Source organism: Amblyomma maculatum, chromosome 3 (assembly GCF_055883805.1).
Source record: "Amblyomma maculatum isolate TAMU_Amacu chromosome 3, ASM5588380v1, whole genome shotgun sequence".
Classification (NCBI taxonomy): domain Eukaryota; kingdom Metazoa; phylum Arthropoda; class Arachnida; order Ixodida; family Ixodidae; genus Amblyomma; species Amblyomma maculatum.
In genome coordinates this window covers 40,303,505-40,375,593 of record NC_139346.1, presented here as the reverse complement: position 1 = coordinate 40,375,593, position 72,089 = coordinate 40,303,505, and the positions used below count along the sequence as shown (strand labels likewise).

General features: G+C 46.2%; 1 protein-coding gene across 1 annotated transcript; it reads left to right on the top strand.

Annotated features, from left to right (window-relative positions):
- The first annotated feature begins 38,397 nt into the window (after positions 1-38,397).
- LOC146194627 (monocarboxylate transporter 12-B-like) lies at positions 38,398-58,935 on the top strand. Its single transcript, XM_084596091.1, has 5 exons — positions 38,398-38,633; positions 50,115-50,354; positions 56,870-57,013; positions 57,596-58,471; positions 58,567-58,935. Exons 2-5 carry the CDS (start codon positions 50,156-50,158, stop codon positions 58,695-58,697), a joined length of 1,350 nt encoding a protein of 449 aa, XP_084452217.1. The 5' UTR covers positions 38,398-38,633; positions 50,115-50,155; the 3' UTR covers positions 58,698-58,935.
- Positions 58,936-72,089: the final 13,154 nt, after the last annotated feature.

Sequence of the window (72,089 nt, the reverse complement as noted above, 5' to 3'; positions counted from 1 at the left end):
TTCATTCATCGCCCCGCCAGGGTGGCGCAGTGGTTACGGCGCTCGACTACTGTTCCCAAGGACGTGGGATTGAATCACGGTCTCGGCGGCCGCTTTTCGATGAATGCAAAAAGCAAGGGGACAGTGTGCTGTGCGATGTCAGGGCACATTAAAGAATCTCAGGTGGTCGAAATTGCCGGACGGCGTCTTTCATAGACTGAGTCGCTTTGGGACGTTAAACTCCGCAAACCAAACCAATCTTTTTTTATCAGGAAAATGAACACGTTGGTCAACATTGTTTCGGAAAAGCATAAAATTGTATCAAATAAAGCGTAGACTTCGCGATAATCAAGCTTTCTTTCCCTTGCTGCGTGCCATATATATATATCAAAAAACAAACCGCAATTTTTAATCAATAAACTGGTCAAACCCTTTTAATGCGAAAGCATTTCTTCACTATGTCCACAGATTTCTGTAAGCAGACCATGTACGCAGATCGCGTCCACAATTGTGTCCGCAGAACGTGTCCGCAAAATCGTGTCCGCAGCAGTTGTGAGTAATTGAGATGCGGTAGATTCTAATGGGTGGTGTCAATCGATAGAGGGTGACGTAATGTCTTTATTTATTTATTTATTTATTTATTTATTTATTTATTTATTTATTTATTTATTTATTTATTTATTTACAAATACTGCAGGCAGCAGCGCTTCCCAAGCAGGAGAGGGGTTGCATGCTCTGCAATAGCAGTTCAGCAAACATATTTTCAGAGGTGCTTTCAACAATAAATTGAGGCAAACGGTTCCACTAACGTGTTGTGAGGAGAAAGTATGAATTCTGGTAAAGTTTGGTCCTGGCGAAATATGGGCTTACTACTTTGGAGTGGTTCCGTCCTCTAGAGTGCAGCAAAAATATAAGTATCACGTGACAAACCAGACTTCTTGTTATACAGCATGTGAAAGAATTTCAGCCTAGAGACCTGACGGCGTATTTTAAGGGGTTTTAGCGTAAGCAGAGTCAGCATGTTATAAAGAGAAGACGTTGAACGGTAATCAGAAAAAATGAATCCAGCGGAAAGACGCTGGACACGCTCTAGTTTGATAATATCCTTACTATAGCACGGGTCCCAAACTACCGAGGCACACTCGAGAACTGGTCTGACTAGATACCGGTATTCTTCAAGTTTGACGCCAAGAGTAGAGAAACACATTATAAGGAATGGCTTAGAGCTCTCCAGGACTCTTACAAGACCGTGCACCTAAGAGAGCAGACGCCCGACAAGTCCGCTCGCAACAGCTTCATAGCTGACTAGAGACGCTCACCCTGGCACTAGGAACGCGTCGACAAATTCATCCACGCCGACTGACGGCGCGGCTCCGACTCCTTCACCGCCCGCAACAAAAGCGGTGCGCGTCGCAGCCCTACGCAGTAAACTTCCATCGCTTCCTTCAGAAGCACTTCGTGTGATTTTCCGCCCACGCGCTGAGCATCAATTAGATCAGATTCCAGGCATCAAACTACGAAACGCTATCCAGGAGTAGCTGAACACACTACTTCCCTCAAACGCCTTCCTCCGGGTCCACCCTACCAACCACACATTCACGGTTGCCACCTCGCAGACCGAAATTTCTCTGGGTCTCTCTGATCACCTCCATCATTATTGATGGCAAACAACATCCCTGTGCGGCGTACTCAGCCCCCCCCCCTCCTAGAGCCACCCGTGGTGTCATCTCACAAGGGGACTGCCAAGAAACGCCTGCAGAAGTCTACCACCACATCGTGCAAGGCAACCCCAACTGCAAGATCGTGGCCGCTAGGCAGATGGGGAAGACTAGCTCCATACTCATTACATTTGACGAAGATTACGTCCCTTTTCCGTCAACTACATGAGCACAATATACCGCTGCACACCCTACAAAGGCAGCCCGGATGCCTGTACCAACTGCAGGAACCTGGACACAAATATGACGTCTGCCATCTGCCGAAGGCAAACCTCTCCCCGCGATGGGGAAAAAATCACCCCGTCCAAGACCCCCCCTGCATTCTCAAATGCATCTAATGTGAAGGCCCACATCTCACTGGCACCGGCTCATACAAGGCACGTAAACTTTCTACATCCCGCAAAGCGGCTCAAGGAAACAACGTGTGCAATCCATCGACTTTCAGTTCACAGGACTGGCCCGCACTACCTCCCCCGCAAGACCCTTACTTCCAGTCACAAACCTGGGCCCATACAACTGCTCAGTCCAACGCGCGCCATTCGCCACCATCCGCCCACTTTGTTCCAGTTCCGCCTCGCCAAGACCTCAGCGTAGAAAAGGCCCTACTACGCCAACGGATTGCGCAGTTGGAAGCCCAGATAAGTGCCACCTCTGGTGTAACCTCTCCTTCCCAACCCCCCATCTCCCCACTGCGCACCACAGCTTATGCACTAAATTACCCCCTTCACTCATTAGTGCTCTTAGCCCATCTGTTTCTTCTGATTCTGCTTGCATGGAAACCGAAATAGATTCACCACAATATCACTGTTCGGTTAAAACAGCTCACCCAAACTCACCTTAAACTGAAGCTGATCTGCAAGTCCTTGTTGAAAAGTTAGAAGCTACCATAACAGAGAGGCTAGAAAGAAAGACAGTTGAGTGGTTTGAGATTAAGCCGGTAGAATGCTTAGAAGCTGTCTTATTCCAACGCATGGAAGGCATACTAAAACATGTCGTCAATGAATTCAGCAGGCGCTTCGACGCCACAGAAGAACAAACAACGCGACGCTTTGAGAATCTAGAGGAATGTATTACTACCCTCGACAGTCACCAGTACAGACGTCGAAAGACAAAAGCTCCGGAGCATCACAACAGACCTTCCAATCCTGTTGCACAAGGACGCCCCATTTCCACACAAGACATACTCCATATTCCCACTGTATAGGATCATCCTCCTCCTGTTGCAGGTTCCATTATGCCTATAATCCATGGTGGTGAAACCGAGTTCAATGCTAACTGTCTGGCAGTAGAACTGCCGAGGTTTTGGCCAAAAACGCAAAGTACTTGAACAATTTCTTCATTGCGCAGCCGGCCCTGACGTCCTGGCTCTGCAGGAACCCACCAATCCTATAACCCTCCCAGGTTATGTCACTATTATTACTTCCTCAATCAGCCACGCTATCCAAAGTTGCCTTTCTAATTAGACCGTCACTACCTACTATAACTCATACGTTAGCCATACCAGACTTCGACCATCTCCTCCTGGAATTGGTCCCTCAGCATACACAGGCCAAGAGCCTTTTCATTCTCAATGTATATAGTCACCCAAAACAACCACATACCAACTTCGATCGTCTGTTGACGCTGGCCAAAAGAACTGCCAACAAGTGTCCTCTCCTGATTGTGGGTGATTTTAACGCACCGCATACAGCATGGGGATACTCAAGTGATTCTCCGAAAGGCCGCAGAGCATGGCTCGCTGCGCAACAGGCAGGGCTCTCTCTCATCACTGATCTGACTTACCCCACACGTATCGGCAATAATGTGTGTAAAGACACCATACCAGATCTTACCTTCACTTACCGGCTCCCAGCAGCTACTTGGTGCAACACCAAAGAGTGCTTAAACAGTGATCACTGCATCCTTGAAATTCTTCGTAACACTCACCTTCCTCACCATCCATCTAGGGGATCCACTCTCACCAAGTGGGATTCACTTCGGAAATGCAGATCTACCAGGACAGCTGCTCCAATCACCGACATCACTGCTTGGACTACACAACTACAGAAGGATTTCCAGGCTGTCACGTGAAAACTTCCTACTGACTGCCCCAGTGACACTGTTGATGCTCGCCTCCTGCATCTCTGGGAAGCTACAGCCAGTCTTGAAAGACGCTAGCAATGTCAAAGATAGAACAGGACCCTCCGCCGCAGGCTGGGCCGACTAAACAAAGACAGAAACACACGCAATTACGCTTTCGAGGCAAAACTGGGAATCCCTATGCAATCGCCTTAATGGTAACATGAGCTTGCCTCAAACATGGAACCTCTTCCGACATCTCATAGACCTATGTCAATCTATGACACCACAAAGACATAACCTCACAAAACTGAATCGCACTTCCCCCACGCCACCATCACAGCTACTTGAGGACCTAAAGGATACATACTTTAAACCTTACCAACCATCCATTTATATTCCATCCGGAATATAAAGGGCTCCCTAATGACTTTTTAAGTCTGCCTATCACTGAAGCAGAAGTACTGGCAGAACTGCAGAACCTAAATACCTCCTCAGCTCCCGGGTTAGACGGTATAACCAAAAACCCTCTGCGCAACTTGGACACACCCTCCATAACCTTAACCAATTACTTTAATGAATGCTGTCAACAAGGCACGTTTCCGGCTGAGTGGAAGGAGGCAAAAGTGGTATTTATACCAAACTCAGGCAAACTGCTTCTCCCCACCAATCTTCGACCTATTTCCTCAATTCTTGTATCGGAAAATTAATGGAGCATGTCATTCATACACGACTAAACAGCTTTCTGGAGGAAGGAGAGCTCCTGCGCAAATACATGTTTGGCTTCCGTCCGAGTTCGGCCACTAAAGATGTTTTCCTACAGCTAAAGCACTTATCCTTGAGTCAAAAACTCGTGATACATGCGCCATTCTCGGAGTGCACCTCACCAAAGCATTTGGTAAGGTAACACACTCTACCATTCTTAATAATCTGCAAACGCTACAAGTAGGCAGCCACATGTATAACTACATAAGGGTTTCCTCAGCAACCGAACAACGACTCTCACACTGGGCCCTCATACGCTACCAAACATCAAGCTTGGTGCTCGGAACACCTCAAGGAGCGGTCCTTCCACCGACACTCTTTAAAATTGCCCTTATTCATCTCCCAAAACCACTTTCTGAGATTCCAGACATACATTTCGCCCTTTATGAGAATGACATTACTGTCTGGGCATGTCGAGGCAGTGACGCCATAAAAGAGACTGACTTCCAAACAGCCCCCAACACTATTGACAACTATGTGAAGGAGAGAGGCCTATTCTGCTCACCTTCTTAATCTCAACTCTTCCTTTACCGACATGAATTCACACATGTTGATAGCCCACCTATCACTCTGACACTCGGAGCACAACTGATTCCCCTGGTAACTCAAATCAGAGTACTAGGAAAGACTCTCTACTCCCATGTAGCACATGCAGATGTATTCAAAGCAGTCCAGACTCATGCTCATCAAACTACGCGACTCATCCGACGTGTAGCACCTCGGAAAACAGGCCTTCATGAAAGAAACACACTTCGCCTCACACAAGCATACATTACCAGCAGAGTCGCATACGCTCTTCCATCCTTACCGCTCACTAGCAGGGAACATGATGGAGTGAATGTTTAACTCCGCAGTTGTACAAAACCAGCCCTGCTTTTTCTCCCAGTACCTCAGCATTCCGATTGCTGAAACTTGTGGCCCATAATACGTATGAAGAGCTCCGTGAAGCTACACTGACAGCCCAGACGACCCGCCTTTCGCGTACATCAGCAGGTCGCGCACTGCTCTCTTCTCTACACATATCCCCAATAGGACTCCCATCTAAAGGCACACCATTACCTCCTGAAATTCGCTCCAAAATTTTGGTACCCCCCCCTCCCACTTCCCGAAAACATGAACCCAGAACGGGATGGGAAACGTAGATCAGCCAGGGCGCAAGCCTTGCACATACAATATGGCGAATACCCCAGTGTAGCACATGTAGATGCAGCCACATATGCAAACACCCATCGTAAGGTACTAGCAGTTACTAATAATCATGCAAAACCTCTCTGCTTGCTTAATTCTCACTGATTCTACAACAGAGGCTGAGAAGCAGCCATTGCGCTAGCCATGACATCCACACCCGCTGCGAAAAGAATTTCGGATTCCAAAACAGCTATCCTGAAATTTGCCAATGGTTTAGTGTCATCCAACATCCACCGCCGTTTGCGTTTTTGGCAACCCCGACAATCTGTCACCCTTATTTGGACACCCGCGCATGTGGGCCTTCCCGGTAACGAGGAAGCTCACTCCCAGGACTGAAGTCTCAATTTCCAGGCTGGGGAGGAACAGTCTTCCTCAGATGCCGGGGAGTGCCTGCTGCCCTTTCGTGACATCCTTACCTATACAACCGCAAAAATAGGAGAACTTGCGCACCCCCTGCCCAGAATCTTGCAATAACACAAGCTGCCCATTGGCGCAAGCTACAAACGCGCACAGCCCCATACCCCATCCTTCTCCACGCCCGCTTTCCTGACCAGTTTTCTTCATCTTGCAAGCTCTGTGGCAAACCTGGCGGCTTTCTACACATATTACCCACCTGCCCCTCATTCCCTCATCCTCCTTCACCAGGGGTAGGCCTAGATTACTGGGAGAAACGACTCACCTGTACCTCCTATACGGAGCAGCGCAAGATCATTACATACGCTGTCGCTCGGATAGCCCTCCAAGGGCTTCCTTTTGCTTTGTAGAGGGCCCTCCGTACATGGAGGAGGCTCTCGAATGACATGTAGAGAACAACGCCCCCCCCCCCCCCCCCCCTCTGTAATATTGGCAGTAAATGTCTCTACCACAACCTAGCGCCTTTTAATTTTCGGCAAAGAAAACAAAGCTTATTAAATACTTTCGTGGTAATGCTGTCAATGTAGGTGGGCCATTTGAGGCTCTCAGTAATCGGTAGCCCTAGATATTTAACAGCTGAAACCGAGTAAATAAACTAGCCCTGTATGTGATAGTTGTAACCAAGGGGATTCTTCCTTCTTGTTATTGACACAAATACAGCTTTTGTCGTTGGTGTTGCCGAAAAATTAATTAGGCCAATAAGTTAAATATGTATCTGCGCAGGCGCAGTATCTGCCACATTTGTTTTGTGGACACACCTTTTTTTTTCGAAAAGTTTGCATAAGGCATAAGCTGAGGAAGGGGGAATGGGACGCAGGAGATAGAAAGTTAAAAGAAGGAGTGAAGTCCAGTTGCGCTTATGTATTCGCAGAGGTTGGCAGGGTTGCGATTGTTCATTGTCCACTTCTCGTAATCACAATCGCGATTCGACCGCAGGCCCACCTTCATGAGTATCCGTTGTCTAATGCGAGTCGTTGATGGACACGTCCACAAGTGACGCACATCGCAGACCTCAGGTGCAGTGTCACAGTCAGGGCACCTGTCAGTCACTGGTAGATCTTTTTCCCGCCATCGATGTCGAACAGATGGGGTCAGAGCAGCCCCTGCCCTGATCCTGCGCACTGCCTGCCGAGTAAGACTACGGGGAGAGGCTGCGAACACGGAGGAATGAAAGCGCGTGTTCGCTGGCGCAGAACTTTCGAATCGGAAGCGTGGGACAGGAACGGATCTGGGGGAAGAGGGGAAGGTGGTGGATCGCCTGATGTGTTTATATGCGTCATAGCATCCGCTTGAATATTATGTGGATCGCGAGCATGGCCGCGAATCCAGTGTATGCGCACAGGACATGAGTACATTGAACAGAGCAAATTTATGGACTGTGTTATTTGGAATGTGCGTCAAACGGCCTTACGCTGTTAAGGGCAGTGAGAGAGTCTGTGTAAAGATGAGCTGCATTGAATGTAGGAACTGGTGGAAGGGAATATATGGCATTGTAAATAGCTTGAAGTTCAAGTGCCAGAGGGGTGCACGTATCCGCGGTATATGTCACGTGAGTGTTGAGATGCAGATGAGAGGGACTATACACAGAAGTAACTCTTCGCTCTGCAGTATGTGATGCATCAGTATATAATATGCACCCTTCAGGCAGATGTGCATCCGCACCGACGGGGAAGCAGTGGGCGATATTCCGTGAGCTGGCAGTACGACCATGGAGGTAGTGTCTTTAAACGATGGAGTTGTAAAGATTGTTTGCGAGCTCTGTTTGCCATCCGCTGATCAATGAGTTCACCGAGCGTATTTAGCTGGGCATACTCCTGAAGTACTGGTATGGGTGTTAGGCTAGGAAGACATGTTGTTGCACGCATAGCCTCATGATTGATGGCCTCAAGGGAGTCCCACTGTCTGCGGGTGAGACGTTGAAACTGTGCCTGGTAGATTATACGCGGCTGGAGGACAGAGCGAACAAGCTGGCGGGCCGTGTGAGCACGCGCGCCGCCAAAGCGCATACCTATGCGACGAATCAGACCTAGCGGTGCGTGAGCGGACTTACGGATGGCTGTCAGCCACGGGGTACCAGTCCCAGAGGAATGAAAAAGAAGAGCAAGAATGCGAACGGTTTGTGCCTGAGGAATCGGGATATTATCTATCATAAAATTTATAGTGGGAGCTTTCCATAAGCCAGCTTTATTTCCAATGCGAATGAAACAGGATTTTGTATGCGAAAGAATTAGACCCAAAGAAGGGAGGCGAAATTTCAATACATCCAGCACATGCTGGATATGTCTGATGGACAGACGTAGCTGGGTGACAGCACGATAAGGTTATATCATCGGCATACCCAAGCACGCGTATAGAAGGGATGGCCTCTAGGGCTCGAAAAAGTGGAATGAAGGCCACATAAATAATGTAGGGGCGAGAACGGAGCCCTGGGGCACTCCTCTGTTCGAGGGTGACCAAAGGGCTTTCCATGGGCACGCACACTGAACATTCTATTTATTAGAAAGGCGTGAATGGAGTGGAGAAACCTGTGAGGGAGACCAAGAGTTTGTAGGGAGGCAAGAATGGATGAGTGAAGGATGTTATAATATGCCTTTGTTATATCTGTAGCGGTCACGGTTCTAATACGATGACTGTGCGGAGAGTGGTGAAGCACGTCAGCAGTCAAAGTAGCAAGACCGTCCTTCGTTCCTACTTGCCGGCGGAAGCCAATTTGGGATTCTGGATAACAATCATGGGATTCCAACCACCACGATAAGAGAGTGGCGAGAATATTTTCGTAAAGATTACAGATTGTTGAAGTCAGGGAAATTGCACGAAGGGCCGAGAGAGATACTGGAGGATGACCTGACTTCGGTATTGGAACAATAAAATGCTTCCACTCGTCCGGCATGACACCAGAATGCCACACGTCATTGAATGCATCAAGCAAGGCCTGCAAAGCAGTCCCTTCCAAGTTGCGGAATAAGGAGTTAGGTATGCCGTCGTGCCCGGGAGCAGAGAGCAGAGTGAGGCGTTCAATGGAGGCCAGCAGCTCTGACATGGTTAGGTCAGAAATAATCTCATCGGGGGGTTCGGTAACCGGTAAGCAAGGTGGAGAAGTCAAGGTCGAATCATAGTGTGGAAAAAACTGTCTGGCCGCCTGTTTTGCAAATGTGTCCTCATCCACATCCATCGCAAGGCGAATGCTTTGTGTAATCAGAAACTTGAGAAGAGCGCTCCATGGCGTGAAACACTCGCCAAAGTTGTCGATTACCCTGCTTGGAGGACAGGCACTCACACCATGAAGTCCGACGTTGCCTTCCTAGACGCATTTCATACCGCCTGGCACGTAGGTAGCCCGGTGAAGAGCGGGGATAGCCGATGGGTCACTGGGTTTACGAGCAGCATAATGATCCGACTGGCGACGCAGAGCTCGAAGATTCAGGAGGTGGATGTCCGGGTTTGGCTCGTCTTCATTTACAGTGGTGGTAATCGTGTGGGACGCAAGAGCAGCAGAGAGAGTAGACAATGCTGATGATAGGGTGAAATCAGATAAGCGATTGTCTGTGCGTACAGAGTCCCATGATGTTATTCGTATGCTACGGCGTATTTTACGTATGCGCGACGCAATGAGAGAGATAAAGATAGGACTGTGATCACTACTCTAGGTATCTGGTTCAACAGCCCAACGAGGGATACCAGGGCCTAACCACCAAGTCAAATCAGGTGAATAAGGCCCACCTCGTGGATGGGTAGATGTATGCAGGTGGTTTAAAAGATGGAAAGAATTATTTGAAAAGCTGCCCTGGATGTGTGCACCCCTGGGAGAATCCGATGGGTAACCCTACGAGGTGTGTGTGCCGTTGAAGTTTCCACCGACTAGAATAGGGATACCCGAATACGTATAACGCAGAAAACGCACCAATCCAAGATTAGGAGATGCGGAACCAGGACGTCCATAAAAGGAAACTAGAATAAGAGCGTGCGTACAGGCTTAACTAGGAGTGCTACCACCTCTTGCTGAGTGTTACACTACCGTGAAAGGTCGATCGGTGCGTGGGGAACTGAAGGTTGAATATAAATTGCAGACTTACCTGGGCTGAGGGAAGAGGTGATACAACCGCGATCAGCAATGGATGGTGAATGGTAAGCGCAGAATCCTGAAAGGCGAGGAAGTGAGTTATGCTCTTGAAGTAGGAAGGCCCACGCCTTTAGCTTTTTGTCGCGAAGGCGGATGTTCACAATTCAGAGGCCTTATTCGCAAAGCCTCGGCAATTCCACTGCACCACCAGAGACAGTGCATTGCATCCATTGCGAGGCCGAAGAGTTTCTACGATGAGGGAGGTCACTTGCTCCATAAGGGCTAATATTGTATCCACTGTCGGGGTAGTCAGGGTTAACGGGTTGTCTGCACGTGAGTGGGGTTTGATGCTTATTGAAGGTGATTCATCTGAATACTTATCACGAGGTATTAGACTTCTTCGAGAGTGTTGAGAGCGGCGCTGTTCTCGGAGCTGGGTGAGTTCGTCTAGATGTTGGCGAGCCTCCGCAATGGCATTGTCTAAAACAGCGTTTTCATCTGCGGCATCCACATGTGATTGGTGCACTGGCCGTTTTGGTGTACCATTTGATCCACGAGGGTGAGTCGCTTGTGCGTATGAACGCTGCTGAGAAGACATATGATGAGCGGGTTGGTCAAGTAAAAGAAGTGCAGGGAAGTCGGGTTCGTCACATGTAACAGCAGCGAAGAGATTACTTAAAGGAATATCTGCTTTTCCAGGCGGCTTGCGCGACGGCCTCGTTTGCTTCTTTGGATAAGCGGGGGAACGCATGTCATGGTCCGCCGATTTCCATATGGCACAAATAGCTATTGGTTCATTCATGTCGGCCGCAGCTGCCGGATTAGGGCAGGTATTTTGCATGTGCCCTTCTTTATGGCAGTGATAACAAAATATGCGACGAGATCGGAAGGGCTGTGGTTTGATAATCGCACCATAATAGGTTAGGTACTCAGACAGAGTCAAAGGGCCTTGTAGGGGGAGTAGGTATGAACTCCGGCGCCCCAGAGGCCGTGCTTGCGACACTGCGTGATTTGAACAGCGAATGTTTGCTCGCACCTCCTCAGAAGGACTTCTGCTGTCGACATGGTCAATGACGCAGCGGAGGGTGTCAGGGCCATAGAAAAAAGATTGTTACGTACCAGTACGTAACGGGGGTGTTTACTGGTAGTCTAAAGCGCTGCGAGTCACGCAAGGACCACCAGCACACACCACTGTGTCTTCCGTTTCTTCTTCTTCTTCTCTCCAGCCTTTGCTTCCTCTCCTGACGCCCCGAAGCACGTGAAACTTCCCCCCTCGCAGACGAAGCCCCAGGACAAGCAGTTTAAGGAAGGTGCCGGGGATGGAAACTTTTTAGCCGAGCCACATGCACCACCTGGGTCCGGCGTGAGCATCGGCCACTTTCGGTGCGGCGTGAAATTACATAATTCACGTCACTCGGGCGCTCCAAAACGACAAAAGGGCCGCTATACCGAAACAGCAGCATCTGGGTTAAACCACGCTTGCGCAGCGGCATCCACAGCAACACTAAATCACCGGGCACATAAGCGACATGTGGGCATCGGTTGTCATAACGCTCCTTCGAACGTTCCTGTGAGTCGAGGATGCGGAGGCGGGCAACGCGGCGAGCTTCTTCGGCTCGACATAAAGTAGTGGCGATAGAAGGCTCGTTGTGGAGGGAGAAAGGAAGGATGGTATCAAGACAACTGCGGGCAACTCGAGCATACAGGAGGTAAAACGGACTGTAGTCAGTCGTCTCATGCTGTGCAGTGTTATATGCGAATGTAATAAAACAGAGGATTTCATCCCAGTTCTTGTGATTAGAGTCCACGTACATCGCCAACATAGTGGTCAGAGTGCGGTTGGTCCGTTCAACAAGTCCATTCGACTGCGGGTAATACGGCGTTGTATGACGGTAATCGCAGGTGCATAGACAAAGGAGTTCTTCGATAACTTCAGCACTAAATTGGCGCCCACGGTCACAGATCAGAACTCGAGGAGGGCCATGGCGCAGGCCGAGAAATCGCAGAAGAAATAGGGATACTTCGTAAGCAGTGATTGAGGGTATTGCGGCTGTTTCAGAATATCGAGTAAGATGGTCAACACATACCACTATCCACCGGTTACCGTTAGAAGGTCGCGGAAAAGGACCCAAGAGGGCGATGCCCACCTGCTCAAAAGGTGTGGTTGGAGGCGCAATAGGGAGCAGCGGTCCAGGTGGATGGGAAGTAGGGAGCTTGTACTGCTGGCACTTGACGCAACTGGCTACATAGTGCAGAATGACTTGACGCATTTTCGGCCAGTTAAAGCGTTCCTGTGTGCGATGAAGGGTCCGGGCGACATCCAAGTGGCCCGACGTGGTATCGTCGTGCATCATTTCAAGAACGGGAATGCGGAGGTTTTCCGGCACGACGAGGAAAAAACGTGCACCTCCGGGGTTGAAATTCTTCTTGTAAAGTAGGCCGGCACGATCGCAGAAGCGCGCATCTCTTGAATCATGAGCGGCAGAGAAGAGCGGTGCCAAAGTCGGATCGTTGCGTTGTTCTGTCTGGAACAGTTGAGGGTCAGGAAACGTTGCCGAAATAGGCGCCAGGTAGTCATCAAAGTTGTCATCATCACTACCAGCTGATGAAAGCGGCAAGCGTGACAGAGAGTCAGCGTCAGCATGTTGGCGGCCGCTTTTGTATGCCACAGTGAAGTTAAACTCTTGCAACCGCAATGCCCATCGAGTGAGCCGGCAGCAAGGGTCACGAAGATTTACGAGCCAACAGAGCGAATGGTGGTCAATGACGATGGTAAAAACATTGCCATATGCAGGAACGGAATCGTTGCACCGCAAAAACCACTGCGAGGCACTCTTGTTCAGTAACGGTGTAGTTGTGCTCCGCCTTGTTCAACGAACGACTAGCACAAGCTATCACGTGCTAATCGGTGCCATGACGCTGGATGAGCACAGCACCAACGCCCACGCCACTAGCGTCGGTGTGAACTTAGATGGGGGCAGAAGGACAGAAGTGACGTAGGATAGGTCCTGATGTCAGAAGGAATTTGAGGTGGCGGAAGGCAGAGTCGCAGTTAGTAGTCCAATTGAACGGTGCATCTTTGTGCAAAAGACACGTGAGCGGGTATGCGATGTCAGCGAATCTGGGCACAAAACGACGAAAATAGGAACACAGTCCTAAAAAGCTCCGAAGCGGCTTCACTGATTTCGGTGCTGTAAGGCTGGTTACAGCCGCAATCTTCTGAGGATCCGGCCGAACACCATCCTTATCGACCAAGTAACCAAGAAAAATTGTTTGGCGTTCGCCAAAGTGGCACTTCATAGAGTTGAGGACGAGGCCTGCTCTCTCAACGCAATCGAGAACGATGGCGAGGCGGCTATTGTGTTCCTGAAAGGTCTTGCCGAAGATCACAACGTCATCCAAATAGCACAAACAAATTTTCCACTTGAGTCCGCGCAGAATGGTGTCCATGAATCGTTCGAACGTGGAAGGCGCATTGCACAATCCAAAGGGCAATACGTTGAACTCATAGAGACGATCGGGGGTCACAAATGCCGTCTTTTCTTTGTCGCTTGTGTTCATCGGTATCTGCCAGTACCCCGATCTCAAGTCTACCGAGGAGAAGTATGACGGCGAATGAAGACAGTCGATTGCATCGTCAATACGTGGAAGTGGATATACATCTTTTTTGGTGACGGCGTTAAGGCGGTGGTAGTCCACACAGAAACGCCATGTGTTGTCTTTCTTTTTAACGAGAATAACTGGAGCCGCCCAAAGACTTGAAGATTCCTGGATAACGCCACGTTGGAGCATGTCATGAACTTGTTCGTCATTAAGCTGACATTCGGCCGGAGACACACGATAGGGCTTCTGTCTGATCGGGCGAGAAATTCCAATGTCAATCGAATGATGGATGCGAGAATTTGGAATCGGTGGCTGATGATCTCTGGCGAAGTCGAAAACCGAAACATGCTTGAAGAGCAGGTCTGTCAAATTTCGGCGCTCCTGTGCTCCCAACGCTGTGTTTATCATTGCCTGGATTCTAGACTCTGCAAAATGAGATGTTTTCTCTTCAGGAGCATGGTTACTTAGTGCCGCCACGTAATTCGACACACCTTCCTCGTAATCAGCGAGCCTCATGGCACGAGGCACCACGGCTGGCTCGTCGGAATAGTTTAGAGTCCACAGCAAGGTGTGGCCTCTGGTGACTGAAACTATGCAACGAGGCACCAATACACTCTTCTTTGCACAGGCCAGCGTTGTAGGTTTCACTACGGCGTCGATATTCTCGCACAAAATCATAGATGAAATAACTTGAATGAATTCTCCGGAGATCGCAGGTACAACTGTATCTTAAAACACAGAAAACGCTCATAAATAGAGCGACGAGGTTTCTACGAGGGCCGACATCAACGCAGCATTAAGCGAGATCTGTCCACTACGGTAGTCTAACGTTGCACCACACTGTTGCAAAAAGTCTATACCTAGAATTACTTCATGCGTGGAACGAGGCAACACTGTGATTTCGGTTCGAAACGCTTGGCCCCCAATCACAACTTTCGCATAGCACACACCCAAAGGCACCAATGATTCACCGCCAACAGCACGGAATACCACAGCTTGATTCACGCTAAACATCACTTTATGTCCTAATCGATTCTTGAATGCTAAACTCATAACAGAGAGTGTTGCGCCAGTGTCAATTAGTGCCATCGCGGGGATGCCGTCAGCGGATACTTCGAGTTTGTTCTTTAACATAAACACAGGCAGAGGTATTGGAAACGCTGATTTTCCTGCGACCTCACCCCCATCGGCCGTCTTCTAGTTTCCCGAAGGGGAAGAACGGCGCCCAGGAGACGGTGATTGTCGCTGTCTTTGGGTTGGCGGCGTCAAGCTGCGGTTCGAAGCAGGCGATCCGTTTCGCATCTGTACCAGGCGGTATGTATCCAGAGTCGGTGTCGGATAAGATTCAGTGCCGAAATGATTAGAAACGTTGGGCAGCGGTCGATGATCTTGCGGTAGCAGGCCCCACCGACGGCAATACCGGGAGATGTATCCGGTCATGCTACAGCTATAACACACGGGTTGCTGGCGTCACCGGTCCGAGTAAATGCGGGCGGAAACTGGTTCTGGTTGGCGGTAGTAATCGGAACGGCGTTGCTGACGAACCACCTGGCGTGTGTAGGTGGTTCTTCGGCCCATCTGTGGCTGAGAAGTGCTAAAGTCGTTATGCTGTCTGCCCTCGCCAAAGCGTGATGCATTTAAAGCCGGAGTCCAGGAAGCTGATGGGGTCGCGGGTTCTGCTTGCAGCGCGCAACCGTCATACTGGTGTTCATCCCGGCACGCAGAGTCTTTGTCACTCAACAATTCCTCCCGCACAATCCGGCGTATCAGATCAGCCATGAACTCCGGAGCACTTACATCAACGCTCGCAACAGATGTGACGTTGGCCAGGCGCCCAAATTTAGGAGTAATGCGGCGCAAATTCAAGGTTTCGAAAGTGCGGTAGTGCCTGATGAAATCAGCTGTAGAGTTCGAATTGTCTTTGCTGATAAGAAAATTATAGACATCTACAGCGATACCTTTAAGCAAGTGCCCCACTTTATCTTCCTCGGACATCCGAGGGTTTACCACCTTGCACAATTTCACAATACCCTCGATATATGCGATGCATGTCTCGCCAGGTACCTGGGCCCACTGCATCAACGTTCGTTCTGCGTGTTTCTTCTTCGTGGATCCATCGCCAAACCAGTCCTTTACCTCTTCTGTGAAACACTCCAAGCTGGTAAGCGAGTCTTCATGATTATCAAACCAAACTAGAGCAGTGCCTTCCAAGAAGAACATTACGTTCGCTAGTTTCACGGTCGCGTCCCAAAGATTCTACCGGCTCACCCGCTCGTAGTTGGTTAGCCACTCGTCGACGTCCTCGTCTGATTTTCCACCAAATGTGCGCGGCTCGCGGTAGTGCTGTCAGTTGCTCACCGCAAGTGTTGTTCGGTCAGCGTCGCCGTCTTGAGCCATGTCAGGTGGTAGGGGTGGCAAACCAGCGAGCCGGCGGCTTCGTCGAAGACAACGGGGATCCGTGTTGATCTACACCGCACCTCCACCACAACTGTTACGTACTCAGTACGTAACGGGGGTGTTTATTGGTAGTCTAAAGCGCTTCGAGTCACGCAAGGAACACCAGCACACACCACTGTGTCTTCCGTTTCTTCTCTCCAGCTTCTTCTTCCTTTCCTGACGCACCGAAGCACGTGACAATATATTTGCACTGACACATGCTTATTCGCATCCAGGGGAATTTGAGGAACTGTACACATTTTCTGGGCGTCCACCAAAGATGGCAAGTTCACCGTAATTGTGTTCGATGGGGGATGGACGACAAATGCGCAGTAGTTAGTAGAACCTAGAACTTGGTCAATTGTGGCTTGAACACACCGGGAAGGAATAGTCGTTATATCAAAGCGCAATGTAGGCTTGATGGTGACGCGGAACGAGTTAGCAGCAAGTGGAAGCGAGGCTCGACTCACTGGCGGCATCTGTGGTGGTGTCAGGGGCTGACACGCGGCAGTTGGCCTTAGATGGGAACACTGAACCGCTGCGACGGGCACAGTTCCTTGAGGGAGGGTTACAGGCACAGAGGCGGCGGAGCAATCCATGGGACACGCCGAAGTCTTTCCATCCCAAGACGAAGCAGACTGGGGGCATGTAGGCGTTGATGACTGCGTGGACGTGGATGCTGCGTCAGGTTGTAACATAGCGGAAATCCGCACAGCTGTCGTCGGCGGAGCAGAATCCATGCAGGCGTGTAGCCCAGCCTCGCTCGGCAACGCCGAGCTAAGCCTAGCCTGCGCCTGAGGGATCCGGTTGGACTTTCTTACTTGACAAAGGGCCACCGAGGCGGAAATCACTCCACAGGGGCGTCTTCGGCATTCGTTCTCACGGAGGGTACTGTCCTACCCACACAAAACGACAGTAAATAGGTGAAACAAGATAAAAACACAGAGCTCTAAGCGGACACACCTGAGCCGCGCGCAAGGGAAGGGAGGAAGGAGGACGTGAAAGCGCAAAGAGAAAAAGGGGGCCACAGCGAATATGACGTCAGAATGTGACGTCATGCAACCGGAAGTAGAGACAAAAGGCATAGGAAGAGATTGGCGCGCAATTTAAAAGTACTAAACTCTAAAACGGGTAAGCAAAAATGAATTAAGCAACTAGAAGCAACAAGAAGCAACCAACAGCAGCATCCGTGCTTTCGAATTGCTCCAAAGCAGACTCTGCGGTGCTGTTTTTATTTTTTTATTTTCCCTTTTTTTGATGAATGAGTTGAAAAACATAATTGCCTTTAATACTTACGTACATTTCTCACCGACACAACGATGATAAATGCTGTGACGATTATAAGTCTGAGCATGAAAAACAAGGCTGCCTGAATGTGGTTCGGCACAGAACACTGTACAACACAAACACTACCGAACACTGTAGTGCACATACTTCGCCGCACATCACAAAAAAAAGTATAAAATAGAAAAATAAAACAACGAAAACCATCCACGTTCCAACTTCAAAGCACGCGTCGTTGCTAGAGGAGCCTTTCCCTTTGTCAAGTGCACTTGGAAGCCAAATTTTTATTTTACTTTGGCAACAAAGTCCAGGCGTACGATGGCAATGAATTTTATGATACTGTTGGAAAGTTCTACTTTGCGTGTTTCGTATCCCACTAGGCCTGCAGGTTTCTGCTGCAGATAGCAAGAAAATCGGCGGGGCGTTATTTCCGCGGCATGTTCGCACTGAAGCAGTGAGTGAAAGTGTTTTCGGCCGATGTATCAAACTTTGTTTAGTGTGTGCAATGAAAATATCAACCCTCTAATATTCACATGACTTTTCAGCGATGCCTCAAGAGGAAGAGGTTGGCCCTACGATGTTAAAAAGAAAAGGCCTGAGCAAGTTTCACATTTACTTTTTTTTGGATGAACTTCGTGGCGACGTACCCAGTCATATAGAAATGAGCCTCGCGTCACTCCTTTCGGTTGCCATGGCACAGTGGTCGAATTCACAAGCACTCAATACTTCGTGCACTATTGCAGGTTCCCAGCATTCATGAGGTCCGTATACATGGGTCTCTGCCTACTCAACATATGCTCTTTTGTATTGCCGACAGATTAGAACTGCAGAAGGCACGTTTCCAGGCTCAGGAAATTTCGCCAGATTCATACATTCTAGCGTATTGATGGAAAGTAGGAACTGGACCGGCATCGGATGATCGTTGGAAGCGCGCATCTGACGCAAGATTTCAAAAACCCGTTCCAAAATATCCTGCGACGTCTTGACGTTATAAGGTACTTGAAGCCCACTTAACAGTCAGGTGCTCAAGGAGGGCCAGTGTACTCGTTAGCGTGACTCGCAGGCTCTCAGCTGTGTTAGCTGATATGAACCCATGCTGTTCATTGGTACGTTCTCATTCGGCTATATATTGGAGGAAACCGGAAAGTGTTTCTTCTTTCACAGAGTTGGCACAGAGAACAGCTGCAGGGAAGCTGGAAGCCATGATGCGTATGATATCTTGCATCACTCTCACGAAGCTACAATTGCGTTAATGGCCCCTTTGCAATCGCGCGAGATCTTTGTAGATAGAGGGCTCGGCGAACTTCATCGCGAAGAAATGTGGAAGGCGCAATAGACTTTCATTTTTAGCGCTAAAGTGTTACTTCGCTATGTTCACAGATTTCTGTCCGCAGACCGTGTCCGCAGGCCATGTCCGCAAAATCTTATCCGCAGCAGTTGCGAGTAATTGAGACGTGGTAGAGGGTAATGAGGTGTGTCAATTGATAGAGGCTGGCGTAATGTTGCTGCAGAAAAAGTAATTAGGCTAATAATTTTTAAGTAACTAATTACAAGCAAAACATGTAAAGGTTGTCCGCAGCAGTTGTGAGTAATTAAGAAGTGATCAAGGTTAATGAGTTATGTCAATCGATAGCGGGTAATAAGGTAATTAGGTAACTATCTAGAGGCAAAACACGCAAAATCGTGTTCGCAGCAGTTGTAATTGAGAGGTCTTAATGGGTAATGAGTGATGGTGCGACACTTGGGGTATGAAAATAAATGTCAGCAAAACATCATCTGTTACAATACCAAGGAAGAAGACTCCTATTTACTTCACTTCTTTGTTATCCGGATCTGCTGTGACACGCAGTAAAGAAGTTAAGTACCTCGGAGTAACAATCGCGGAAAAAATGAGTTGGGAATCTCATATCGATAACATATGCACAAAGCATACCGACAACTTGGATTCATACGACGGAAATTATCAGCTGCACCCACACATGTAAAACTAAATGCATATAAGACATTAGTACGACCCATTCTTCAGTACAGTGCAATAGTCTGGAACCCTCATCAATCTTATCTGAACAAAAAACTGGAAAGAATTCAAAACCTAACACTCCGGTTTATATATAACCGTTACTCACGTTACGAAACTGTGACACATCTGCGTGAAAGCGCGGGCATTTCGACGTTGGAATGCCGGAGACCGACTGCGTGCATGAAATTTCTTTTCCTTCTATATACCAACTGCATCAACATAGATAAAGATTTGTACCTAAAGCCGCCTTATCATCGCTCTAAAGGAATTAACCATGACATGTGTATATGACCGTTTTCTGCTAAATGTGACGTTCAAATTCTCATTTTTTCCCCGTTCCATAGAAACATGGAACAACCTGCCCCACCAGTTTATGAATATTGTGTCACTTGATGCCTTTTCTGCAAGCATTGAATCTTTCTTTCAAGAAATGTCATTGTCGTAGTGTTGTTGTTTCACTGCCCTCTTTGTTGTTCACGAGTCTTAACGTAGCTTGTCAATATCCTCAACCTTGATGTGTTATTCACGGTGTACTCTGTGTGCTTTCCCTGCTGCCTTGGAACACTGTTTATACTTTTTTCTCCACTCCTGTCAGAGCCTGAGAACGGCTCACAGTATAGTAAAATAAATAAAATAAATGTCAATCGATAGAGGGTAAGCTAATGTTGTGGGCGAACGAATAATTAGGCTAATAGGTTATTAGGCATTTATTTAAAGGCAAAAATGAAAAAGTAAAGGCGAAAATGGTCACAATAGCGAATGGTTTGCGCCGCATTTCAATGTATCAAATAGTAAAACAGGTAATTAAATCAGTCAATTAGGGTGACGTCAAAGATGTGACTTCGGTCAACCGGAAGTAGAGCCGAAAACGGGCACAGAAAGGGATTGGCGCCAAATTTGAAAGTACCAAAGACTAAAGTACTTAATTAAGGCTTTCAATTAGGGTTACATCAAGGATTTGACATCAAGCAACCGGAAGTAGAGACGAAAAAGGGAATAGGAAGGAATTTTGGAGCAATTTGAAAGTCCCGAAGACTAAAATGAGTGAACAAGTGAACTAATGTGACATAAAGAATGTGCCGCAAGCAACCGGAAGTAGAGCCGAAAAAGGGCGTAGGAAGGGATTGGCGCTCAATTTGAAAGTACCAAAGACTAAAATGGGTAAACAAGAAGTGAATTAAGCAACTAGAAGCAACCAACAGCAGCATCCGTGCTTTCGCATTACTCTAATGCAGATTCTGCAGTGCTCTTTAATTTTTTTTTTTTTCAAACACGTTTGACCATACTATTGACTTTTGGTCCTTCGTCATTGCTTTCAGGTTGACACTACTTCTCTGGTCATGTTCCCGTGCGGCTTCGATCTGTATTACGGATGCTGTATGGCCATGTGTCATGAACGGCTATTACAGAAAATAATTTCTGACGTTCTTGGTCAAATGCGGAAATTCTGATATAAAATGCAAGTGCCGCTGGGAGTCCACAGTGGGCACAACTTTGAAAACAACTTGATCTGGCTTTCCCGAGATGCCGAAAAGGCGCCGTATGGACCGGTTCCAGCTTGCGGCATGAGTTGTAATGAAGTCAACGAATATAGAAGAGTTTACAGCCGATATAACACGCTGAAGTACAATTTTTGCGCGGACGTTTTCTTTCACGCCCTCTTAGATACAGAGGTGCCAAGAACATAGTGTCACTTCCCAGGAAACGGTTGAAAAAGAATGACCCAGGCGCGGTCAGTCAAAACAGAGCTTTCTCTTTTCATTGAAAATCCTCCAAGTTCCACCTGTCCATTAACCTGGCCGTATTGATCAACAAACAAGCTTTTGAGCCACTTGGTGCCATCTATAAATAGCCCACCATGGCGGCATATTTATTTCAGCGCAGAAATCACCCTTTTGTGAAAGCCATATAAGCGTCGAAAAGACCATATGTAGTTTTGCAAACATGCGCTGCCAAGCAGCAGCATAATTCCTTCCATGCGCAGGAGGTCATATAGGCGTTTACGTTTCATGCGTTCTGCATGAAAAGCGTTATGCATTCTAACATCTTTTGCGCTATGCGCTATGAATGCGGTATGCATTCTAATATCTACTCGATCTGATACATGGAAACATTTGACTTTAGGAACTTTAACACTTACAGGTGTTTAAAAACGCCATCACCAGTAATTGCTGCTTTAGTGGCAGATCCTTATCCTCGCCATTATGGCATCGCCAGCCAGTTTATTTCTTTTTCCTCCTTCGTTCTAGCGCCGCGTCTGCGATGACCATTTTTGTTTCATTCATCTCACTCTCTAGGTTACAATTGTGTGTTGACACGCGACGTTTTCTGGACCTCTGCGCTTCATTCCTTGTAGAGACAGCTGATTTTGTAACACTTTTCTTGCGTAGCGGCAGGACCGGCAAGAACTGGTTTTGTTGTGTCTCAAGACCGAAACATTTGGCCCTGAACTGTCTATGTTTTCTGGTTGTCTTCTCCAGAATCTCTAAGTTTCTTGTCCTGTTTTATTCTTTGACACGGAATCATTTGACCAACTCCTTTAAGAAGTATGTTTATTTTCTCATCCTTGTCTAAATTCTTCTTCTGCCCAAGTTTAACGTGGACACAAACAGATGCTTGGATTATAGAAGCAGAATTTTCTATAAGAACAACATTCTGCGGCGTGAGGTCGTGGCCATCCTTACAGGAAACAGAGAGGGGCTGCTGTTGAGCCATAATGTGAATGCATGCCCCATCGAATGGATGGCAAATTGTGCTCACACAGATCATTGGTTCCTTAAACTATGGCAGCTGTAGAAGCCGACTCGCAAATTTTGGGAAATGTAATGGTATTTTCTACCCTGGAGGATTCTCCTGGCCGGCATAATGTCGAAGTTTTGCTTAAACTTTGTTTTTTCTTCATTAAGTAGGCAGGCGCATTCAGTAGAATAGAGCGAATTGCGCCGCTGACCAGACACGAATGGTATAGGAATCTTTGCCTCTTCTTCATCTAACACATGTATGAAGTGCCGTGCGATCAGATGTTCTTCGAAAGTGTCACTTGCATACCACTGTGTGTGGTTATAACCTCTGATACGGACGACGAAGTGAGATATCTCATTTGTGAAACAGTTCTGGATCTCATGGAACCAAAAATAGTGAAATCTTCTGCCTTTGGCTTCAATGCCTCCAACTGGATTTACAGTTCCGTACGAAGCAAGTGATGTCCCTTCCATGTTTTGCTAAATCGGGAGCTGTTTCACTCGGTCCGGAGACATCTCGAGGTTGTTGTCGCTCTGAAGAATCCATGTTATATGAATCACGTAGCCATAAAGCAAAAAAAGGCCCGAAATACCGGATCTACGCGAACAGGTGCTCTGCCTTCGACGAGTTAGTAGACGATATGAAAAGGTCGTTTTCTCGTTCTTCTTACGCAACAAACTTATAAAGTTATGGTTTGTCAGTTCCAATAAATTGTCGCTAATAAACTTTATTTCATTAAGAAACAGCAGATATAGAAGTATTTACGAGCTTGTTATGAGAATGGCCAAATAGCACACAACACGCGCAGCATTGTTAGGGGAGTGGTCGCAGTGCTGATTTTGTCGTCATGAAGCGGAGAATGAATAAACTCCCGTCGGCACACCTACTGATCTAGCCATCGTATGCAGGGGCCCTATTCTCTACACGCAAGGCTGCTGTTCGGCGCCGTATTGTTATTCTGATTGGTTCTCAGAACAGTCATTCGTCAGATAGACTACACCCACTATAGGGCGAAGGCTACTGCCATATTCCTCCAATTAACCCGGTCCTCTGCTAGCTGCATGTTTCGACCAGACCCCTGCGAACATTTTAACCACTTACGCAACCTAACTTTCTGCTACCCCCTGCTATGCTTTCCTTACCTTGTAATCCAGTTTGTTACCCTAAGCGACCATCGGTTATCATGTCTTCGTACCACGTTTCCTGCCCATGCCCATTTCGTCTTGATTTCTTTATGATTTTGAGACTAATTACGGGTTTAAAATTTGTGGCGTGAACTTCGTAGTTATCGAAAAGGCTTTTTTGCAGTGACGTCAAAATGACGTGGCCTTGCAAACGAAATTTTAGCAGAGCTATTCATGCAGCCTGGGGAAGTAATTGTAGGGGGAAAAGAATCTATATATGGTAAGGAGGAAAGCACATGTGCTTGTATTATGAATGGGGTGAAATGTACTGCTCGCTGTCAAAGGGCGCTTCCTGAAATCTAATTGGCTCAGGTTCTGTAACGGGAATTACGTGATGCATGAACATTATACGTGGATGTAAAACGACCCTTCAGGGCGTAAAGGATGAGTTGCCATTGCAGTAAATGGCAACTGTTTCACTGGCGCTTAATTTCTCAATCTTGTCTTGGTGTTGCATGTGGGTCCGAGTGCTCAGCCCTTCGGTGACGGCGACATGCTCAGTCTGACCGCCTGACGGCAGCAACAGCGAGGAAAAAGCATGATCAGTTCGAGGCAGATACATACAAAGAGCAATAGTCTCGCATATGGTGGAAAAGTCAGTATTACGGTGAAACTGTGCTTAGCAATGCAAATACGCTTGGATAAGCAGGCTTAAGCAGAAGGCTATTGAAGCCACATAACCAAAGATATTCCGGCTCTCGTCTTGTTCTAGCCAATATAATACAAGCTCGTGAGCTGCCAGTTCTGGTCACTTTTCTATAATTTTTCTTGGCGATCTTAAAGTTCATCATATTTTTCTTTATATCGTTGACATTGCAAGGCGCTCTACAATTGGCGATGTTCTTTTGTTCGCTTCTTCCTAGATTTTTCCTTTCTGTTCATGTTGCATTTGTTCTTTTTCCTTTCAGTTCATGTTGTATGTATTAAACTTCATTATGATGCTTTTAAAAAGATTGGGACACCATGTTTTGAGGCTCTATAAGCATATTAAGTGCTTCCTCTCTGCGTAAGCTCACTCACGACCAAATTCTTGATCCCACAAACCTTTCGTAAATATATATATATATATATATATATATATATATATATATATATATATATATATATATATATATATATATTGTAAGGTAACGCGAAGGTCGGACTTGGGGGAACAGGTTTTATCGCAGACCTGATGCCTTGGTCGCACACTGCAGCCAACCACACTCCGCGATGACGATGGGTATCTACAAGAGGGAGCAGGATGAATATGAAGCAGCACGTTCAGCCGTGTGGAAGATGAAGCGCCACAGCGTGCTGACAATATATATATATATATATATATATGTATACAGAGAGAGAGAGAGAGAGAAAGAGAGAGAGAGATATATTGTAGTGTCGCGCCAATGCTCGGTTGCTCGGTGACTGTTGCAGAGAAGACGAGCGTATGTCGAAAGGCGCGTGCTACAAAAGAAGACGTCAGACGAAGAAAACGACGCAAGAGACTGGCTTGCTAGTTAAACGTTCGGCGGGAACATCGACCTGAGACTGAATGTACTCTTGCATTTGGTGGAGGCTGCTCTTCTTTCCCTTCTCTCACACCGGAGCTTCGCAGTCGCACACTCGCTCCGCCATCCGCTATGCCTGAGGCAACAAGCCAGACCGCTACACCATGCTCGACTGCTCCCATGTTGGCCCCTGAAAAATGCTAACCGGTCGACGCCGCTGGATGTGCCGGCTCGCTAGAAATCACAGAGTCTCAGCTTACGTCATAGTTTGCGTGACTCTACCCCGATTACATAGCTGGGGGAAACAGTTTGAATTTTACCGGCGGGAACAAGAAAAAAACCTCAACTTCTTATCGCATTATCTCAGCAATTATTCGATTGTTTTGCTGCCGGATATGCGACGAGGCTGTCACTAAATGTAGTTTATTAGATTTTCATAGCATATTCGGGTGTCTTTAGTGTCCCTTTAGGAAGTGCCGCATTGTCCATCCTTCTACCTTGGCTTGCCATTCGCAGACAAATGGCATGACGGAACGTTTTAACCGCACCTTGAGTGACATGCTGGCCATGTATGTCTCGTCCGACCACTCAAACTGGGACCGGATTCTCCCGTTTGTCACGTACGCTTACAATACTGCAATACAAAACACGACCGGCTTCTCCCCCTGTTTTCTTCTATACGGCCGTGAACCCACATCAACTACGGACACCGTACTCCCTTATCGTCAGTAATATAAGTGCGCAACAAAGACGCGACAAAAAGGAGAAGTGGACAACGACGGCGCAGAACTGACAATTGATTTAATGGAAGAATGGAAAAGCATATATATACACACGCTTGGTGTACCCACTTGCGCATAGTCAAAATTTATAAAAATATAACAGCACATGTAAAAAGCTCCCCATCACACGCACGTGGTGAAACCTGTCGACACACTATCGATTGTGCAGCATGGTCATCTCTTTTTCTGTCAATGCGACGGATGTTTTACTGACACAAACAATTTGCTTCCGGTTAATATGGAAAGCCTCGGCGATTTCTCGAGTAGTCTGGTCTTTATGATGAAAGAGTATATTAATTAGTATCAACAAAGAAAGGTACACACTCACACGCGTTACAATGTTTTGCTAAGTTTGTTTCATTCTTTTTTATAGACTGTGCATGTTCCATCAACCTAATGTTGATGCAACGGCCTGTCTGCCCAATATACGTACTGCCACAGGACAATGGTATTTGATACACTATACCCATCCTACATCTAATGAAACTCTTGGCGTAATTGACCTGGCATCTGTTGTTACTTCTTGTGCCCCCTCCCCCCCCCCCCCCCAGCATTTTTTGAACTGCTGCACCTACCTTGCCCACCTTATTAGGGGCGGAAAGCAACACCTGTACGCCATATTTTGCGCCTACTTTATTACATCGATGTGACAATGCATGTATATAAGGCACGACTGCAAATTTCTTTTTCATTTTTTCTTTCTAGCTGTGCGGAACGCTTCAGACAACGCAGAATCTTATCGGCACTAGCTACAACCACTGAATCTGGATAACCAGCCTCCCTACATCTATTAGCTCGGATTTCAAGGCTATTAAACATTTGATGAGCACAAGACTTATTGACAGCCATCCTAAAACAAGCTGTTACTATTCCGGATTTAACAAGTTTGGAGTGAAATGACTTGTAGTTTAAAAGAAGCTTTACACTCCTAGGAGAGTACTGCCCACACACATGATTCATATTAAAAATCAACGTTAAATCTAAGAATTGCAATTGACCCTTCCCCGTCCCCACAATCATCTCCCACAAAGGCCGCTACGGCCACAACGCAAACGCAGCATAACGCTTTTCTGAGGAACCTAAAAGGTAAGCTTCAGTCCTGTACCATTCCGAGCAAATATATCAAGGATCTGAGGCACGTATGAAATGTTTAGATTTAAAGTTGAACCTATCCTAACCTAAATATCCCATGAATGACGCATTGTTTTTCCTTCCACTTTTCATTTAATATATTTTCTCCCTAAAATCATCATGACACTCATCCTTGTCAATATAAACAACAAACATAAAAAAATATTCCCAACTATTGTTGGACTCGGACTGTTCTCTCATTAAATTATATATGTTTGGTTTGGTTTGTGGGATTTAACGTCCCAAAGCGACTCAGACTATGAGAGACGCCGTAGTGGAGGACTCCGGAAATTTCGACCACCTGGGGTTCTTTAACGTGCACTGACATCGCACAGCACACGGGCGCCGTGCTTTTCGCCTCCATCGAAAAGCGACCGCCGAGGCCGGGATTCGATTCCGCATCCTTAGGAACAGTATTCGAGTGCCGTAACCACTGCGCCACCCCGCCGGGGCAAATTATATATAGATATATATTAAGGGGAAATGAGGGTGCTCGTTATAATACATGAAGGAAAGAAGCCAACAGTCGGGGAGGCCAAGGAAAGCGTTGGGGATGGTACTTTGTCTTTTTTTTTTTAATGATCCAAGTAAAGATGAAAAAAAAAAAAAGACAAAGTACCATCCCCAACGCTTTACTTGGCCTCCCCGACTGTTGGCTTCTTTCCTTCATATATATATATATATATATATATATATATATATATTGTGAGCCTTCTGTGGACCTTCTTTCATTTGTACATGCCATCATCTTCTTTCATTTGTATATACCATCATCATCGTCCCGCGGCGCCGGGGCTGGCGCGTGCCTGGGTTGGTGACCGGATTAAAACGCTGGACAAGGCTTCGCTGTCCTTGCCGCCACGACCTCGCCGTCTTGACCTAACCTTCTTCCACAAGTGGTGGAGGTGAGAATTGATCCCCTTGCTGTTTTGTGCCCTGCCTCTCGCTGGAGCTACGTTCCGGTCGCTGTTTACCGCCTGCCACCATCGTTATGCCTACCGAGAGCACCCACGATTCGGCAGGACCCTCTACCTCGGCTGCACCACCCCCTCCGACTATGCCCGCACGACAACGCGACCCGCCGCTGTTCGCTGGTCGTCGCGACGAAGACGTCGATGACTGGCTGGACACCTATGAACGCTGCAGTAACTACAACCGGTGGGATGACGCTCTAAAATTTCTGAACGTTTCTTTCTACCTCATTGAGGTCGCCAGAACCTGGTTTATTAACCGCGAACCCCACACCACTAACTGGACAACATTCAAGCAGCAGTTCCGCCAATATTTCGCCGACCCAGCAGTTCGTACTGAGGTCGCGAAGAACAAGCTCGCCTCTCGCCTCCAAGGTCCCGATGAGTCGTACGCGTCTTATATAGAGGCCATACTTGCACTCTGCCGGCGTGTTAGTCCCACCATGCCGGAACCTGAACGCGTACACCACATCTTAAAAGGAATTAATTCTGTTGCTTATAATACCCTGATTGCCCAGAATCCTTCTACTGTTGACGCCATTATTGCGACCTGCCAACGCATCGACCAGCTGCAGTCCTCCCGATTGCAGCCCAGCATTGCTACAGGCCCGACCTATGCTGACCTGGATCTACGGGCACTGATTCGAGCCATCATCCGGGAGGAGCTCCAAGCCCTGAAGCCTGTCTGTCGACACTGGTGCGATCATTATTCCGTACCTTCTAATGACGCCGGTCTACGCAACATCATTAAAGATGAGCTGGCAACAATCACGCGACCTATGCCGTCCGACCCTCCTGCACCCCGCCAAGCATCGACTCACGCGCACGCCGCAGCATCACCCCCTCCTTTTGTTCCGCCACCCCAACTGGCATCGCCCTACAACCACATCAACGCCGTGACGACGGCTCAGCCTACGCCACCCTATTACGCACCCTGGCGCCCCTCTCGCCCAGTGTGCTACTACTGTGGAATACGAGGACATATATCCCGCTTCTGCCGTCGCCGTATTCAGAACGAGCGGCGTGGTTATGACGCATTCGAAAGTGACGTACCCTCATATTATCAGCGACGACCTCCTATGTCCAGCCCACCTCGAAGATCATCCCCACCTCCAGAATCCTCGTCTGAGCCTCGTGGAACCCATGCGTCCCGACGTCGGTCCCTATCCCCATACCGCCGCTCAGTTTCCCCTCTCCGACCCGCAACAACTCTCCCTGTCCGCCATCCGGAAAACTAAGCGTTGCAGTTTCCGGAGGTCAAACTGCAGTCTGCGAACTTACCAAAACAGCTCCATATCGCCGTAAAATGTGATTTCTGTTTTTGCTGAAGGATTACCGGTCGAAGCATTGATTGATACAGGGGCTTCAATTTCTGTAATTCACGCTGATTTGTGCTACCGTTTGCGAAAAGTTACGACACCATATGATGGGCATGAACTCCGTGGAGCCAATGACGTCCCTTTGCGCCCTTTAGCAAAGTGCACCGTACGAGTTGTTATTGACGGCGTCCGCCATCATGTGCAGTTTGCTGTGCTCTCACCATGTGCGCATCTGATGATTTTTGGATGGGATTTTGTGTCAACCCCTTCGGCGTTAATTTCTTGTGGCGACCGTGTTATCCATATGACAGACAGCAATTTTTCATCTGAGGTTTCTGAACGACATCATCCCCTCGTTGCCGCCGCTGATACTGTTCTGCCTCCTCAGTGCGAAAAACTGCTTACCGTTGTTTCTGACCACATCGCTGACGGGGACATACTCATCGCACCATCTTATCGTCATCTTGCACGCGGTATCGCCTTCCCGTCTAGTCTTGTGAGGTTCTGCAACGGCTCAGCGACAGTAGCGGCCACTAACACTTCACGTGAATCCCTCGTGCTCCGAAAAGGAACTTCTCTCCCCTGCAAGGTGGATGTTCAACCTTTGTCCTTGATGGTGCTCACCGCCCCTCAGTCTCAGCACCGTGTTTCGACAGACGTCTCTCTTTCTGTTCTCACAAAGACTATTAATCCTAACCTCACGCCGAACCAACGCCAAGAACTGCTGACATTGCTTCGACAACACCAAGCCATTTTTGATGCCACTTCCGCACCACTGGGACGGACTAGTGTTGCGCACCATCGCATCATTACTGAAGGTAACTCTATCGTTCGCCGACGGCCTTATCGGGTTTCCCTCTCTGAACGAAAGGTAATTGAAGAAAATGTAAATGACATGCTCCATCGCAATATTATTCGTCCCTCGACAAGTCCATGGTCCTCCCCAGTAGTGTTAGTTAAAAAAAAGGACGGCTCGGTACGCTTTTGTGTTGATTACCGCGCACTCAACAAAATTACCCGCAAAGATGTATACCCAATGCCAAGAATTGATGACGCCCTTGACTCTCTCCAAGGCGCCGAATATTTCTCGACTTTGGACCTCCGCTCAGGTTATTGGCAAATACCTATGCACGAGGACGATAAAGAAAAAACCGCTTTCGCAACTCCCGATGGCCTTTACGAATTTAATGTTATGCCTTTCGGACTTTGTAACGCACCAGCGACATTTGAAAGGATGATCGATACTGTGCTTCGTGGCCTAAAATGGAGAACCTGTTTATGCTACTTGGATGACATTGTCATCTTTTCGTCAACTTTTAACGACCATCTCACGCGCCTGAATGAGGTCCTCACGTGTCTCGCTTCAGCGAGCCTTCAGCTCAACACCAAGAAGTGCCACTTTGCACAGAAGGAAATTAAAATATTGGGACATCTAGACAGCCATGATGGCCTTCGTCCAGACCCTGAAAAAATTATTGAGGTCTTGAAATTTGCTCGTCCACAACGGACTACAGAGTTGCGCAGTTTTCTCGGCCTGGCGTCTTATTTCCGGCGTTTTATAAAGCATTTTGCAAGTATTGCTGCTCCCCTCCATCAACTACTTAAAGCACGCAGCCCTTTCGTGTGGACTGAACAGTGCGAAGCTGCTTTTAATAACCTGAAGCACGCCCTCACATCAGACCCTGTTCTTGGCCACTTCAGTGACAGCGCTCCAACCATCCTGCACACTGATGCCAGTGGTATCGGTCTTGGCGCTGTACTTCTGCAGCGTGATGCAACTTCGCGTGAGAAAGTGATTGCCTTCGCCAGTCGGACTATGACTCCAGCTGAGAAAAACTACACTATTACAGAACAGGAGTGCCTTGCCGACGTCTGGGCTGTCCAAAAGTTTCGCCCTTACCTATACGGTCGGCACTTCACAGTTGTGACCGATCACCATGCTCTTTGCTGGTTGTCTTCGCTCAAAAATTTGACAGGCCGACTTGGCCGTTGGATTCTACGCCTGCAAGAATACGATTTTGACGTCATTTATAAATCGGGTCGCCAACACCAAGACGCCGACGCTCTTTCTCGCTGTCCACTTTCAGAATCGGCTTGCTGTTTTTCTTCCCAATGCATTTCCACCTATGACCACAGCCGACCATCTCTTTCCCCGACGTATATCACAACAGTTTCATTTGAACGCAGAGAACAAACACACTCTCCGCTCACAGCAATTAGCCGATGCCTACTGCCGTCCCATCATCGATCGCCTTATTGGCGCTTCGGACCCGCCCAATGCTCGGCTTCGCCGACAACTTCGCAATTTCAAGCTCGAAGATGGCATCCTATTCCGCTTCGTGTATTGCCCTGACGGAACTCGCTGGATACCAGTCGTGCCGCGTGTGCTTCGTCAACGAATACTGGCGGCTCTCCACGATGACGCTACTGCAGGTCACCTTGGTATTGACAAAACCTACGACGCGTGAAAAAACGATTCTTTTGGCCTGGCCTATCTTCCAGCGTTGCCAAATACGTCGCATCCTGCCCTCTATGCCAACGTCGCAAACGGCCGACTTCTTCACCCGCTGGCCTTCTACAACCTGTTCCCTGTCCCGCCACGCCATTCGACGTAGTCGGCATCGATTTATATGGTCCCCTACCTCTCTCCGAGGGGGGTAACCATTGGATTATAACAGCTGTCGACCACCTTACACGCTATGCTGAGACAGCACCTGTACCGACCGGTTCCGCTCAAGAAGTAGCAAATTTCTTTTTGCAATCAATTGTATTGCGTCATGGCGCTCCTCGGGTGCTCCTAAGTGACCGCGGGACGGCCTTCTTATCGACAGTCGTTGCCGAAGTTCTTTACGCGTCATCCACCCTTCATAAGACAACCTCGAGCTACCATCCCCAGACTAACGGGCTGACTGAGCGATTTCACCGCACCTTATCGGATATGATCTCCATGTATATCACACCAGATCATCGAAATTGGGACACTATTCTACCATTCGTCACTTTCGCCTATAACACAGCAGTGCAACGGACTACCGGTTATTCTCCATTTTTCCTCGTTTATGGCCGTCCTCCCACTACAATTCTCGACGCTTCCTTCTTCTCTACGCCCGACTACTCCACATCGGTACCTACCCAGTTCTTATCTCGTGTGGCCAGATGCCGTCATCTTGCCCGCCTCAACACAGCAGCGTGCCAGGAAGACCGCAAGAGCCGCTACGATTCTACGCATCGCGTGGTCTCTTATCGTCCCGGTGACGAAGTACTGCTTTATACTCCACTGCGCACCCCTGGCCTTAGTGACAAATTCCACCACCGCTACCTTGGTCCCTACAAGATCATCAGCCAAACTTCTCCAGTTAACTACAAAGTCGCGCCTGTTGATCCCCCAGCCGATCGACGCCACCGTGGAACTGAAATTGTTCATGTCTCTCGCTTGAAACCGTTTGTGCGCCGCGGTACAGTTAGTTAGGAGCGGCCAGGCTGGCCGCTTCCGACCCCCCGGGCAGATTGTGTGAGCCTTCTGTGGACCTTCTTTCATTTGTACATGCCATCATCTTCTTTCATTTGTATATACCATCATCATCGTCCCGCGGCGCCGGGGCTGGCGCGTGCCTGGGTTGGTGACCGGATTAAAACGCTGGACAAGGCTTCGCTGTCCTTGCCGCCACGACCTCGCCGTCTTGACCTAGCCTTCTTCCACAATATATATATTGTAGTAATTCCGATCGCCATCAGCTCGCGCGCCAACCCGAAGAGGTAGACGAAGTGGAGCCGGAGCCTTGTTGGCGCTGCACTGTTGGCAAGCTGTTGGTTCGAAGGCTACCCCCGTCGCTTTGGTTTGCGGACGTTACCTACGGTCTTGGTGCTAAACACCTTACACTTGATGGAGGTATCTCGGTCGTCGCCCCAGTCCTCGCAAATTTCACCCTGGAACTTCGGAACCGCACGCTACCGCCTTCGGTGACAACCATGCAGGACGCTCCCAGCCAACCATCGGCGCCCACCCCTGCCACTCCTGCCACCATCTTCTGTCCCGGGGCACAACGCCCTCGTGACCCACCTTTCTTCAGTGGTACCGACGACCATGACGTTGACGACTGGCTGGCCTCTTTCGAGCGCGTCAGCACTTACAACCGCTGGGACGATTCCATAAAACTGAGCAACGTCCTGTTCTACCTCACGGACGTGGCAAATCTGTGGTTTCGAAACCACGAAGCCGATCTTTCGACGTGGTCTGTCTTAAAGAACTTCGCGGATGTCTTTGGCCGTCCTGCGCTACGCAAACTCCGCGCCGAACCACGCCTCAATGCACGGCTTCAACTTCCCGAGGAAACGTTTACCAGCTACATTGAGGACGTGGTTGACCTCTGCAAGCGGGTCAATCCATCCATGCCCGAGCCCGAAAGAGTCACACATCTTCTAAAGGGTCTCACTGATGATGCGTACTATATGATGTCGGCCAGGTACCTTACTTCCGTATCCGACATTATAACCCTGTGCCAGAGGTTTGACGAGCTACGAAAGCAACGCGCGTCTACGCGGCGGGCTGCCGCACCTGCCGGCATTGCTGGCTTGGCACTGGCTACGTCGTCGGCGGAACAGTCTCAATTTATGCAGAATATCCAAGACTTCATCCGCGAAGAAGTTACACGCCAGCTGTCCCTCTTCCATCCAATTCAGCCGACCGTCTGCACTTCGCAATTAGTGCCGGCCAACGCGCCATCCATCTCGCCGACTATCCGCCAAGTTATCGAGGAGAAAGTCGCCGAAGCGCTGCCTTCTAGTGTTCCCATCGCTCCTGTGCAAGCCCCACTCACTTACGGTCAAGTAACCGCTGGAACACGCCGTCCGCTTCCTACATCGTCTTACCAGAACGGCCTTACATTTTATGCTCCACCTCGTTTCATGGCCCCTCAGTCTCCGATCCCTCGACCGCGACGCCGCATTACGAACCCAAGGCGAACCGCCGACAATCGCCCAATTTGCTATGCTTGTGGGCTCCCGGGTCACGTCGCTCGCCTTTGCCGTCAGCGCCCGCTTCATCCTGAGAACGCAGTCCGTCAGTACCACTACGATCCCGAGCCGCCCGTGAGCAACGTCTCTTCTGTATCGTCTCCACCTCGGGCTCAGTACTCGACACGCCGTTCGCCTTCGCCTCGCCGTCGTTCCATTTCGCTGATGCTCCGGCGACAGGGCCCTACGAAGGGGAAAACTAAATGCCGCAGTTCCGGAGGCAAGAACTGCGCGTTTGACGAACTCGTTAAGTCCTCCGCCTTCTCCCGCCTACGTCATTGAAGTGTTCGTAGAAGGTATTCCCGTTCTTGCTTTGGTGGATACAGGTGCTGCCGTCTCCGTAATTAGTGATGCCCTTCGCCGCAAAATTCGCAAGGTCACGACGCCGCTTTCTGCCTTTTCGCTTCGTACGGCCAGTTCAGAGCGCATCACCCCTGTGGCTGCGTGCACAGTACGAGTTTTCATCAAAGACATCACGTATCTCGTCGAGATGGTGGTGCTTTACGCCTGCTCCCACGACATCATCCTCGGCTACGACTTTCTGTCGACTCACAGTGCTGTGATTGATTGTGCCCGTGCTGAAGTTGAGCTTTCCCCTGTGTGTAATGCTTCCCTGTGTTACCCACCTGTGTGCCCTGCTAAACTCCTTGTAGCTGCAGACACCGACATTCCTCCCTTTTCTTCTGTTCTCGTTCCCCTTATTTCGACATCTGCCCTCCCTAGTCCTGTTCTCTTTACGCCCAAACTCGCCTCCGCCCACCATCACCGCCTCCTTCTTCCTTTCGCCGTTCTAACGATTTCTGATGGCAGCTGTGTCATCTATGCTTCCAACCCTTTTCCCTGCCCGACGGTTGTTCTTCGCGGGGAGTGCCTCGGCTACATTGAAAAGCTGGACCCTGATCGCACTTACATGTTCTCCGAACCTGAAGTGTTTCCTCACGTCGCTGCCCTGACGTCCTGTGCTGCTACGAGTGATGAGCTTCCTGTCGACGCCCTTCATCGAGCTATCGCGACCGACCTTCCGTCCGTCCAACGGGACCAAATAGTCACCCTCCTTCAGCGCTTCAGTGCATCTTTTGACGTGTCCCAGCCTTCCTTGGGCCGCGCCTTGACCGTTTCTCATGCAATCGACACTGGTCCTCATGCTCCCCTGCGGCAGCGACCATATCGCGTGTCGCCCACTGAGCGCCGCGTCATTCGTGACATTGTCGCCGATATGCTTCAACGGGGCATCATACGACCATCTCATAACCCTTGGGCCTCCCCCGTAGTGTTGGTGACGAAGAAAGATGGCACGATCCGCTTCTGCGTGGACTACCGGCGTCTGAATAAGATAACCCGCAAAGATGTTTACCCGCTACCACGAATTGACGACGCGCTAGATTGTTTGCAAGGAGCGGAGTTCTTTTCGTCGCTAGATTTGCACTCTGGCTATTGGCAAGTACCGATGGCTTCCGCTGACCGCCCGAAAACAGCCTTCATTACTCCCGATGGCTTGTATGGATTCAATGTGATGCCATTCGGACTGTGCAACGCCCCCGCCACCTTCGAGAGAATGATGGATAACATTCTCAGTGGGCTCAAATGGGAAATGTGCCTTTGTTATCTAGATGACATTGTCGTTTTCTAAAAAGATTTCCCTTCCCACCTTCTGCGCTTTCAGCGTGTTCTTACGTGCCTTACTGAAGCACGAACTTGAAGAATTGTCACTTTGCCGCTACCAAGCTCACAATACTTGGTCATGTCATATCCAAGGATGGCGTTCTACCGGATCCTACCAAACTTTGTGCCGTCGCAGACTTCGCCAAGCCTACAACCTTGAAAGAACTTCGCAGTTTTGTCCGTCTATGTTCTTATTTTCGCCGTTTTATCCGCAACTTCGCCAGTATCATCGCCCCTTTAACGCAACTTCTCGCCGGAGGCCCGAACCTCTCCTCTTTGTCACCAGCCTGTGATGCTGCGTTCAGTACACTACGCCGTCTACTGGTCTCTCCCATTATACTCCGCCATTTTGACCCTGCCTGCTCGACCGAAATACACACTGATGCAAGCGGCGTAGGTCTGGGCGCTGGTCTTGCTCAACAGAAACCTGGATATTCCGAGTATGTCGTCGCGTACGCTAGTCGTACCCTCACGAAAGCGGAATCGAACTATTCTGTGACCGAACAGGAGTGTCTGGCCATCATATAGGCCATTACCAAATTTCGTCCTTACATTTACGGTCGCCCATTCTAGGTTGTTACCGACCACCACGCGCTCTGATGGCTATCCTCCCTCAAAGACCCCTCCGGCCAACCCGAAGAGGTAGACGAAGTGGAGCCGGAGCCTTGTTGGCGCTGCACTGTTGGCAAGCTGTTGGTTCGAACGCTACTCCCGTCGCGTTTGCGGATGTTACCTACTGTCTTGGTGCTCCAATAAACACCTTACAATATATACATACATATATATATATATATATATATATATATATATATATATATATATATATTATTTCAGCTCTAAAAAGCCGTTATGTCCCCTTTCCCCTATTGTAAAACACCATTACCACCTTGCGTATTGACGTAAGAAGCTGATAAGGGTAAGAGTGAATTTTAATCAAGTGAGGCACGTTTTCATCGCCAACAAACCCGCCGTAAACTCGGAAGCAGACATACACCCCGTGCGTTGCTGCGAGCGCCGCCGGCTGCCGATCCACACTATCAAAACGACGGTGGCCCCACCGCTAGGTCAATTTAGTGCCGAATAGTAATTACACAGAAACGATAGGTCAGTATAGAAAAAGTAAGAAAATCTCCACAAAGAAATTTCTGGCCAAGTAAACATGATCTCCCCAGTACTATTCACAGCTTGCTTAGAGGAAGTATTCAGAGACTTTGAATGGGAACAGTTAGGGATAAGGATTGATGAAAAATACAGTAATGTGCCGTACTATCAAAGGCACAACGGAGCGCCACAACTGCCGGCATCGCGGATTGGCATCGGCGTCCATGCGAAATCTTGTGGAGGAGGGTAAGACCTGACTAGATTTTCTTTGCATGTGATTCTAAATATAAATAAGCGGAACCAGACTGCATTACATATGTTCACAATTCGACACTCAGCGGAAGAGGGAAATACAAAACTGCAGCATCTCGGCATATCTAAATTGATTGAATAGATTAGGCGTAATTATCAAGAGTGTTCTGAAGTATAGCCTAAATTGTCCAACCAAAGTTGAATACCGACCAATAAACTTTTTCTTCCGCAGCATTCTCAGTGCTCTTTCCTATTTGTAAGCAGACATCGATCAAAAGTTTAAATTACCATGTTTTTTACGACCATCATACTCTGTTTTGTTTTTGTTTTTTGTTCTGTTTCCGACATCTCGGGAAAAAACAAGATAATGTATTTTCCTTCCAGAATTTTCTGTTTTTAACCTCGGTTCCGCCCAGATTTATATTGATGACGCGTTCTTCTAAGTGGTCATGGCTGGTCATTTGGAAAACACTGATGATAAGGGCAGAAGGTGGCGTAGTGCTCAACAGCAGGTGCCGAGTGTTGACAGGCAGCCAAGTAACGTCTTCCGACGCAGAAGTTGTTGCGACCATGTAACCCATCGTCATCGGTGATAATATGTTGGGCATGGTGATGGACAACTCTTGACACAAAACGAATTGACGGCGCACACGATAGGCCGAGAAAGAAAGGGATCCAAGTGTCATAGTTGTGTTCAGATACCATGTCCGCAACAACGAATGAAGGCAAATCATAACTATAGAGCTGGACAGGGCAAAGTTTTAGCGAAGATTGAAAGGCTAAAACGATGTCGCACGGTACATCATAGCGCATCACCAGGACTAAGCCTCGAAAAAATTCATATGCTCTGCTCAAAAGCGACATGTGTTGGCAGGATGGGCACGCCCACTTTCCTTTACGCCATCGGAAAAAGCTAGATGCCGTGTAGGAAGAATAGTGCGCCCTATAATGTGCCTGCATTTTTGCCACATACGTCAGAAAAGCTTTTATGGGAATTTGTGGGTTAGAATTTCACTCTTCCCTCAAAATGACTACTTCGTTTTATTCGTTTGAGATTCCTTGCTAGTTTTTTTACTTTAGAACTAAGTGGGTGCGCGCGTGTGCTTGTTGCTGGAACGAACGTTGGTATGGCACGTGATCGAAACGAATGCTGGTTTAAGCGAGCATGGCATTCAAGATTTTTTGGTCGCGCGTGCCATTTTTCCTTATAAGACCCTGAAACGCCGAGAAGTATAAATGTCGAAAACAAATTTCGAGACGCTGTAATCATCTACACGTGTACAAAACACCGCGCATGGCTGTTTTTGCACTTTCCTACGACTATAGCAGCGATAAGTTCCATCAAAGCAGCCCAAGTTTTATTGCTCGATCGCACTTCTATGCTATAGCTTCTTCTGGCAGCGAAAGAAGCGGCATTCCTCTTACACGGCAGCCCAGAACTGGAATAATCCATCTTTTCTGCAGGTTGGTGCGCAATTTTGAAATTCTTTTTTTGTAAAATCTGGCAAGAGAGAACTGAGACTGTGATTTTTTAGACATGTCTGGTAACTTACCCTACCTGTCCTGTCTGGTACCACTTCCTTTGCAGACACCGTTTCTTCCCTTCAAAAAGTGTGAACTTCGCTAGCATTTAAGACACCAGTCTAAAGTTTGAGCAAGCGTGCATTGTACTATGAAAACTGATCACCGTGTTTCGCTCTGTGGCAAGCAGAAAATGCGTCGACGAATGGCGCGGGAGGACACCCCTATACACAAAGCCTGCGCCGGGGTGTGCGAACCGTGAGGAAAGATGACAGCTGTCAATAAGGGAATAGGCTTTTTTCATGTAAAAACGCAGCAGTACTGTTTGACATTGATAGATCTCGAGCACAACGCACAGTCAAACGTACCGTCTGATGCCAGAGGTGACCCTACCGTACGCCGTTCACGTTTATGCATACGCAAATTGTTAACTTTTGCAACACAGTGGGCAACATTTGTTAAGCAAGTGTAACTTTGCATGAGGTTTGAAAAGCAGCAATTTAAGTAAATGCATTGTAATTAGAAATCAGGGTTAAGAGAAATGAAGGGAGGCAATAACTGCACACACAAGAGTTCATTGGCCAATAGTTCGTCGTGCCGCGAAAGCAACAAATCAAAATCATGGATAAACAAGAGAAGCTTTAAACATCCAGTTCAAGACGCGCCCGACAAGCAGGTTAGAAGAAAAAAGAAAGATCAAAATATCTTGCGATAATATATAGCTTGCTCGGCTACTGCCGCTGCTGCTGCTGCTAAAAATCCACATGCTCCTTTTTTTTTCAATGAAGCGAAAGAAACTCTTCGTAAGTTTACAGTGCAGCCTAACCATGAAGCTTGTGTAGTTCGCCTAGTTCAGACTCTTTAATTTTAACAATAGGCATTTCAGCCTGAATAAAAGAACACTGAGACAAAGATTTGCCAGTAGCAATAGAAAAAACTTAAAACTGAAAACTAAGAAATCGGTTTTAAGAATTCTAGCTAAAGCAAAATATTGAGTCAAGGTGATAGGTACGCAGTTTTTGAGCCTATCTTCTTCATTGGGGAATAATGTGACTGTTCCGCCGCCTAATACAGCGGCTCAGGCTATGAGAGACGCCGTAGTGGAAGACTCCAGAAATTTCGACCACCTGGGGTTCTTTAACATGCACTGACATCGCACAGCACGTGGACGTGTAGCTTTTCACCCCCATTCAAAAGCGGCCGCCGAAGCCGGGATTTGATCCCGCATCCTTGGGAACAGTAGTCGAGCACCTTACCTCTGCGGCAACACAGCAAAGTAACAGAATTTCTTAGTCTTTCCATCATAAACTATGTTGCCCTGCTATTCGCGCTGACGGTTTCTTGAAAGTGATTAGGATACTGAAGAAACAGCTTCAAAGTCATTTCTAGCAATTAAGGATATATACATTACTCTAAACTCCGCAGGTAGGGTTTCAGAATCTCGTCCTCTCTGCCTGTAGTGCGGCCCATAAAAATCTGGTTATTTTGCCATAAAAAAAACACAAAACAAAAAAAAAAACATGGCAGAGTCCTGTGTATGCGACCTTTGGTACATTTTTTTGTCTGTGTACTCGACTTGGACTTAGGCGTTTCGGTAGTGATATAGGTCTCTCTATATTCTCTCCTCCTACTGTACTAAAGCAGCGAAATAATTTTATTCCGATTGAGCTTATATGCTATGTTGGTAAGGCTAAAACCTGGATGCAAAATGTACACCCACCCAATGTTTTGCGCTATCACGTGAGCGTCCACCGTTCGCTTGATCAGCACCCTATGACGAAACAAACCGGCAAACTTGTCGAGAGATGCCGCATGCGCACGAAAACCAGGCCATGGTGGCCGTCGCCTGCTAGACTGTTGAAGGAGCTGCGCGCAGCACCTGACCCTTTCCTTTGATCGTAATACTGCTGGCACACGCCCCGGATAATCAGGAGAAGTCTTGTGCCTCTTAGATGCGACACGCGTACTCAATGTTTCTCCAACGAACATTGTGATCAACCCTTGGTTTGCTCTTGTTTTGTATGCAGTTTTTCGCGCACATTGCTGTGGCCAACCATTTTGATAAGCGCGAAACGCAGATAGTGAGATTGATTTGAGGAATGCTTACACTGCTACTATCAAAAGTATCTCTTACCCTCTTCACTGTGTTAGCGGCTGGAATGCCAGGTAGTGCGGTTAGCAAAGTAAATGGTCGGTGGCTGTACGCAGTTCCAGGGACAGCTTAGCAGACAACGGCCACTGTGGCCTAATCTTCGTGCGCACGCGGCAACTCTCTCCGAGTTTGCCGGTTCGTTCTGTCATAGGGCACTGATTAAGCGAACGGTCGACGCTCGCATGATACCGTTAAAAAATTGTGTGGGTGCACGTAAAAGGTAGAGCCACGACTAAGTATGCGAAGATTAGTGCTGTGTCAACACCTTGTGTAGTAGAGGCATCCACAAAGGAAATGTGACAGGTACTGCGTCTTTCCTTTCCTTTAAAACAATTACGTAAGGATTAGTGGATTATGTAAAAATTAACGATATTTTTATATCGTTATATTTTAAATATCGCTAATTATTACCTTGATAAATATTGACAGTAGTAAAAAGCATAAAATATGCAACAAAAACAAAATAGCAAATAAATATAGATATCAGATAAAAACAAATACTAGGTAAAATAACTGCTTAAAACTAAGCCCATTAAAAAATTTAAAAAAGTAAAAATTTTAAAAACGTCGTGGTAGCGCTAATGCTTCCGCATATTCTACCAATGAAGTTCCTGTAGGGACAGTTGTGTTTCTTTGTGCGAAAGAACCCAATCAACGGATTGAAATTAATATGCATTAAAATTCCGACTTCTCACTCTATTCCTCGACTAAGCTACTACATTCACCGCAGCTTTTCTCATTTTTTCATGGAATGATTGAATGCAGCGTATGCCATCTTCTTGTTCTTGACTGCACCAGGGCTGAACTAAAGCGCAAATTGAACCAGACCATATATCTTGGTACGGTGTTTTTCTATGCAAGACAGACAAGCATTATATGGTTCTTTGGCAACTAAATGTGCCTGCAGTTATCAAAAGTGGCGCCCAGAGATGCGGCAATGCCACAGCCACATGCATGTCAACACATAGTAATTTCAATCCTCCGCAATGATCACGTTGAATTAGAAAGCAGGAGGAGAGATAAAGTGAATGAACCATGACATCCAATTCGATTACCTCCGCATGTCTTGAGATGAATTATCTTTGCAAGCTAATTTGCCCAACAGAAAATTTCTGTTCAGGACTGCATTGCACACCAGAACCTTTTTGTTTGCAAGCCAGACACACAACCGACCATAGTACTCAAATAATGCTTCAATGGTTTGAGAACGATAGGCGGATTACCTTATGTCATGTGGTAGCACGAAACTTGACTCGTTGCGAGCAATGCTTTCTCAATGACAGTATCCAAAGGGCCTTAGGAGCCTTCCGTATATTCATTTTCAATGCTTTCCCTCTGAAGGCACGGCGTAATCAATTGCAGAGAAAAATAGGATAAAAATAGTATGAATAAACTCCGTTAGCGTGTTCCCGTTAGAATTACCGGTGTTCCGTGAGCTCTCCCGCGGCTGTTGTGCACGGCACGCACCGAAAGGTTCCGTCGATTAGCGATTTGCCTTGAAGGATCCAGATGGCGCCTGATGCCCTCCAGCTCCGCGCACGCCTGACATGTCAGCGCTAACCTACGCGTGCACACTGCCGGTCGGAGGGCTATCGGTACAACGCTAGTGGTAACACTCTACCTAATATGTTAAACGGGCCAAAAATTTATTGAACCTGCGCAAAGTGCAAAAAGGAGAAGCAAATGGACCGAGTCTTTGGCTGTTAAGGTGAAAATAATTTTTAAGTGACACTTTTATTTCACAAATATTTAATAGGCAGACGTATTTACGTTAGAGACTGATAGCACATTGGCATTAGCAGCTCTGTTAGCAATGGAACGGGCGCTCTGAAGTTGTAGTTCTCGGCGCCGGTTTGGTGACCTTACTACCAATCCAAAAAATGACGTGAGCGACTGCTCATTTCTTCGCAAAACTGCTTCTTTTGGTGTCGTTGTAAGTTGCAAGTGCTGAAAATGTGGAAACATCGATATCGTCACCCTAAATTTATTTAAATGGATATATTTCCCCTACCGTATTCAGCTCGTACTAAGGAAAATTAATACCAACCGTGTTTGGCACAACGTAATTTGAAAAGTAGGCAAGGTCTGGTACAAATGCACCTGTCGATATCAGTTGACAATTCATGACTGCACTGCAGTAGCCTCAGTCCAGAACGAGCCATCGTGCAAGGAGGAAAGACTTCACAGATATTGCGTCGTACCCCCGCGTGTGTCAGTTGCTCTTTTTTTGTTTTGTTTTGTTTTTCGACGCGGAAAACATGCGATCACGAAGATTGGCGTTCTCGTTCCTGCTTTTAAAGTTAAATTGTTTTTTTTTCCCAGCTTATCAGTTTTCAATCCTTTTATTTCATGCTGTAACGCACATGAACTGAAGCATTAAAGGCGAGAGCCTTTAATGGCTCATGAGTCGCCAGTATGCCTGTGCGTTAGCAAGAAGAATCCGCGGGATACAGCTAACTGACGTCATCACCTGGTGACGTCATGGACTGATCATGACGTCGCCAGGCGATTCATTTATTCACGAAGCTGCCCCGCCGTGCTTGTGATTCAGGCGTCCATGCGGCACCTTTCATTTTGGGCTTCCTCGAACGCCGTACCACGCAGCTGACATACTCCGCGAGATACTGCAGAATTATACTTTGAACCATCCTCATGACATCAGAAAAACAAAAATCCGGTCTCTACCTGGAATCAAAACTCAATCCCTCGGGACTTTAGCCGTGCGCTTTAACCAACTGAGTCACGCCTAAGATGGAGAAACGCACGCCATGATTCTCATTGTCTACCGTGAGAATGATAGTAGCGGGACTACGGATACTGCGCCTTTCCTTTCAGCTCCTTATTTATCACGCTATAATTCAATCACACATAAACTATTGTCACCTCGTTTGGGGTACAACATCCAAAACAAATCTAAACATCATACTCGGTCTCCAAAAGAAGGCAATTAGACTGACCGCTAGTGCATGCTACACTGCCCACACAGAAACATTATTTCCGAAATATAGGATTCATCGTGTGCATGCCATGTTTGAGTATCGTCTACTTCAGTGCCTTAAATTGTCACCTCAATGCTTAACTCACTTCTTGCAGAATATATCTGGACTTAAGCCTTACGAAAAACCCTTTCACACCAGAAGTAAACAAATATGGGACGTTCCTCGAACGAGGACGTTATACGGTAACCAGAGCCTTTGTTTTACTTTACCATGCATATTAAATCATTATAGCATACACAACGCAAACATCTTTACCGCCTCAGTTAGGGTCTTTAAGCTATATTTTATCAATTCCGCACTGGTCTTTGTACTTTTCGTTCCTTGCCTTAAGCAATATTACAAAAATAGTCACTTCATTTTCGTTTCATTTTCGTCACGTTTCGCGATGTTTCGTGCATACTGTTACATTGATGTGGACCGCTAAATTACTGTGCTGGTTTTTAACGTGCTGTTTCGTTTGCATATATGTGCTCATTCTGTGCTTTATAATTTTCATGTTATATATGTATATTTTCGACTTAATGTCAGACGTCCTGTTGCTCTGCCATTACCGGGCCTCGGGCATCTCTCAAGCTATCGTTGTAGCTTTTCGCCCGAGGCTCATTTACTATATATTACTGGAAATCAATTTTTCAATGTAAACCAATAATAAAACACCGGAAAGATCTGATGCGTTCAACGAAACGCTGGTTGCGTTTGAGAAAGCCCTAGCAACTCTCAGGCTTTCTCATTTCTCCACTGCAGATTCTGTAGTGCTCTGGGAATTTATTGGTAAATGTATTGAACCACTTGAATACAGAATGCGTAGTAAGGAGCGCCGATGTCTCGTTAGTACACTCGTTAATATATTCCTTGTTTGCACGCGTTACCTTGAATTAGTACCATAACCAACCTTTGCAGGCCCTGTGTTAATGCGCAGAGTCCGGAACAAGCACACAGTACATTAGAAGCTTTGCTACGATAACCTGAACATGCGTTTTGTTCGTCGATTTTATAGACAAGGAAATTGTAATCTTTTTAGCGTCCACTCAGAGGTCAATATTCAAGTGGCCACTATATAGTTAGGCGCTCTAACACTGATGATTCCTACGTTGTTGCCAATTAAGCGTTATTCTACAGCAGTGGATAGTATGGGGCTTTCCATACTCTGCCTGGGATTTATTTATTTATTTATTTCAAACACCTCAAAGACCCCAGGAGTACGGGGTTTTACATGAGGGGTAGGCTTGACAGTATTGTCGAGATTAACAAAAAAAGTTTTTAATGGCGGTTCTGAAATGGCTTGGGTTAGAGTGAGCGACGATGTCAGCGAGAAGATCGTTCCAGTCGATGGCTGTCCTTACAAAAAATGAGTTGAGGTGCGTTGTCTTTCGGGCATGTGACGGATAAACGGCGAAGGTGTGGCTGATGCGACTGGATGTTCGATGAATCGGCATGATGAATGCTGTGCTAGATGATAAGGCATGATAAAATTTATGAAATAAACCGAGTCTAGATATTTTACGGCGTGCTTGCAAGCTTGGGAGATCGGCATTAGCTTTTAGATTAGTGGCGCTAGTATTACGAGAATAGTCAGAGAAGATAAATCTAGCTGCACGGTTTTGTGTTAATTCAATTGTAAATATCAAGTTTTGAAGATGCGGGTCCCACAATGAGCATTCGTACTCAAATTTGGGCCTTACAAGGGTTACATAAGCTAGGTGTTTAACAGAAGAAGGTGCCTGAGCTAGGTTACGCCGAAGAAAGCCAAGTGTACGGTTAGCATCGTTAGTAACGGATGTAACGTGAGAATGCCATGTAAGGTCACTGGAATTTGTGACACCTAAATATTTCAAAAAAAAAAGATACCGAGGAGATAGTAGTTTCGTTTAGTAAGTAGTTGTACGAAGAATAGTGTTGGCGTCTGTGGAAGGTAATTAGGGCCGTTTTGTTAACATTTAGGGTCGTTAACCAATTTCGACACCATTCCTCGACTTTTGCCAGATCGGCCTGAAGAGCCAAATTATCAGTAGGGTTATGTATGGGACGGTAAATGACACAGTCATCGGCAAAAAGGCGGATATTAGAAGAGATGGAGTTGGGTAGGTCATTAATATAAATAAGGAAAAGAAGAGGACCAAGTACGGTACCTTGGGGTACACCGGAGAGAACAGGGGTGAGGCTGGAAGCGTAATCGTTAGCGAGAACAAACTGGGAGCGGTTAGTAAGGAAATCTTCGATCCAATTAAATGCAGATGCATTTAAGTTAATTCTTGACTGCTTTAGTAATAGTCGCTTGTGGGGAACATTATCAAATGCTTTTTCGAAATCTAAGAAGAGTGCATCAGTAGGAATATTAGGGTCTAAGTTGGAACTAATGTCGTTTAAAAACAATGCAAGTTGCGTGTCACAAGAAAGGCCTTTCTGAAAACCGTGCTGATTGTGATGGAAAAGTTTGATGGATGTTAGGAAGTTGATGACATGTGAGTAAATAACGTGTTCCATGATTTTAGAACATACGCTTGTGAGAGAAATGGGGCGAAAAGTGTTACCTGAGCCCTTCTTAGGAACTGGAACGATCTTGCCCACTTTCCAGTCTTGAGGGACTGTGCCAAATGATAAAGACTGCTGAAAAATGTGTGTTAGGATTATGCTAGTTATATGCTTGGTGTTCTTCAAAACCTTTGTGTTGATGCCGTCAACTCCTGACGATGATGTGAGCTTCAAAGAGTCGATAATTTTTGCTATGCCATGAGGTGCAAATGTGATGTCCGTCATGTTCAGATGAGTTAAAATGGGAAAGGGAGGGAGGTTTGCGTTGGTCTCTCGAGTGAAAACGCACTGAAAGTACGATTGAGGGCCTCAGCAATGTCGCCATCAGATAAAGGAATGCCTGACTCGTTAGTTAAGAAGACGCGTGTATTTGAACGTTTTGGGTTAATAATCCTCCAGAACTGTTTAGGGTTGTTGCGGATGTGTGTGGATATTCTACATGCCTGATCGCTTTTACACAGGTGAAGCTAATACCACACATTTGTATAGGAACATTTGAAGATTATGCAACAATATGAGTGGATGTGTGATTGAAATCACCAGCAAAACAAGCAACACTAAAAACTTCATTTGGCGGATCACCTCTCATTCTATTTCTGAGGCCTGTACTTTGTATGACGACCACATATGATTGAGGAAAAGATTAGTTAGAAAGATGTTGGAGAGGACTTTTCCTTCTGATGACAAATTCAAGGCGGGATGAGGACGACATTGCAGACGACACTAGCGGTTTGAATACATAGGCCTAAGTATTTTAATTGGTACCAGTCGGTTCATAATAACACAATGACAACACAAGGACATAGTAGAGGGAACAGGGCCGGACGGTACAATGGTTAGCAAGCATAGATTGTTAGTGGTGGCTGGATTCCAAAGTAATGGATCAAATAACCGAGTAGCGGAAGGCTCACGTGCCCCATTGTTTTCACAGTCAATATCAAATTAACCGAATCACGGAAAAAAAGGTAACAAACTGCCTGCAGTCACTACACGCGCTAGCAATCAAGTCTTGTGTAAGTAAAGCATCGTCTTGGCTTATAGTTTGCAGGATGCATTATCTGCTCCTTAAACACCGAGTGCAACTTTGCGCGAAACAGTGCATCGGCTTTTCCGTGTCACCCATTATTGAAGAATTTGGCGGCGCGGAACGATATTAGGTAAAGACAAAACGCTAATACGGACAGCAGTTCGCGGTGTTACTATATTCACGGTAGAATTGTGATTACAGGGATATGTTGCAAAGTGTGTACTTACCTTTTCTATATTAAGGATCGATGAGGATTGGCTATTGGAGCGTTCGAGTTAATAGTTTCATACTCATAAGCCATCGTGTCTTAGGACAGCTGTCTACATATTTTTTTTTGAGCAGAAGTCATAGCCTTTCCAACGCTCCAGTTCCATTCAGTGACTTTTTTTACATTTTCTTCGAATTAAAAAACATAAAAACCAAATATGATATTACTTAAGCGTCAATATACTTCCCGAACACACTCAGTGAGTCGTACAAACTTGAACGCGTTCAGTATGTGCCTCTCTAACATTCTCGGTACCAACGACCAACGGTAGCCTATGCGTCACTTGCCCTCTTGTCATGCAGAGCGCCTGGCTTCAAACGCTAACGGCACTATATCTTGTTCAATTACTTTTTCTCAAATATCTACTTTCGAGGACCCTTCTTGCCAATTATGGCGGTTTTTAGATACCGAACCAATTAGTTAACTTTACTTTAATTTAGAGTGTTTGAAACATCCGAGAGACGTGATGTTATTGCAACGTCATAGCTGTACTTCAAAGAATGCGACAAATGACGGTCACATCCTGTTTCTAGCGCATTGTATTCCTATAAACGGGGGTAGTCCACTAGGACGACGCATAGCTTTACGCCTCAGGCAGGGCTGGATTGAGAGCAGTGCGTAAACAGGGTCCTAACTCTGTCACATCTCCTTAGCCGAGCCTTTCCATGGCTGGGCTACACTTGCCGAGCACCGCTCCCCTCCTCCTTGCCAGAGAGCACTTAAAAAAATATTCTTTCCTGTGGAAGTGCCATTTTCCCTTTCAACACACATCATGTACAACCACCATCGTACCAGAGACAAAGCTGTACATGCAAAGTATTGCGCATCGTATTACCGTGATGCACTACGAAATGCAACGCGCTACTGTCTCCTTGAGTAAACACGGCTCATGACTTTGTCGACCAATCGGGATTTTTCCGTCTATCTGCTGCGAGACGAGCTGTCCACGCGTACACCTAGGTGTCATTAACTCCGTCAGCATTGCTCGAGAATTTGAGATATACGAGCGCAATGCATATCAGTAATATTTAGCGTCAAATATACGCACTCTTTAGCTCCTGATGTTGGCTGCTCCATTCCACATATTTAATATGAGTAGCTCACATTTCTCATGCGGGAAAATATTGAACCTTTCTCTATTTTATGTTGTGGAGGCATTTAACTTGATATCCAAGACAATACTAGGCCCAGCGACGCCTTTTGAAAACGTGCATTGCGGGAAGCCAGCTTGATGAGAAAAAAAATACATATTTTTGACGTTTATACATCTAAATGCTTTAAAAACAGAGGATGCAGGTTACAATGAGGGAAATAATATGGCTACACAATACAAAAGAGACCACTCAATAAGGGTTGATGGGTAGCCTCAGTTCGCAAGCCGAGCCAATGTTTAGACAAGTGGACTTATCTTTGTGTGGATCCAGATGAAGACATGTTCCTTTTTCGACACTTTGGCTCGGCTTGCGAAATGAGGCTCCTCCTAAACCCTTGTTGAGTGCTTTTTTGCTGGACAAAGCATCTAAGGATACGACAGAATTTTCTATTATATAATTTTTCCTTGACAGCACATTGAAAATATTGTCCGCCTCGGTGTACAATCCATCTGCACAGACCGCATAGATATCTCAGACAAGGCTTAAAATAACGATTTGTGCAGTTTAAAGTATACTGGGCGTACAGTACACAAGTATATACGTATTCTGTACACTCTTCCAAAACAGTTTGTTCCTACATACTCAACGTGATGCCAGAGAAGAAAATTTATGACGTTATGGCGTAGGTATTCGATAGGCGGTTAGAACTCATTAACGAAGCAACCTGCTTTTGAAACAAAGTGTCCAAGTGACTGCGAGAACGGGTCAATATTGGCGTCGCCGTCAGTGTGCGATTTATTCACGCAGCTATACATTGATATAGACTACGTATGGTTTGTCTGAAACGTCATGAAAATCAGTGCCAACCGTTGGCTGCACGGCCTCATTTCATGGGCAGTGGCACTTTCCAAACTAATTTGTCTCGGAATACAGAAGCCGTTTTACGTATATAGCTACACGTTTTAGGATTTATAATACTAGCTGACTTCATTTCTGCTCGTAATGAAAAAAATTGTTGCGAACAATACCTGTAGTTCAGTGCACAAAAATTCCTATAGAAAAGCAGCAGGAAAATAATAGTATGATTAGAAAATAGAAAATTCTGCTAAAACAACCACAAATGCATGATAAGAACAGTAGAATTAAATAGAATATAAAAACATATCAGCATATTTACCAGCAGGGGACCTTTGGAACTGAAAAGTGTGCAAACGCTAGTGTTACTGCTGGCAAGCCACTCTTAAGTGCTTTGTTGTAATGCGGATGTCCCTGCTGCAGATATTCTTATGTGGACTACATAAATCATCACTTTTCTTACCACGTTCATAACGTTTGGTTTCGACGTGTTTTAGGGAAAGGCACCAGGTTTCTTGGGTCCTCGTCGCTTAAAGCGATGCACACTGCACGGAGAGCTGCCCTGCTGGACCGCTGCTGGGGGGTCCCTTTCGCCGTGGGATTATCAGCATTTCTGTTGGTCATGGTGAGCTCTTGTCTCGGCTACATGACCATGCTCTTCAAGGAGAGGTACCTCGTCAACCATGAACAGGCCTCCTGGGTGTCCACAACTATGGTCATCGCGAGTTCCATCTCTGGTAAGGTGCCTAACTTGCTATTAACCTTTCAGTCTGGTACCTAACAGGCTTCCGCACGCACAGGTCTACGTTAAGGTTGCGCATATTAATGCGATAGCGTTAAAGGCCGCGATCACCGAACATTGGCGTCGGTGTTGGTGCTCTGAGCAAAAAGAATCGAAAGTATTGAGCTGAAATAGGGTGGCTGGCATCTGACTTGGCTGCACACTGACTGTAGGTAAGGTTGCTTGATGTTACGTTTGCCAGGAGCTGCAACTCTGTTTTCTCCTTTCACATGGGAGGGTGATAACAAAATTAGCCGGCCAGGACTATTACATTCACGTTATCCCTAGGCCACACAGGCACCTTATTACGGCTCGATTTGAGATACTTTATATGTCGGCTATTCGCTCATTCCCTTAGATGCGGCGGTTATGTATTCCCAATTATTTTTCAACATCAGAGACTCTCTAGTTGCCCCGTGAGTCTAATTAACCACTCTATTTACTAGACTAACGTAAAGCTCGCGTAATCTATAATACATTTTTTTCCGCTGGACAGCGAGCACTAAATTTCGGTAGCTTCAAGTTTTAAGCTTTTGCCGTCGTCAGATACCTTTGAATTCCTTATATTTCGCTTGCGACGCATGTAGCTTGCCTCAATCGATATCGCAAGATGAAAATAAGTGACACCGAAAATAAGCTAGAGCTATGGGGTGCTTTCAATTTCCGCACATAATCAACGGTTTTCAAATAACATTTCACATGCCGAAGGGTTTACATTAGCAACTGATGCTCTTTCAGAATCTTCGCTTATAACAACAAAACTCTGGCTGACTTTTCCCATGGCCCGCTCAAATCGAGTGCTGTCGCTTATCTATTTTCTTTTTCTGGCTCTATATCTCTGCTCAAAGCAAGGGTCATAAGCCTTGCGCACAATTATGAAGCAAAATTTATGCGCTCTGTGCTAGCAACGGTGCCCTGAAGTGTCCTGGATTTAGTCTTTTCAGTTGGGTCCCTACGACCTGGCTGAGTACTGAGGGGTAGCATTGAAAGACGAGTCGAAGTCGCAAATTTTCGACCGGGTTTATGAGCGCGAGCTGCATTGTACGAAAGTCAGATATCATGTTCGTGCATTAAGAGTATTATGTTTCTAAATTTCTGTGTTTTTCCCCTTTCCTTTTTCTTATTGACGAGCGCTTGCGTTCTTGCGTTTTTGTTATGCCTGTTGATGCTTATTTTTTATGCATGCTTCATGTGAAGTGCACCTGCAATTCCTTAATTCTACACTGTGTTATCCCACCCCTCACCGTAATGCCTTACCCAGGCGCTGTGAGTAGATAGGTGCTGTATGGCGCTAAAGAGGAGCGAAATCACCAAGAATACGCACACAACGAATAGTCCCAGTTGAAAAACGAACGTGTTGTCCGAAAGCGAAGACATTTACGATTGAGAATGAGCAAGATGGGCAAGTGATCACTACCCCAAGAATTAGAAAGGACTTCCCGGCGCCGAAGAAGACGCGATGATGAGAATGTAAGGTCCAGTGTAGTGTCCGCCTGAGAGGGGTGGAGACTGATACGGGTCGGCGTGTTAGGTTCGTTGCACAGGGTAAAAAGAGTTTGATCAAGGGCGTCATATAGGTGTTTGCAACGTTGATTAGGCTGAGATGAGCTCCAAGCTGCGTGATGTGCGTTGAAATCTCCGCCGATAAGAATAGGATAAGGGTATGCTGCGTTTTCAAGGTCAGGGAGCCAGGTACAGGGTTCTGCCATGACGTTACCTGGCCGGAAATAGGCCGATGCCATGATGAAAGGTTTCTGGCCAGGGGGGAAGATTTTTACTGCAAAAATCTCACGAGTGGGAGAGCAAAGGGACTGAAGCGAGAGCTGAGTTGAAGGACAATCGTTTCGTACGGCCTGCTGGCGTCAGTATACAGAAAAAATGATTACGTGCCCCCACTGTACGACTCTAACTCGCGGCGGCATATCTCATCTACGATGGGATTGCCCTGGTTTTTCTACTGGACGCTCCGAGATCAAACCCTACCCCCTGAACTACCGTTCCCTTCTAGAAACTGATGCTAACACACATATAATATTTGCCAAGTATGGCTCGCTCAGTGGCCTGATTAGAGCAATGTGATTTGAGTGACGACCTAAACAATGAAGATTCTGTCTACTCCCCTTTATCCCCATCCATGGCCATGAGCCTTCCCATTCAATAAAGGACATTCAATCAATCAACAAATAGTTCGGTGCGCCTTTTCTCAGGCATGCTGTCATGGAAACAGGACCCGTCCCCGTAGTTATTCTTTGATTGCCATTTTCTCTTATACTTTCTGTATGCCGCTGAAGAGAGATAAGGATAGGAAACGCGGTGCAGCCTTCTTTCCTGTAGGCGAGGCATGTGCGAATTGATAAGCGAAATAATGCTTTCATACGTTTTTGCTCTCGCGAAAAGCAATGAATGTATTTTTGGTAATACATTGGCAAGTCGTCAGCACCAATATTTTTAAGATGGAAGTTTCTACTCAGTAGGACATGCAATCACATGTAAATGCTGCGTGCACCACAGGAAATAAAAATTTCAGGACAGGCTTAGCTCAGCTAGGTCTGGAGGTACGCCGCTTGGCTCGGTTCGGCCTCCCTGTTGCTCCGCGTCTTGACGGCGTTGTTTGGACAGACGTTCTTCCGGCTATTCCGGCGTCTGGGACGCATGCTTAGGCTTTCCTGTTTCATTTGTACAGTTTCGGGCGTCCTCACTCCAAGCAATTATTTCCAGGTCGTCCGACGCAGCTTCTCGCAGTCTCCAAAAATACCGCACACTGCATCCGGGCTTCCATCCGCTTCTTCAACTATGGCGCACGTGACTAGCAGGCTCACAAGCTCAGGCTAATATTGTGACATATATACCCTGCATCGCTGGACGTTAAAGAAGATAACGATCAGAAACAGTGACACAGAAGACGACAAAGTGGTAGCAACGTTTAGTGCTAGAAGAAGGTTAACGCTGCTGTGATTCTGTGCTTTGTGTGCTTCGTCATCCTGGACTAACCTTCGTGCACTACCCTTGCCATGTATCAATATGTTCAGCTGCGAAGTTACTCACGGGATCATACGGAGTCGGACGCGACGTAGAAGACTCGGCTAGGAGGAGGGAATCGACGAAAGATTTGCGCATCTGCAGTGAAACTGCGTAAAGAGGCACATGACGTCATGGGTCGGCGTAGATGGCGGCGTCTACAGGCAGGGAATTACAAACACTCAGTCTGGGCCTATCACATCCAGACAGATGAAAGACAGGACAATAATTGTAGATAATGTGGGGAGAGAGGAACCCTCAACCACGTAATTTGGGAATGCGCTAGCTCCTAAGGGGATAAGACAAAAATAGATAGTATGGTAGCCTGAGAAACTCTTCTGTGGAGCGAGGACCCGACTGTGCAGAAGCAAGCCATCAGCCTGTCGGAAAAGGCCGCTAGGAGCCAGGATCTCTTGCCTAATCGCGGAAGTCCCGACCCCCCTCCCTTAGGCCTGCTGGGGGGGGGGGGGGGGGCGGGAGCCTCTATTTTGGTATAAATAAAAGTTGTTCACACACGCAGACAGCGGTGGAACACCTGTGTTACAGCGCATGGTTACAGGCACGGCAAAACTCGCTTCTACTAGCCTACTGAAGCTTTCATTACAAAATTCTGATACTCACGTAAGTAGTATAATCCGTAGATGTGTATCACATTCCATCAAACTAGTTTTTAATAGTATTTGATGAAAAAAATTCAAAAAATAAAGGATGCAGGATGTAGAAAGAAGAGGGTGTGGCGTCCGGTTCACAAAACAGCCTGGCAAGTGTCAGCTGCATCGGGATGTTCAAAACGCGCACGCGCATATCCTCGGACAGTTGGCCGCTGGGCTGCATTGCACGGCCCTTATCAACGTTAGCCCTTATCGAATTGGCGGTCGAAGCACACGCGTCCAGGGCAAGAAATTGGAAGGTTGCATATGCTGAAATAAACGGGCCCAGAATGATACCTTCTGCAACGCCACTAGAAATCTGTAGTCAATGCGATAGGTATAGGAGGAGGAAGATGAGGAGGAAAGGCAGGGAGGTTAACCCGTAAAAGAAACCGGTTTGCTACCCTGCACTGGTGGAAAGGGGTGAGTCGATATAAAAGTTGTGAGAGAGGGATGAGAAAAGTTGGTACAGTCACATCACAGACATGTCAGTCATATCACGTAACCTAACAGCAAAACCATAGTCTTTCTATTAGGCCTGTGCTTTTCATAAAGCGGAGCAGTGCCTAGGAGGCCTCCACCACAGACGATCGCCGTGGCCAGGGACCTAGGATTTTAATTTCAGTCAATGGGCGTCCATTTAGATGACATCTTATTGCGACTACTTGACTGCGGTGTTGCAGATAAGATTTTATTAAACTTACCGCCGTGCATCGAAAATCATACTGTTTCATTTTCTGAAGTAATAACTGATGATTAAAATAACCGATAGCTTTCGTGAGATCAAGAAATATTAAATATTCCGAGTAGCAGTTTGCCTTGTGTTAATGAAATCACGATGTTTTCTATTTGTGTATTGTTTTGTGGAGTTTAACGTCCCAAAGCGACTCAAGCTATGGGAGATGCCGTAATGGAGGACGCCGTAAATTTCAACCACTTGGGGCTTTTTAACGTGCACTGACATCGCACAGCACACAGGCGCCTTGCTTTTCGCCTTCATCGAAAAGCGACCGCCGAGGCCGGGATTCGATCCCGCGTCCTTGGGGACAGTAGTCGAGTGCCGTAACCACTGCGCCACCCCGGCGGGGCTTGTTCTATTTTTTAAAGAAATCAACATCTTAGCTAATATCTTTCCGGAAACGGTACAGATCGGCAACCAAGAAGCTATGGTTTTCAAGTTTATTAAACTAACTCAACAGGACAGCGTCAAAGGCATTAGAGAAGATGAGTAGTATTGATGTTGTAGCTCCCTAGGTCGTTTTCATCTTCTCAGATACCATAGTGACAAGCACGATTTGCATTTTGCAAGGGAAATCACCTGGACCTAATAAGCACGAATGATAAGTATATATTATTATCGCGGCAAGAATGTCAGCAACATACTGAAGATTTCACATCAAAGCCATCGTTGTCACTAGTGCTTTAGTCTTTAGTGTCTCTAGTCTTTATTCCTTATACAAGTATTACTGTGTTTACTGCGTTCCCACTAAAGGATCCATGAAAAAGAGTGCATTCTATAGCAAGTTCGTTAGATGATTGCTCGCGCTAGTTTACTGTGTGAAATCTAGAAAATGTTTATTAAATTATTCAGCCAATGACATTGCAGTCAACTATATATTATTCAGTTGCAGGTTATGAGTACTGCTGCGTGGAACGTTGGATTTTATCCGAGTTAAGTCTTCCTTACACGACATCGGAGCAGGTAGAAACTGAATTTGAAACGTTTGTCTGAAATTCGTGACCTACCCTTGATAGACCTTTATTTAAAACTTAATGAATGTTTTGCAGTCTTTTAAATGCCCTTAGTTGCTTCAATAGGAAGATTTTCTGTCGTATTCCTGAGCTAAGTTTAGGTGTGACGCATCTCTTTCGAAACCTTAGTTTTTACCTCTTAAAGCGCACCTTCGGAAATATCGCTTCATATATTTGTTTCGGAATGCCTAGAAACTTGGGTTTGCCATGAGCCCATCTTTACTTTCAACTACCGCACTCTAGGAGGTTTCGACGATTTTATTGAGAAACATAAAAAGGTTTCGGTATGCTTACAAATATTGTGTGTAGGGTGCGTTGCTACGCACATATGTTTTTGAGCTGAATGCAAGGAAGTGGTCGCTGATATCTGAAGAGAATACTCCGGTTTTAATATCGTCGGCGGACGTACTCGTAACAAATAAATCAATAAGACAGCTTGAGTGAGTGGTTACCCTTGCTGAAAGGTGAATTGCATTTTGAAAACCACCGAAATTCAAAACAGACACCTCCATTTATTATTTCAAACGCAACAATGACAGCACGCAGATAGAGATGACAGGAAATGCGCTTATCTGTCGTCTCTCTATATGCGTGCTGTACTTGTTGCGTTTGAGATGTTTAAAACAAAGCACCAATATGCCCTGGAAACTGTTTTACTAAAATGGTATCCAACTTCAGTCTTGAGGAACCATTTTTCATCGCGTCAATATTGAAGACTCTGTCGCATATGAGGATTAAGATGTTATAGTACATATAAAGATTAAAAACATGTCTGCAACGGAGGAGAGGCTGAATTAAACCATTTGGCGGTCGATAACACATAGCAAACAGTGTTAATTATTTTAGGAACAGAAATGCATAGTTATTACCTTTTTTGAGCGTAACAGTTCACATATGTACCTGTTTCTAGTCAGAGTGCACATTCCTCCACCGAGGCTGGGGGTCCAATTCAGGTAACATTTGTGTCGGGCAGTTGAATGGTAATCATTTTGATGGAAGAAGAGTGCCGAACTTTCTCCCTAAACCGCATTTTACTTTCGTCACTGCGCAGGCCTTATAGTAAGCCAGATGCAGAGCAAGATATCCGTCAATCACATCAGTCTCATTGGAGGCTTTACGGCTTCACTTGGCCTCGTGGCGTCCGCATTCGCTCCCAACATATCCTGGATGACGTTCACGTTTGGCATCATTTACGGTAAGAACTGTTATGCAGCCGTCATTATAAATCTATACGTCTATTGTACGGACAACTAAAGACTCTGAGTGCAAGATATACTGAAAGAAACAATTGAACGCGTTCCCAAGAATGGCCTTATTTATAAGAATGAACCGCACTTTAATTAATACCTTCGTGTGTGCCAGCCGGTGAGGCATCATGGAGAGGAGCAGCGCAAGGAAACACGGACACGACACACATCGGTGCTCCTGTTTTTTGTGTGTGTTGTGTCCGTGTTTTCTTGCGCTGCTCCTCTCTGTGAACTGCACATGTCTAGGTATACTTGCCAAACGCAGTGACATGTTACGCGATGTTTAGTAGCATATACTGCACGACTAGGTTCCCGTACACTACCCAGAAACAAGACGTGGTATAGCTGTGTGGTATACCAACGTTTTCTCCTCACCGCTGCCCATTTGATCACCTTCTTTACAATTGCGAAGTCGCTATTTTTATTCGTAGTTCACTTGAACCCTTCAACTCTGATATGAGAGAGAAATGCAGTGCGGAATGGGATAATAATTGCGGCTATACTGCTTCTATGAATTCAATATATTTCAGGCACTGGCTTGGGGATAGCTTTGCTTGGACTCTGCCTCTACCTGCTGCTGTTCTTCGATGAGTATCGAGGCACGGCGACCGCAGTTATGTGGGTGTTCAGAGCTGCATCAGGAATGGCGGCCACTCGACTACTCTGGAGCCTAACACAGGAGTACGGAATGGAAGGCTCGCTCCTCATTACTGGTGGCCTGGTGGCCCACGTTGTTCCCCTAATTATGCTCATAAGGCGTCCTCAGCCTTGCAGGATTCCCTTCTCCACAATTGCAACCCGTGCGGCTCAACTTTGCAGAGGGTCGAACAAAGTCGTTGCTGGTGTTAATAACAAAGAGGAGAAGTTATTTTGCTCGCCACAGAAAGTGCATACACGATATTATGAGCACTCCGGAGAGGAACCAGTTAGTATGGCGCAGACTGCTAGGAAGAGTTTTCGTTCCTTGGCGTTCTACGTGCTGGTGCTATATAGCGTCGTCTCCGAGTACGTCTTTGTGTCGTTTTCGATAACTATTGTTGCCTACACTGTTGACAAAGGATGGACGCTTGAAGACGGCAACCATATCGTGGTCTATAATTCCATCGGCCATCTTATTGGTCGAGCAGTCGTGCCTTATGCATCTGACAAGATCCGCCACAGCCGCTGTCCAATAGCTGTTTTCACATTCTCGATCGCCGCCGGGTGTTTCCTTCTTCTGCCCCTGGTGACGACCTTCGACAGCCTGATCGCCTTAACGATTACATTAGGAGTGGCTCAAGGGTACATCATGTGCATCAAGACTGTCCTGATGGCTGACTACATGGCGGTCGCTAGGGTTAGCTTTTGCTGTGGCGTGGCCGGCCTGGTAAGCGTTCCAGTATGGCTCTGCGGACCATCTATTATTGGTATGTACCATGGTTTTTCTCGTTCTCAGTTGAAAATAAGAACACTGCGTGGTCAATAACAGTGATACTTTTGTTGCTGTTTTCTTTCTTTCCAGGCTACACTCGTGACACAAGAGGTTCCTATGATATACTCTACGCAGTGTTCTCCGTACTGTGCGTCCTTATCGCAGGCATATTAGCATTCCTTGCCTGCTGGACCACAGCTCGTCGGAAACACAAGTTGTGACATGTCGGCCTAATGGAATGCGCTGTGATGAAACTCACGAACTCACTCATAACATTATTTTGGATGCGACAATATGTCACGCGCAAAGCGTCGGTGTTGTCCAAAAAGGGGCGTTTAATTTACAAAAGACTTCTCGCTAAGTTATTCAGGAAGTGGAAAAGGTAATAAAAACAGCGACTCTCCTCAACGAAGTGCTGGGAGAGGGATGTTTGCAACAGCATTGGTTACGTGAAATATACTGCACATTGTTGAAATAAAAAGTTATCCTTTAAATGTTCATTTGTGTCCTGTATCTGCGCTGCGCAAAATCTACTGGCCAATTAAAAGAAGCTACGCCGCAAGGATTATCGGAGTATGCGTACCAAGGAGGCGTTGCACAACTATGTGTTCAAGCATCCCATGAGCACACTGGATGGAGGCCTATTCAAGTACTAATGCGGAAGAAGGTGAACGTTTCATCACATCACTAGTCGCCAGTAAGATGCAGCGCTTCTTCTAGCATTTGGCACGTGGATTGCATTATGTAGTCATGCAATAGTTTATTGTTAGCGCTGGATGTCGCAAAGCTTTATGTAATCAGACTTTCTTAATATTCATTATTTGAAACCCGGTCATGATTTTCGGGCCGCATCTTCTGGCCAGAAAGCTGGTATCCGCTAAAATCATCCCCTACCGCCTACCGTATCGTTGGCGTCTCTCATAGCCTGAGTCGCTCTGGGACGTTGAGCTCCATCAACTAAGCCAAACCTGCACTACCTCCCGAATGACCTTTCTTGTTCCTTTAGGGCTGACTTTGTAGTATCAGCTCCGCAACAAGACAGTAAAATGAGGTAGGGATGGACTACCTTATGAATTCTGGATGTCCCTATGAAGAGCGATATACGATACCAATGAGAAGTGCCAGCGCATTACGGTCCAGTTCGCCTGTCTCGTCCCTGTTACACAAGATACCCTGAGGTACCTTAACACTCATGTATCTGCTTCGCGCATTTTTAGCGATAGGGCCTCTTACTCTTCAAATTCTTGATACTAGGTAGCCATCTGAATTGAGAAAATATTACACACAAATATTTACGAGACCTGACGCATTCGGGAGGTACCAGGTTAAATCCCCGGTGCTGCCGGGTACAAACCGGTTTCCAATGGATAGGAGTTTCCGGCCTGCCTAGAGCTCGGGTCTTGTGGGGCAGAATGCTTAAAAGGCCATGAATAAAAAATATGGGTTAAAAAAAATTAAAAGATACAATACCTGGTACGTACTTGGATGAGCCAAAACAATCCGCCAACAGACAACGGCGTCTTAGAAATGGTAATACATATATTTACCCGGCGTCATTGGAATGTCGGAAATTTGAAAAAGGGGTAACTGGCTTTAGAATATTTTAGACCTATGGCTGTATTAGAGCCTACGACTGACACCAAGTAAGAGGCAGAGCGTTTGAAATAACTAATTGAATAAATGCGTCCACTTTCCATTTTTGTATTTGAGAATTTTGATTTTCTGTTGTGTTTGCGGAATTTTAGTGTGTCCCCCATATAGTGTGAACAGGAAAACATTACCTTATAAAAAATAGTAACAAACGATACAGGGGTCACAAAAGTCAGCCTTATAAAGGGCTTCACACCGTAACACAGGCCAAGCCATGGATCCGGCGTAGAACACCCCGCCTCAGTGCATGAAGGTGGATTGCGAGTGCAAAAAGACTGCGAATATCGATTGCCGATGCGGCAAATATTAGCGTGGTCGCGATAGAAGCGAAATTGACAACGAACTTCAGCGCGCCCGTTTGCTCTACGGCGATGCCAGCAGAGTTACGGAATATCTAAGTGGAGTGTCTACGGCGCGACATCCGTGCGCATTCTAACGTGCGCTTCAATATTTTTAAGAATTTCTTTTCTTTTAAATGCGACTTTGAGGACAAGCTGCAATTGTGCAAATACACAACGCCCATATTATGATAAGTTAACCAGCAGGTTTGGCTTTTTTTCTGAGCTAATTGAAACATTCTGTCTCATCTGGCGTCCGCTGAAGACCCGAATATAGATCCAGGGCTATAATAACCTTAAAGCCCGTCATCTTTCAAAATATTTTTAGACGTTCCAAACAATACCCTTAAAGTTGACCAAATTCATCTCAGTGTTGCCTCTCAACAAGGTCTTGCGCGAAGCAGATCTTGACTAATTACTTTCAGATTTCAGCATTTCTCACTACTGATTTTTTCTATAAAAAAGAAAAAAAGCCCCAAATGCACTTGAATGTCGCTAAGAATAACAAGCAACTCACCCTAAGCAGAGAATAAGAGCACTGTCTTTCTAAAACACCGCGCAACATTGCCGTGGACATCGTCCTTCGGTGAGGGATACTGGGCATTAACGCAAGGCATTAAAACACCTTAAAGTAAATTTTGGGGAAATATTTGCCACGTTCTAGCAACCCCATTAAAATCACACGTTTATTAACAATTGACGAGCGCTTTGGAAAAAGGGTGTGAGTGAGTTTGGTATATAGCATCAATGCTAATAGAAACACCATCTATACGTCTAGTCAACAAACTGGTTGCCCCTGAAGGCGCTTATTAACTAATATTTTTTTTTTCGAATCGTACAAAGGGGGGGGGGGTCGTATAGAAACCCGCTTCAATATGTCAGAGCACAAGAAAAGCGGGCGCATGTTGAAACAGCCAGCTGCTAGTCTACCATTCGAGAGCATGTCCTGCGTCACAACACCTATATATTAACAGTGGTGTTTTAAATGTAGGTTGATTGTATAGGACTTACGAAGCATAACTCGTCACACACTTCTTGAAGCCTGCCCCCAACAATGACCAATCTACCGTCCTCGTCAGCTCTCTATGAGAAGAGAGATATATTTTGGAATGTTTTCCGTAAATGTGCCCAGTACAGGTAGCACGGCCTCAAAGAAAAAAAAAGGGGGGGGGGGGGGGGGGCGGCGCCATCCACGCAAGTCTTTTTTCAACTGCTCGTTTAGTTATAGATGCAGCCTTTTGAATGATGTGCGAGTTTTAAAGTATTGAATACTCATCGATGTTTTGTTCAATGCTTATAGGCTAAGATCGTGGTCCACGAATAAAGCCGAACGTCATTTCTCCTGAGAAATCCTTAAGTCATTCAATTTTCCTTTTTCTCACCAGCCGTTGCTGGGATTCCTACTTATTAGTTTTTATTGTACCTTATATATCCATCTAAGTAGCAATAGTATTATACTACACTCATTACATTACTCCTTTCCAAGGACCTACACACTACACTATGACAGAGTGAAGGCACTGTGTGAAGTCTTTGTAATTTTGTCCTTGTCATTTCAGCCTTTCTGTGCCCATTTTATGGTTTCCTCTTTTTAGAAGAAGGTAGCCGTTATACGCAAGTTACTCCATACAAGCACTGCTCTTGCTAGAGCTTGTGACATAATCACTTATAGTCTGGTCTTCGAACTGCTTCTTGTTTATTTTTACATTGCAGTCACCTATGAATGCAGTCTAGTGCATTGTGCATAAACACTCATACCCTCATCACTACAGACCAAGAATCTCGACCGATGCTGCTTGTGCTTTCGCTGCTGTCGCTGTGATTGTATAAGCTGTTACGTGAGGCCATACCAATATGACCCAGCGTGAGTAATTCAAATTAAGCCTGGTATAGTGCCTCCAGTACGCGAGTCTCCCCGACGGGTATTTATGCTCGTCAGCCAAACTAGCGATTGATGGAGCTTATGACTGACGAGCGACTGAAAATGTATAGTGCTTTTACGCTGAGCAAAGACTATCATAGTGGATATGAACCCGCGAACTCGGGTTCTGCAGCAAAGCGCGCGAGAGAGAGATACGCTTTAAGGAAAAACAATATAGCGGGAATTTAGAAATCACTGGCATGCCACACTGACACAATAGGGCTTCTCTGACTAGTTGGTTCAACGAGATACGGTCAAATCCTTCCCGCCAATATGTCATTCGAAACAAAGAAAAGCTGCGCTACCGAAAAAAGGTCTAAGAAGACGCAAAAAACACAGACTGTAAAGATGAAGATATACGTGCAAAGGAGAAGAAGATTCGGTGCCCTGTATCCTGTGGCATCGCTATCGGTGTGTGCACCGAAAATGCTTGTACGCGGACTGTTTCTGCCATGCTTCTACATCGAGTCCTAGTACCTCTAATAAACCCCCATCCTATAAGACGAACAGCTTTACTTTGGGAAGAAATAGAAGGCAAAAATTATGGGGAGACAACTCCAGTTTGCAGGCTATGACGCGATAGCGCAGGCAACCACCAGACATATAAATCCTCGCTTTATTCAACCGATGTGAGCGTGAAGAGGAAGAAGCAGAAAAAAAGAAGCAGAAGAAAAAAGAAGAAAAAAGGAAAAAGAAGGAGTAAAAACAGAAGAACAAGCAGACGAAGAAGCAGAAGAAGAAGCAGATTCGGTTCAGCAGCGCTAAACCTTTCTCATTTTATTCGCTCGCAACGCAGCCGCCGGCACCGATGCCGGATTTCTGGTGAACGGGGCCTTTAAGGCTATCACTGTAATATACAGGCGTTATCTGCTGCGGTCACATGAAAACACTTTAAAAGTGGTGGAAAAGATATCAGACAACGTGAAAATTTCGCGAGCAAAAATAACTTTAACCTGGATAGTCCCACTAAGTGAAGACATATAGCGAAACCATTAAGTCACCAAATCAAACGAAACAACAAGACATCCATGAAAGAAAACAAGAATCTCACCAAGCAACTCAATGGACGCGTTAAAAACGTCAAGACCAGCAAAACAAAACAAATCAAAGAAAAAAACACCATGAAAAACAGTAAAAAAAAAAAGGACACCATGTCATGCCAGTACTAAAACGCGCAATTAGCTAGGGAAAACCTTGTCTGGAGCGGTAAGAACAGTGAAAAAGGAACGAAGTCGGACAAACCCAATAACCAACAAAATAATAAACAGGAACAACAACACCGCGAAGTCATAAAATTCTAACACATTCAACCAAAAGAGAGGAACCCCAAACCCAAACCAAAAGAAAGGAAAGGAACCCCAAGCAAATCAAAGGAAATGGAATAGCATAACGGGAGAAGGCCACCCATACGCCGGCACCTTCATGTGATCTTCCAAAAACGAAAATTATTCATACGACAAGAAAACTGAAGGCTTGCTGACGCGATTGCTTGTGGTACCGATATGTAATATGGTTCGAAGAATAGGCGCTCCCATTCGTTATGCGACCTTTTGCAGAAACTGCGTCTCCTCTATATCAATTACACAGTACCGTTCTCAACCAAGAAACCCTTTGCATTATGAGCAACATTCCACCTTTGCTCTGTTCCCCTTTGATCGAAGCAGCTGCCGGTTGATCATATGTAGATTTTAGTGCAAATAAGAGGTAAGGGGTGCACCACACCAGAAACGGATTCTGTTAACTTCTTTACGCCCCGCCGGGGTGGTGCAGTGGTAAGACGCCCGACTACTGTGCCGGAGTTCTCGGGTTCGAACCCGACCTCGGCGGCTGCGTTTCGATGGAGGCGAAACGAAGTGGCGTCCGTGTGCTGTGCGATGTCAGCGCACGTTAAAGATCCCCAGGTGGTCGAAATTACTGCGTAGCCCTCCACTACGGCTCCTCTTTCTCTCTTCCCACTTTCATTCCCACCCTCCTCCCTTCCCTTACGGCGCGGTTCGGGTGTCCACAGAGCAAGTGTGACAGTTACTGCGCCTTTCCCTTCCTGTGAACCAATTATTTATTTAACTTCTTTACACGCCTAACGTTGCAAGGAGCATTCTTAGTATTCTTCACCATCACGTACACTTTTCTTAGCTAGCAAGTGGCGGAGAAGATAACAATGATGCCTTTTTCCTTGGCGATTCTCTTGACGTTGTACGAGTTGTGCGTATAAAGAATTACCTGTGTCTGCTTGCACTGCACAACTCTAAATTTCTTCCTGGGCTTCATTTTCTGCACCCGATTATCTCACAACCTCGAAATAACAAGGGAATGGCACCCAGCGGCGCTGAAAACACGAAAGCTGCTACAAATATATTCCTTGAACTTTGTTGTATGAAATTTTAAGGGCCGACGTGATGCACAACGAAATGATGCCTCTCTTTACTTGGAAAGGGCACTGCTGTGCGGAAGCTTCGGTTCTTCGTTTTGGGGTTCAAAGGCCAACAAAGACGAATCTCAATAATGTGCAAAACCAAGTCCAGGAAATCCGAGCCGCCCGTCTAGGCGACCTTCCTCTGGACAAGCAGATCCAATTCCAAATGCAGGGCTGAAACTGCAGTGCACCATGCCTTTAGCCGCAGGAATTTTGTGTCAGGTAAGATAATGTAAAAAATATAAATTTACACTGAGCTAAAACCAGGAAAAGGAAAAAAACAAAAAACAAACCATGATTTCGCACTGTAACCGATAAACAGGGATACCCTGCCAATATTTTTTAGTTGACTTCTTGTACATCAAAAGCCTTAAAAAAACGTAAAAACGTAACATTGTTCTTAATAAGTCCAGTAATGAGGTGTGGGTTAGTGCTCCACAAATTACCACAAAACTGAGCCTCATCCATCGAGAAGACCTATTGTAAAAAGCTTGTATCTCTAACTATATGATGGTCCTGTGGCATAAATCCTGACTTCATTCAAAGTCAGTCACACCCACTTGCTGGCTCTGACTCACATTTTAAGAATACATCCTGTGCTGGAATTGCACTCTCCGTCCTGACGTCATGCTTGAACCTGCACACTTCACTATTTGTCTAATGTGGATTCTGGCTTCGATGCTCCGAACGCAAGATCGCCGAGGTCTAACTATTCATCCAGAACATTGCATTTAGGCTTTAGATTTTCTTGTGGGTGTCACAGAGCCTGGAGAATGAGACGATCGTGATACCTTGAAGAGAGCTAGTAATTGTACTCTTGTAAGTAGGTTTTAAATAGATGTCTAGGCCTGTAGGTCCATAAGCGTGTACCTATTGAGTCTAATTACGTTACTTGTCACCCTCTCGTTATTATCACACGATTCGTCTGCAATATCAGCTAAACCCTTTGTTGATGACAACTCCCACAACTAGATCTGATCCGCCCGTTTAACCGCAACAGCATAGTAGGTGGCCGCCGCTTGGAATTGTATACGCCTGATCTTTCATCGTAACCTCGATTTCCCCTATGATATCTGATTTATCTTGGTAGTTCCTCGACCAGCACTGCTTTTCTGGCCTGGGTGGATAATATTACAGTCTTATCATGCTCAAGATAAGGTTACAGCGGAATTAGGTTGAGCCAGATATCCTAAACAACGGCCGCTGGATCTAACCGCAGCTCATTTGCTCGCTACAGGTGCAGACGGATGGTCCTAAGTTGGGCTCTGTATTAACGCGATACTGAACATACATGTCGTTTTTTCCCTTCTCGGCGTCAGTGTTGGCTGTGGGAGCGAAACATTGAGGGAACTGCTCTGGCAAGCGATAGTTGCTAGGTGACATGGCCAAGCAATGACTCGTAAGGCGATTATGCGACGTGAAATGTCTCTATGATAAATTAAGTTGGGAAGAGCTTTACATTCGGGTTTTTTGTTTCAGATGAGGGGGTGGGATACTAGTGAACCGTTGATGGCTGCTGGATGCCGAGTATGGCAGGATAGATAGGCTAGAGAGGATATTTTACACAGGTCTGTACCGGTGGGGGGGTCACTTCGGACCGGTAACTGGGTGACGCGGTAACTAAGGAGAGCGTGCTAATAAAAATGTGAGATAACAGCGTGAGATATTATTCCCAGAACAGCAAAAAAAACAAAACGGCCATTATAGGTAGAACAACGCAGGTGCACACTACCAACTGTAATACAAAGCGGAACCTCCACTTCCTCTTTCACACCCGGGCACAACTTCCTTCTCTGCACCCAAATAAATAACGCTCTCACACCTCTTCTTTCCCATGCAGATATGTTCTGGGTATCATGCCGCAACACTCCTCACAAACTGTTATTCTGAGATATTATAGGCACAATGTTAAGGCGTTGGCAATTAGGCGACTATAGAATCTACGTGTACAGTACGTAAAAGGGTAACCGCTAGCGTAACCCATAGACGGGATTCATTATTGTTTATTCTGCCTGCGATTAAATGCGAGCTTAGGTGTCACGCCTGTATTTTGTTTTTATACCGAAGGTTGTGGCAAAGTCAAGTGCGCGGTTCTGCGATGCCATTTTATCGGCGAGCAGCTGTGAGATATTGAAGGATATTATTAGGCATGTATTAATAGTATTGGCGTGCGCCTCCGAAGCGTGCAAAAGATTGAAATCTTTTAAAGTCTATCTGCCCTGACAATGAATGTGTATATAGTTAAAAGGGCAAAAAAGAAAATATGGCTTATTTTAAAAATTGCGAGCTAACTGCAGAATATTGTAAGATACTTTTATTCTACTTTTATTTCTATTATGTACATAATAATAGAAATGGCCTTGGCTTAAAGTTTGCGCTGACTACTCTGCTCCCCACGATCGGCCGGAAATATGTGCCTGGTTACTCATTTCCTGGAGGCGGGATTTTACCGTGAATTTCTCATACAGTGCAGAACTGTGTTGCCCCGGTATTAAAACAACGGTTCTCATGCTTTCGAGGTGGTTGCTACGCCCTAAACCATCACTGCAACCTCCACAACTCTACTACGTCCACATTTGTTGTAGTCATTCGAACATTAGAACTGCAGCCAGCATGCAAAGAATGTGTCGTAATTTTTCCTCGATCTCTACGAGCTGTGCCACTAATGTGCTTCGTGCGGTCGGGAAAAAGTGACTGTAAACACGAGATAAGCTGTTTGTTCGCGTTTCATTCGTGGCGACGGAAATCCGTACCGCGGTAAAGGCTAGCTCTTTCTCATTATAGGCTACCGTATAGCGAGTTTTCACATTGCGCGCTAGTGTCCGTGATAATGAATTGATTGTCTGCCGGTTCAAACATTCACTTTCTTTTATGCGCCACGTGAGTGCTATCATCAGATGGTAGCGGAGAGCTGAAACTTGGTTGGACACCTGCAGTCTAAACCGAAAAGTGAGTAACGGCAGTAGTATGTAAATGCACTTGCGATTGACGACTGACATATTTTCACGTAAGCTTCAGAAATCACCGTACAGTGGTGGGTAGTTAACCGAAATATTAAGCTCTTTTTATATTACAGCGTTTAACAGTCACTGAAATGAATGCGCGAGCAGTGCACAGTGTTTTTTTTTTTTTTTAATGAGATAGCTTGATGTTTCCTTGTGCTCCCATCGAGACTCTCAAAATGATTATCGAGGGAAAGGGGATTAAAGGTCGTTTAAGACTATCCGATATTAAGAATAAAGAATCAGAATCTCCTGCCACCTTCATTAAAATGCAGGCGTAGCCACAACGACACAGTATAATTAGAACAGACTTTTACATTCGTCCACAACGCCTAATAGTCGCCAACAATTGGCTTAGAACAAAATAGGTACATTGTAACAACTTACCCCAAAACAGCGTAAATAAAAAATGGCATTGCCACAACAATTGTTTGTAATGTCCATTTGCTCGTGCACAAGCCAGAGCCTACGGAGTTATCGCTTTCTTTGCAACGGCAGAGGACACTGAATTTATTTCGAATGCTTGAAGGCGCTCGCACGTGTTTCTGCGTTGTTGTAGGCAGTCGTAAATGATTGCCGCTCCTTATTCTGCTTCAGGTGTAATTCGAGCGGGGCCCTAAGCCCCAGGAATTCTGTAATTTGATGATCTTCGAGCATGTTTCTTGCTATAGCTTTCTTTGCGTGTGCCTCGGGTGTAGGTGCCGCCAGTGTAACTGCTTTTCAGAATCCTTGACCACCATCACCATTCCACGACAATTTTTTCGAGGTGGATTGTAATTACACTTAAAATAAATTGAAAAACATTGCGTGGGCTGTGGGCTCATCCTGTTGCAAAAGCCACATCCGTGTTGCACGAGCTCGCCGCACATGTTTTTGTTTCCTCGGTACTGGAGCCATCTGCTGCCCACTCAACTTCGCGGTTTCTTGTCTCCGCTGATATGCCTGCTCTTGACATTAGGAATGATACGAGAATTCCGCGTAGAAGGATTCGGAGTGAGTAATGAGCAAAGCCTTTTCAGCTGTCAAGTTAGCGGACGCTGTGTATCCTGAGAGTGAATCTCACGTGAACTTGGGCAGATGTGCTCTGGCGAAATATAAAAAATAGGGTGACATTAAGCGCCGCCGTTAAGGGTAGGACGCGATAGCGTTTGAAAAACAGGGTTAATGTTTTTAGTTTTTATTTATTAGCTTATTATACACCGACACTTAGCGCTAGCAATCATTGGCATTCCATTTTCATCTATTTGACATCATTTATTGCTTTTTCAAATTTTCTAATTAATTGATCAACTCCACACTGTTTTCATAATTAGCATCAACAGGCGTTGACTTTCACATAGATCTTTTTGACACTTTTGAAAAATATTTTTTCAATTTTAATATTTTCTTTATTTCACAAAGTTCATCAATTACACCCCCTCACATTTCTTACTTAGCGTCATCAAGCACTGGGTTTTTGTTTTGAGCTTTATAACCACTTTGAATTCCCTTTTTCAAATCTTTCATTTTTCAATAATTTCAAATAAGTTATAAACTTCAACCTTTACTTTTTTAAAGTTAGCATATTCAAGCATTCGCTTACCATTGCATGTATTTTGACACCTTTGAACCACATTTGCCAAATTTTTTATTCTTTGAATCTTTAAATTACTAAATAATCAATCACATTGATTTCATTCACGCACCGTCGCCGATCGCGCACCAATCGATTGTCAATCACTAGAAGCCCAAATTACTATGGTACACCGTTTTTAGACAACCTTCGATTATTTTTGACAAGCGGTGCCGACTGCTGCTGCTACGCCGATGACTTTCGGACCGGACGAGCTGTCTAAGCTATCGCTTAAAAGGAGTCCTGCAGCGACGCGCCGGAGCCTTGAGATATTGCCGTACATGCGGCATTTTCACATTATTATTGTGAAACGTTTTGCTGTCCACACGTTTAGTTCATGTGCCAAAACTGTCACTTAGCCTGATTTACGGGCAGGGACTGAAGATAGAGTGTAAACAGAACAAGAGTTGGAGAAAAAAAGTTATTCACGTCACGCCAGCGAAGCTCCGATTATTTCTGCCCTCCCCCCTTTCAGTAAAGCTGTGAACAATCCGTCCATTGTTGCAATTTGCCTTCAGAAAATCTGGTGCTCTATGATTTGTACTAAAATCTATTTGTGTGTGCGTGCAAGTCATCTTTTTCGTGGTCCGAATTTTTACTCGTTCGTATGTTCATTGGGCCTGTCTTTGGTTTCACGTTGGCTCATCTTGTTATCTTACCCACCCTTCATTCCTCACGGGCTGAAGTATTTTGAAAAGAAATTATTAAATACAAGTTTTGTCCATGTAAAGTCAGTCAAGCGATTTACTGTCGCTGGTGTTCATTCAATTTTTTTATTCATTTGCAGCTCTCCTAAACAACTTCACTCCCGCACAGTTGCGCCAATAGGCATCCCATACGTTCGCATAGAAAGGCGGGCTAGTCGGCCTTAGTAAGTGGAATGCATATTTTCTCAGCGCAACAAATACAGACAGCACGATGAGGCTTACAGAAGATTCTGTGTAAGCCTCACAAGATAGGCCAAGCCTGACAAGATAGCCTGTCTAACGGAAGATTCATTCTCTATGTTTTGCTTTGAATTTTGCTTGCGCAAATTTCGAAATGCTTTCGTCTTCAGTAATAATGTATGCTCTGGGAAATTGTTCTTGAATTTGTGCTCATTTTAATATTTTTCTCACTGTCACAGCTATTCCATCCCTCAGCGCCTCCAGCATCCTTACGGTAGACAAACGAAATTACCAACGCGTTTTCAGGCTGTCAGCGTAGCCTCGAAAAAAAAACGAATTTATTTGACTTCACACTCCGTTCGGTACCTCACAACAATGGAGTTTGTTGATGCACCTTTTGATACGTTTTTGTTTCTTCAAATTGACAACACAGCTTATTAAAAACTAAAATGGTGGACCGGCATTCTGCCCAAGGACGCGGGATCGAATCCCGGTCTCGACGGCCGCTTTTTGATGGAGCCGAAAAGCAAGGCGCCCGTGTGCTGTGCGATGTCAGTGCACGTTAAAGAACCCCAGGTGGTCCAAATTTCCGGATACCTCCACTACGGCGTCTCTCATAGCCTGAGTCGCTTCGAGACGTTAAACCCTACAAACCAAACCAAACCATAATGTATAGGGGGTATTCACATGACGTAATAACTGACGTCAGTGTGCAGCCGACGCCATCTTTGCGTCCTGCTCTGACTAGTACTAGTACGGGGCGGCGGATAGCTTAGGTGTTCGTGCGCGTCCGTTTGCTCTGTCACTCTGCCTCATGCCAGCACCGTTGTTATGAAAACTCAATCGGTATCATGAGTGACAGTTTGATTTGTCGGCAAAGTTTGCGCGATGCGGACAGAGACCTGCATGAAACAAAACTTTGGTACCGACCCGTGTGCAGTCGACATGCGCAACTGCACGGTAAGCGTCGGCCTGTGCGCATGCATAAATATGGGCGACATTCATGACTTTTTGTCCTACGGACGAGCTTCGCCACACGAAACCAATCGCAAGCCTACTGAAAACTCGAATAACGCAACTACGTTACAAGCGGCTGGGTTAAGAGCCGCGGTTGAAGCAGACGAACTCGCTCTTTGTGCAATTACGTGCGTGCCATCCAACGTTTATACCAACTAAACCGTTGAGTTTTCGAAGCTGATATTCTGCATAGAAATGGCGTTTGTAGTCAGTGTCTTTTATAGAAAACTTGTTTGGTGTACTTGCCTCAATCAATCAGAAGAAGTCGGATGTTTGCATCGTCTGTGGCGGAGAGGAAGCAAAAGAAACCGCGGCCACAGGCCACAGCGATGACACCGGTGGCGCCACCTCGTTGCCTTGCAAGCTCGAAATAACTTTTCGCAACAAAACTTTTGAAATACAGCGAACTTTTGGCCAAGCTAAACTTGATTTGCTATCAGAGATAAATAAGTTTATAAAGTTCTTCAAGCCTTCTGCAAAACAACTCTGCCCGCCTACGTTCCTTCGCCGAACCTGCATGCGGCCTGCTTTGATTAGCAGCCGACACAGACGATGCGAACATCCGACTTCTGATCGAACAAGGCAAGTACGGCAAACACAAAGTTTAGCGAGCCTTCTTTGAAGGATTTTATTGCAGCAAAACACGACGAGGAGGTGTTGGCGGCGCAGTGTATGCATGCGCATGACTGGAAGCGATACATTGCTGCTCTACTTTTTTACCGGGAATGTGTCTTCTGAGTGCGTGAAGAGCAGGCATGTAAGGATAGTGACAA

Coding starts and splice junctions, on each gene's coding strand:
- LOC146194627 (XM_084596091.1), top strand. CDS start 50,156: ATGCACACTGCACGGAGAGCTGCCCTGCTGGACCGCTGCTGGGGGGTC. Junction 50,355..56,869: donor CATCGCGAGTTCCATCTCTG/GTAAGGTGCCTA, acceptor GTCACTGCGCAG/GCCTTATAGTAAGCCAGATG. Junction 58,472..58,566: donor CTGCGGACCATCTATTATTG/GTATGTACCATG, acceptor CTTTCTTTCCAG/GCTACACTCGTGACACAAGA.